A 72,089-nucleotide genomic window follows, 5' to 3' on the forward strand; every position below is an offset into this window, starting at 1 on the left:
TTTCAATAGATTTAAGTAGTAAAAGAATACTCATTAGAATTTTATTATACCTTCATTACAACTGAAAGATTTTTTCTTAATTCAATTTAAGAGCTGTGTAACAAACACTTTTCAAGTTACTAAACCTTCTTGGTAGATAATGTGTTACCATTACCGTTAAGAGAACCTGGGAGAAATATATACTATGATATAAGAGAACATAATAAACACAATATGCAAGAATTATATGATAAGACAGTATTCCTTTTCCTATATAAAGGTAACAAATATTTCTACATGAATCAATACATATTAGATGAAATCTCCTATTCAATTACATCAAATTTCTTCACCAACCAACATAGACATGTATGTAGACATAGAAATTATATGTGTGCATATACACTATATGCATATATTTATATACAAGTAGAGTATATACATATACATTTGTGTGTATATATACACATATACTTTTAAATTGCATATGTAATATATACACTATAAATTTCAGTAGCCCAGGTGTTGATCTACCTATTGGAATAAACCAGGATCTGAGAAGCAACTTGTTTTTTTTCATATTGCTTAGCCTAAAGAAATTTAGCAATTGGAATGATTTCTTAAGAATATTAAAAAATTTGACAGAAAAAAATCACAGTAAGGGTAGTGATGAGTCATAATAAACCTTATAATCTTGCATCATCTATATACAGTTTTGATCTTGGGAATAAAACTAATTAGTTTAACACTAAAACAAATGAAAGTGTAATAAAAGACATGAGGAACATTTTACTGTCTTAGAAACCAAGATGTATAATACAGGTTTCTGTGAATGTCCTGGTTTCAAAATGACTTTAGGAAATTAGATTTTTGTTAAAGGGAAATAAATTCCATAACTAATCTTGATGCTTACTGCAGAAGCAGAGCCACCTGGCTGGGTACTCCTCCTCTGAGGGCTGGATAAACAACTTGAAATGTTTGGTATTTGAAATTTTGGTCAATATTATCGGATCACTCTGATCACAAGAGAGGATGACAAAGACATGAGTCACAGGGAAAGTTTTACTCACATAGCTACAAATGAATAGATAGGTACACGAAGCTGCACCCAAAACTAAAGAATCTAGCACCTAGAGCATATTTGAATGGGATATATGGATGATTTTTTTTTTTTTAAAGATTGGCACCTGAGCTAACACCTGTTGCCAATCTTTTTATTTTCTTCTTCTTTTTCTCCCCAAAGCCCCCCAGTACATAGTTGTATATTTTAGTTGCGGATCCTTTTAGTTGTGGCATGTGGGACGCTGCCTCAGCATGGCCTGATGAGCGGTGCCAGGTCCTCCCCTAGGATGGGAACCTGTGAAACCCTGGGCAGCTGAAGCCCAGCGGGCAACTTAACTGCTCAGTCATATTGGTGATTTTTTATAGTTAATTTAATACTTACAATTTTTACCAAATACTCTGCTAATTATCATTATAATCAGCAAATTTTATCTTAAAGCTTGCTTAAGAAGAAGAGATTAATTTGATTTCCAAATTCCTTGTTTGTCTGCCTTTTTAAAAAATCATCATTTCACATAGCAACTTAATTTATTCACAAGTTCCCTTTTGCCATGCGAAGTATTTTATAAATATAAAATACATGGAAACTATATTTTAAGAAGTAAAATATTCAAAATAAATTTACTCATAAAAGTTCTTAACTTTACGGGGCTGGCCCCATGGCCGAGTGGTTAAGTTCTCGCGCTCTGCTGCAGGCGGCCCAGTGTTTCATTGGTTCGAATCCTGGGCAAGGACATGGCACTGCTCATCAAACCATGCTGAGGCAACATCCCACATGCCACAACTAGAAGGACCCACAACGAAGAATATACAACTATGTACCGGGGAGGCTTTGGGGAGAAAAAATAAAATCTTTAAAAAAAAAAATTTCTTAGCCTTATATTTCACTCCGAGACCCAAACTCTGCAAACAGAATTGGACAAAAAACTACACCACAGGCAGACATATATTACTTATATAAAATATCTGTAAAAATTCACTAGGATAAAATAAAATCGTCTTTTAATTTCCCTACTTGAAATTTTAAAGGCTACATTACTTCGTTACTCGTTATATCTGACTATTGAGTTCGTAATAGTCAGCTTTGGGGGTCCCATCTACACCTCTGGGTTACCCGATCTCTCTCTCTCTTTCTTTCTTTATTTAAACAGTATTAGAATGTTTCTAGATCCAGAAACAACACAATTTACACTAATAAAAAATTGCAGGATGTAGGTTTTCAGAAATTTTGTGTGTGACGTAGGTGTTTGATAACTGTTCCTGTTAGAGGATTGAAAGAGGTAACATCTGCTGTAGAGCCATTTTTGAAGCTAAACTTGAGAAGTGAGAAAGTCGACGTGCAAAATTACCCGTATTCCTTGATATTTTCGCTCTTACTGCTACTCTTCTGTACCGAATGTGAGGTATGTGAAATTTTCAGTCTGAAAGACAACATATTGTAGTGAGAGGAAAATGCACTCCAACATTCACATGGGCTTGAATTTGATGTTTGCTTCCAATTCCAGTTCAACTCTTACTAGTTAGTTCTGTGACAATGGTTGATCTAATTCTTTGAGCCCAGGTTCAACATCTACTCTACAAAATGGATGAAATTATTTTCCAGTTTGTAGTGAGGATTAACTTATATAATGCAAGTGAACTTGTCTTCACAATAGCTTCTTAGCTCATACTTAATATTAATTTCTCTTCTTTCATCATGCTTCAGTTGAAAGCTGGAAAGATGAGTTTAATGAAAATAAACTGCATTCCTATATGTCAGAATCAGAGGGGAAATTATTTAAACATGTATTTGAGGTGCTATTTTTCCTGTGTTCACATTTCACCTGTGAACCTTACTAATATACAAAGACTTGACTGTCACTTGCTTCTTTATCAGTGTTTTCTGCTTTGAAGTGGATTCATCATGGGTTGCACTTCTTAAATAGGCCCTTAGACAAGACTTGACAAAATATTTCTTTCTTGCCTTTCAGTAGGCTTATCTGCCGTTCTCGACGTTTATTAACAAATTCTAGCTTGTGTCCTTTCCATCTTTCAATATATACATTTTATCTGCTTACATATTTTTCACAAATGTAAAACCTTCAGTATAAGAGCTATAACTATCATTAAGATTTGTGTCTAAAATTTAAAAAATATATATATTTCTTAGAAATGTGCCATAGTATGTATATGGTACTTGTAAATATATATAGAATAGGAAGATATGATTTCTTTTTTTTTTTTTTTGGTGAGGAAGAGCTGACGTCTATTGCCAATCTTCCTCTTTTCTCTTGAGGAAGATTGTTGCAGAGCTAACATCTGTGCCAGTCTTCCTCTATTTTGTATTGGGATGCTGCCAGAGTGTGGCTTGATGAGTGGTATGTAGCCCTGTGCAGGGGATCCAAACCTGTGAACCCCGGGCCGCTGAAGCAGAGCATGTGAATTTAACCACTACACCACCAGGCTGGCCCTGGAAGATATTTTTTAAAATTTATTTTTGAAAAATTATCTAAAGTAAAGTAAACTTTCAATTTCTTATTTGTTTTATAAGACTAATCTACAAGTGATTAGAAGAGAAATAGTTGATATCTTTTATGATTCATCTAGCGCTCTTGTGTGCAGAGACCATAACTCATTCATCTTTTCCTCCCCAACACTTATTAAGGTGATTGGTCTATAGTTGTTACTCAAAAAGTCATCTTTACATTCAACTGAATCTCAACAACCAGTTTACATTACCACAAATGTGTATCCTAATCCAGTGGGTAATATTTGTCGTAAATTTAGAAAGAGAATAACAACAACTGCCATTATTTAATTGGTTACAAGTTAAAGAAATCCTTACCTGGCCAAGGTGTTTATGAAATTTTTATTTTATAACACTCTTTGTTTTCATGCATATTTTTTCCTTTTCACATCTACTGATATTGATAGAAGCCAATGACTCTTGCTATATTTTAGTTAAGATAATAGTATTTGTTTTTATTTATATGTCTTGAAAGACTGAAGTGAACATAAACTCTTACAAATACTTTGTTTATTTCAGGGACACAATCTCTTTAGTAGAGAAAGCTAAACTGGTATGAAAACAATGAATTTGCTCAAGGGTGAAATCTTATACAACCACTTCCTTTTGTCTGATTTGTATTCAAGATATAGTTTGGTTTATGTCACATAAGAAAATAATAGGTTCCTTTTTTTACCTAGATGATCAGTTATATGTTTTTCTAATCCTCTTTTAAATATATCCTAGTGGTTATTTTTATATAAAATATAATATTAAATATTATGAATCAATTTATTTTCACAGAGCCTATTAAAAATCTTGAAAAGGATTGCCCCCTTATTATAATAAATATATTTCTGACATCAAAGACATTAGATATAGTATGCTATTAATATTTTTCTACGTATTTTATTTCCATTTATACCAATATTATATTAGTGATTAAAAGTAATGACTTAAATGGTTTGGTATAAACTAAAGACAGCATAGAGATTGATGCTGGATAATTTTGAATGAAGAGAAAATTACACGATTTTATAAGATTCCAGCTGTAAGAGAAATAATGAGAGGAAACACAACACCATCATAACTTACTTAAACAGAAAACTGGAATAGGCATTAGAATTGACCTGCCCAACATCCCTGATTTTCAAATAAAGAAATTGAAGTCCTAAAGGGACATATCACTTGCCCATAGTCACACAGCTAATGCTGATGTCTTGACTCTCAGTCCAGTGTTCTTTTCGTTATACCACGCTGAATGTAATGAGATAATGGGCTGGTTGTGCTGAAATTGTGCCTAAAGCATAAGCCCTCAGCTCATGGGTTTGATTTGTAAGTACTGGAGGCTCCTTAGTTGTGTGAAAGTTTAGTGTCCCACGGGGAGCAAATGACACAGTAGGCATATTAATATACTCTTAGTTGTGCATAAAGAGAAATCTGTTTTGTTGTTTAAAAGTCCTAAAGCTATTTTAAAAGGAACATTCATTGAATTAAGAAAGCAGTTAATTGTGAAACTGTTTAACTCTTTATAACAATGCATTCTGGGGATTATTATAATTGTTTAAATTGAATTGCATATGATTATTTTATGGATTGTTTTCTCTCTAAATGAATATATCCATTTACTGACTTTGCCCTGTAGTTCTTCAGTTCACAGGTGGGTTGAATCACATCTATTTTTATTTTGATAAATCCACAAGTATGAAAAGTACACTTAGGGGCCCACCCGGTGGCTCAGTGGTTAAGTTCGCACATTCTGCTTTTCAGTAGCCCAGGGTTCACCGGTTCAGATCCCTGGTGTGGACATGGCACCGCTTGGCACGGCATGCTGTAGTAGGCATCCTACATATAAAGTAGAGGAAGATGGGCACGGATGTTAGCTCAGGGCCAGTCTTCCTCAACAAAAAGAGGAGGATTGGCAGCAGTTAGCTCAGGGCTAATCTTCCTTGGAAAAAAAAAGTATACTTAGAAACTAATTGCTTCCCTAATGCATTGAACACATACTTCCTCAAGAAATGTAGAAATCATTTCTAGAACAATATATTTGCTATTTATTGCAATACATATTGAAGAAAGATCCTTCCATCTTTCTCTCCTTCCTTCCTTGGCACCTTAAAAAGGTAATGCTAACACTGCTGTATGATATATGTTAAAGTTGTTGAGAGTAAATCTTCAGAGGCCTCATTACAAGAAAAAATTTGTTTTCTCTCTGTTTTTGCTTTCTTTTTTTATTGTACCTACATGAGTGACGGATGCTAACTAAACTTATTGCAGTAATCATTTCACAATATATGTGGGTCAAACCATTATGCTGTACAGCTTAAACTTATACAGCGATGTATTTCAATTATATCTCAATAAAACTTGAAGAAGATAATGCTTCTTGGAATAGACATATTTAATTTTGCTTTTTTAAATCAAAATTCTCACTGCAATAATTTTACAGAAGTTTTGGGCCAGGTTTCCCTTCATCCCAACACATAAATACCTCCTGTGCATTTTTGTGTTAGAACATAATAGCACTTAAAATAATACAAAGATTAAATTATACTTTAAGTATGAGTTATCAAAAGCAATTTATAGAATAAATAATGTCATTATGAATAGCTGAATGGTTCACCTAGTGTCAAAGTATATTTTAGTACTTTAGTGAAACTTTATTTAGTTTAACCAAATTTTTCTTAAGAATTATTACCCCCAAATATTTGCCCTCTTCCAATGGGAATTTCATTCTTATTTAACTTAAATTAGTTGGTTTTGTATCACTCTGTTTATTAAAAGATAAAATGTGTCTTCATTATAATATATAATGAGATAAATTGGAATAAATATTTTTCAAATGAGTAATATAGGCGTACATATAGCATGTGTATTTAGCAGATACTTGTATTACTAAAATGATTTGTTTTCACTCACAGAAGTTTTATTTTCAAATTAGCCTTAGGTATTTAACTATTTACAGTGAATTTAAAATTCATGAAAGATAGTATTTATTCATTAAGTTTACCATATATTTTTCCCTTTGTGGAAGGTGAAAATCTCATCTCTTACGGAAATTTCCCAATTTATAAGCCAGCAGTTTGATCAATTCACAATAGATCTATCATCCCACGGAAAACACTTGCCTCCTATTGAGAGAATTCTGTGTTCTAGTGACTTATGATCAGTTGCTTATCTAGATTTCAAAGACTCCGCTTACTTTAATCTCCAGCAACAAATATTTTTAAGTATAAAATCTTTCCATGATTACTGCAAAAAATCAGAAAATGTGTTCAGACAAAAAATTATTCATCATCTTATAGAAATCATCCACAATACTATCAACTAGTTATAAACATAATTAAGTTACGTGTTATCTTGGCTGAATTTCATTTTGAGTAGTTTTGAATGAATTTTGAGCTTGTTTTTCAGTTTTTTTAAGAACTTGTGCATGTTATATACAGAGTTCCTTCATGTATGAAGATGTCTGTTACACTTTGAATTGAAAAACAGGTTACCTGCATCTAATATCCTTGAGTAATGTTTTATTTCCAAATTTTGGAAGCTGTTCTAGTATGTCTGGACACTTAATAATGCTGTAGAGAAGTCTGAGGGCCGTTTAACATTTCCCTTAGGTCACTTGCATTTTCCTTCTGGATGATTAAAGAATTTCATCTTAAAGTCCAATTACCTATCCAGGATATATCTTAAAGTTAAACATACTGATATTAATTTTCTTCAAATAGAATGTGTATTTTACTTCTGTAGATTCTAATCTTGATTTTGAGGATTTTCTTCTTTGGTTATATCTGTTAATACCTTTTTGCATCCATTTGATCCCTGTGTAAAGTCATATTTATCTTTTGTGGGAAAATAAATCTTCCCTGGATTTCTTAGCACTCCAATAAAAGCTCCAGCTTCTTCATACTCTTCACGCACCATGAGAATGAATTCTGTTGCCTTTTCTCTAGTTAATTTTTCTGATTCCTGAGGAACAAGTGGTTACAGCCCTGATTAGATCCCTTAGCTCAGCTTCAGGGTGAGAGAGAGACTAGAGCATCATCTCCCTAGATGAAAAAGGGATGAAGCTCCAGGAATTGAAGACGCTTTAGGTCATTAAACCTCAAGAGGTGCCATCTGGCTATTGGAGAGATTTTATTAACATATCAAATGATTGGAGTAATGAGGAGACCCTTTCAAGAGGGGAGGGGTCAGCTTCCTCCTTCCCCTTTATAATCAGAGAAAACTCAATTTTTCTTGTCCTTCAACTTGGAGTGTGAAGTTACTTGCATGAGATGTCTGACCTTGCTTTGATCATGTCACCCCATGGAGAAGGCCTGAGGACAAGAGGAGGCCAATGCACTTATAATTTGCTGTAAAGTAATTGATAAGAAATCTTTCTCTGATCCAGAACATCTTGTGTGCCCATTCAGGATAAAATTAATTCAGATGAATGAATATTAAAAAGCTGACATTTGTATTCCATATACACATCTGAAAGTACTGTTAATAAGTATGCCCTTGCTTTCTGAATGAATGAGAAATGCACAAGGCTTTTCTTTTTCTTTCAGTGTAACTCGACAGGTGGATAAAGTTTAGACCAGTGCCCCCAACTGGTTACCAATAGGAGTCTACCAAGCAGTTACCCCGGGAGCCTCATGGAGAACCACGTCTGCTACAAACCTACTGAAGCGCAGACAGAGTGTCCTTTACTAATCTGTGTTTTTCATCTCTCTTTTTCATGTTTCTTCCATCCCTCTTTTGCTCTCTCTCTTCCTTTCTTACACGAATATAATGATTGCAAATATGTTATACCATTTCTCTCCATCTTTCTCCTCTTGGGGATTTCAATCCAGACTGTTTTTATTCATTTTACATTTTAGGTGAAGATTTCTTGACTCCCTTGTTATCTCTTTTGCTCCTTCAGTGAATCTTTATCAAGTGCTGGCTGTGTCCCAGGCAGTGTTCTAGGGCAGATGATGTGGGATATATTGGGTTATCAGAGAAGATCTCTTTTATTATGTGTCATTTGAGTAGGGGCCAGAATAACAAGAATGAACCGGTCATATGATGATCCTGGAAAGGAAAGTAAGAGCTTAGGTGCTGGGCCAAGGGGTTGATTGGAATGTTTCAGAAAAAAAAAGGAAAGAAGGCAGAACTGGGAAATTCGTCAGGTGCAGATCGTGTAAGTGCTTATGCACCAGTGTATGAGTCCGCAAGAGCTGTCGTAACACAATACCACAGACTGGGTGGCTTAAACAACAGAAATTTGTTTCTCACAGTTCTGGAGGCTGGAAGTCTAAGATCAAGGTGTCGGCAGGTTTGGTTTCTCGTGAGGCCTCTCTCCTCGGCTTGCAGATGGCCGCCTTCTTGATGTGTCCTCTCATGGCCTGTTCTCTGGGCATACACATCCCTGGTTTCTCTTCTTATAGGGACATCAGTCATATTGTATTAGGGTCCCACCCTTATGACCTCGTTTAACGTTAATTACATCTTTAAAGGCCCTATCTTCAAATATAGCCACATTCTAAAGTATTGGGAGTTACAGTTTCAACATAGGAATTCAGGGAGAACATAATTCAGTTCATAACCACCAGGATTAAGGAGTTGGGTTGAATTCTAAGTGTCATGGGAGGCCATGGTAGGATTTCATATGGGGTGGGTGGCTCTTCCATGTGATTTGTTCATCTTATACTCTGAGTTGGAGCTTGGAGGTGAGTATTACTGTCACCAGACATGAACCCTAACCTGCTTCTCTTGTCCTGCTTAAAAATATAACTTTTATGTTTGACCTAATTCTCTTGTCTTCCTGAAAGGTGCAGGTGTTCCTTTATGTAACACCTTGGGGCCTTGAGCTTAGGCAGTTTTCAGCTACATTCCGAGAAGAAGCTCTAAGTGAGAACCATCATGGACCCAGCTGTGCTGAACCAGATCAGGCCAGCCCAGACCACAGCCACAAGACTGGCACCTGCACAGATAGGCCGAGAGTTGTACTGAAATAACCTGCCCTCATTAACATGGTAAAATCCCCTCCTTGGAGAAGGAGAAAGCAGTCATTTTTAGGTCATGCGATGTATGTAGAAGCATGCCCTTAAACCATGCATGCGCAAGCTTATGCCCCCCGCTACATGAGATGATGGAACTCTCCCTTTGAATATTCATCCCCTACCTGAATAAAGATACCTACCTCCCTGTGCATGGGGGACCATAGCTTTCTGACATTATTCCCTATAGTCTCCACCTTTTTCTTTGCTGCCTGCCGTAAATAAAAACTCGACTTTGTGAAGTAGCACCAGCTACTTCTGGTGCAGTTTGATTTAATTCCCAAGAAGGGACCCACATTTGGTCCAGTAACATTATTATGTATCCACTTTTCTGATATGTGATGTTTGGGCATAGGGCAGGGAGAATTCGGCAGGGAATACACAGCCTTTGTTGGAGAAACCAGGGTTCCATCCTCTCTTTCGAGCTTGTGTTAAGTAGAATCTACAAAAGTTCTCTCCACCAAGCCTGAAATATATTTTAGTCCCATGGTGTAGGAATTGTGCAATTCAGCTTAGAAGCCCAAAGCTCTGAATGTTCAGTCTGCTTCATCAGACTGTCTACTGACTGACACAGCTCCAGTATTCAGCAGAAGCAAAAATAAGGAGGATTTCTCTGGAGTGGTTGGGTGAAGGTCAAGTGACTTTGGACTCCCAGTGTACTTCTCCACCCCTACTGCCAGTCCTCTACTCCCTTACAGAGTTTTGTAGTTTCTGTGCCCTCCATTTATTGCTTAGAATAATTATCCAGATAAAGCTGTGATGATTTTACTCCTTCCACCTTTCTTTCAGTCTGAGGAGACAATCTGGATGGGGGTTGTCTTCTGGAACTTTTTCCTGCTTCAACTGAAGTCCCATTGTGATGGTTTTCTTCACAGTTTTCTCTGAATGCAGGCTCTGTCCCTCAGTGTGTCTTGTTCTACATTTGTGAATGCTAGTGAATATTCTCGAGATCTTCCAACCACATTTTCTGTCCCCAGCATATTTTCTGGGGGAAGATTGAATCAGTGCAGAAACATGCTAGACTTTTCATGTGATTTCTTTTGAACTGCTACTTTTCAAATTTTATGGCAAAATGCCATATCTCTTTTCCTGATGGATTGCTTCTGGTGAAAAAAAAATACTGGTGCATGTATTTGTTGCTGTTATTATTATTATTTTGTTTGATATTGGTGGAAGCTAAGTCAGTGATCTGGGTTAAATCTGCCCAAAAGTCTCTCTAAGAATATTTTATACTGCATATTCTTGTGGTTGCTTCACATTTGTTTTTGTATTTGATTCAGTCACATGGTAGCCCCTTCCTCTCTTTCATTTTAGATTGACTTCATTCATTATTTTTTAATTAAACAATGTTTCTGCCACTGGATTTGTGTTTTTTAATCAAGAAAATGAAGCAGAGCAATTAGTTGCTTGAAATTATGAACAAACTAAACCACACAGTGCTCGGCAGACATTGGTTCTGTCCTGACTTACATTCTAAATGAAGAAGGGAACTCATAAAGGACTCTGCTGTGAACAGAACCGGCAGAGATAACACAGGCTCAGACACACAAGAGCTAATTACCTACAGTAAGTGATTTGAATGTGGGCCAATAGGAGACTGGGGAGTAAGGACATTAAAGCCATGATAATAGAAGACATGAAATGAGGCAAAAGAAATGAGCAATGGAAATGTAATGCACGGAAGGAAAGTCATACAGGAGATTAAGAAAATTACATGGCTATTGTGTTTTATCCTAGTTAAAGTGAATGACCTTCACTGGCAATGATTTTTGAAGCTAGTATTTGTGAGGGAACACAGACTTGTCCAGTGGTTGATGGATGGCATACAGGTTAACTCCTTTCATCCTTCCAGCTCTGCCTTCTTTCCTTATCCCCTCCCCTCATGGTGTAAATAATTTGATACATGGCAGAAAATTATAGGCATGTGATAATTCAAATAGCCCAGATGCTGTGGGCTATGCTTATCTAACTGAAGGCAGAATTTTTTTCAATGTCATCCTCTTTATCAGTTACACAACTGCTGGGTTTATACATTAATAATTCTTTGGTTGATGAAAGGATGTACGTCAAAACACATTTTTCCAACTTTAATTGAACTGCTAGTCCCCGAAGGTCTGGCCCTCAGTTGACTGGATGTCTCTATTTTGGTGGAAAGTCATTTTTTAATAATTCATTATCATATGCTAATAAATGTGAATAATATGCTTTGTTAGTCCTGTGACAAGGTTCCAATGGGCCGCAAGGGTGGATGGAGAAATGGAACATAAGTCAGGCAGCATTTTGGATCTGTATCCGTTCCCTCTTGATAAGAAGACTGTGCTAGAATCCACAAGACTTTAATGAATATGTACTTGACTAATAAAGAGGAATGGAGGAGGGATAAAATCTATTAATCTTCTTTTTATTGCTAAAGGTAAGAAAAAATGAGAGAGAGAGACTAGGAAATTAGTTTAGCAGATAACATAGCGTTGTAGTTTTATAGGGATTAGATTCTTGTTGCATAGTTTTTAATTTCTCATGCCTCGATCTGATTCATTCGTTTTAGCAAAATTATGAGCCCTAAAGATGTATGAGTACTGGCATATTTCATATTTTTAAGGACTATCATAGGAGTACAGAAATGTTTTCCAATCTTTTCATATTAAAATAGCAAAACGGCAACATTGGATAGAGTTCACTTTCCAAGAATAAAATCTACCCTTGCTGATTTAAGCAGAAAGGAATTTATTACAGAGTACGGAATGACTTGAAGAATGATCAGTCTGGCCGATAAAACAGACTTCAGGCTAAGCATCCAGCAACTATTTCTTAGGCCACACCACAGACCTGGGCAATCAAGTGAGCTGCTGCTTCTATGACAAAGAGGATGCTGCCTGTTGAGGAGGGGTCTGATGCTCACCTGCCTACTCCAGGACGCTGCTGACTCTGCCATGATCCATACCCGGAAAATGGCACCTCATGCTCTGCTTCTCTTCCCACTGAACTCACGTCCGAATTCTAGTTTTTTAGGAATGCATTTGATTGGTGAATCTAAATCACATTCAGAACTCCAGACACAAGATAATCTGGGAAATGTAAAGTTCCCAATCTGTGCAGTGTAGGAGACATTCCAAAGAAGTTAGAATATCTGTTGAATGTGTCAATCCGGTATCTGTAATTTTATACAATATCTGTAATTTTATACAGAGTGTTGCATAAGGATCCCTTGAATTTCTTGACACTCTACAAGTTTCAAAGTGCTTTTCAAGTCATTAATGCATTTGATCATCATCATAAGATAATAATGGCTATAGGGCAGGTATCTGATTCTCAATTGTTTTCATATTTAGCAATAATCTGTAGAAACAGTTCTAAGGCATCTGTGTACGTTTAATTAGTACATTTCAATGACTGCATAGTGTTACATGATGTAAATGTACCCCAAGTTATTTAATAGTCCCCCATTAATGGACATTTATTGAGTTCCCTTTTTTCTTCCACAATAAACAATGCTACAACAAATATCCTTAAATATATATCCTTTTATGCTATTACTTTTCCCTTTGCCCTATCAAAGGGTATGTGGTTAGTCATCGCTTAACCATTTTCATCTTCTTCCTTAGCAATATACCCCTTAAATTTCAGTTGAATATATTTATTTCTTGTAGCTAAAAGTGGCTATGTGACTAAGTAATATAAACACAATTTCTAGAAAATGTCCTTAAATGGAGATAATGAGCCCTTTAATGACCTTTCTTTCATATACTACTTGAAGTACAAATGCAATGCCTGGAACTTAAGTATTTACCTTGAATCATGAGATGCAAGCTGTGGGCTGAGGATGGCACCCGTGAACAAGACCCTGATAACCACGGAATGTCCTAACCAGATTATGTATTTCTAGGCTTATTTTATGTTAGACAGAAACTTATTTGTTCCACCACTGTCAGATTTTCTGTTAATCGCAGCCAGACATATATATTTTCATTTTAATAGTCAAATTGTGTTCCAAAACAGGCTGTAAACTTTATATATTCATCAACAATGAATAAAAAGGTACTTTCTATCGATGAATGAATGGATAAAGAAGATGTGGTATATATACACAATGGAACACCAGTCAGCCATAAAAAAAGAATGAAATCTTGCCATTTGCATTACCGTGGATGGACCTTGAGGGTATTATGCTAAGTGAAATAAGTCAGATGGAGAAAGACAAATATCATCTGATTTCACTCATGTGGAATCTAAAAAACACAAAACAAATAAACAAAACAAAAACAGACTCGTGATACAGAGAATAGATTGGTGGTTAATAGAGGGGGATGAGGTTGTGAGGTGGGGAAAATTGGTGAAGGGAGTCGATTATATGGTGATGGATGGTAACTAGACCTTTGGTGGTGATCACTTTGTAGTTATACAGATGTCAGATTAGAATGTTGTACACCTGAAACTTATATGATGTTATATACCAATTTTACCTCAGCAAAAAACATCCTTTCTCCCACATTTTTGCTCTTTTTAATTTTTGAAAATTAAGTACATTAAAAACATTTATGTTAATTTAGTTTTGGATTCCCTTAACGTTGTATTGAGCATGTTTCCATGTGTATTTGGCCATTTGGATCTGCTTTTCTGTGAATTATCATGCTATATTAAATTGTTCGTCTTTTTTTCTTAAAATATGTGACAGTTTTTCATAGGTTATCGATAACCTTGTGCCTCTTAGCTATCATATTGCTTTTGTTAAAATTTCTAAAACATATTAAACAATAAGAGTAATTCCAGATATATTTCTAAAGTTCCTTTTATTGAAAACATTTTTAGTATTTCTTAACTAAGTGTAGTTTTTTTTAAGATCCTTCTGCGGCTATTTGATTTAAAAGTTGTTTTTGAAATAAGAAATGATAGATAATTTTATGAACTATAATAAAAATTTATAAAATAAGAGCAAGATCAAATGTTGCTATTTATGCAAAGTTTCTAAAGTTTATGTCAATGCACTCCATCAGGAAGATAGGGAGAATGTAATGGTGGAATAAATGAGAACAAAGACAGAATCCTAAGAACATGGAGTGCCAATAGGAAGGTGTGCATTGTCAGTCTCCATTCTAACTCCCATAGCAAAGCAATTTCCCTTCCAGTGGCAATGCTTGGCTGTGTATCTTGGCATAGAGAAATAAAAGTTCTAGAATACAATGATTACAATTGGCGTGCCTCATGGAGTTGTTTTATAATTTATCAGAACACTAGAACCAAATGTTGTTTTCTAATAATAATCTAGATAATTCTTATGATTTTATTCTTAACTCAAATGTCTTTAGAATAAAGTAAATGCTGTGCTGTGTATGATTTTCTTCCAAATGCTGAACTCCTGACCTGGACTAGTTCTAGAGGATCAACACTAACACACAGGCGTCTAACGCTATGTCAGCAGAGCTGAGGCCTGTCTCATGCTAGATACCTTGTGAGATATTGCGGAACCTCCAATAGGTATAAAATTCCTTATTTTTTTCATTTCATGTTATTTGGTGTCATAAACATTTAACTTTGAATCCCAGGAAGTCAATTAACTCTTCTGTATTTCCATTTCCTCATCTATAATCCCCACCTTACATATTGGGAAAAATAGATACATTAATATATGTGGAGGCACTTGATTCAGTTTCTGGAACATAATAGGTTCTCAATACATATGAGCTTCATTGATTCCCTACGTGATGTTATTGGAAGATGATTTCAGTTCATGTTAAGATATAAATGCCATAGTCCCACACTAAAGTAATGGTTCTCAGCCTAGGACAACTTTGTCCCCCCAGGGGACATTTGGCAATGTCTAGAGGCATTTGGGTTTTCACAACTGAGAAGGGAGGTAATACTGGCATCTACTGGGTAAGGCCAGGAATGCTGCTAAACATCATACAATGCACAGGACAACCCTACACAACAGAGAATTATCCAGCTCAAAATGTCAGTAGTGCCTTGCACTAAAGGAACTCACCATCTAAAATGTCTAAGCATGTTCCTGGCCAGAGTGATAGCAAAAGTGAAAGCCAGACCTGATAAACCCGTTATATCCTGGCATTCTCCCTTTGACAATGGTGTGAGGCAGATGCACTATATACTTCCTGCCTAGGCCATTGGAACCTTTCTACAGGAGCTGGGAACTCATACAGCACTGCCCTTCAGTAATATCAGCATCAACTGCAGAACCTGAAGACCCAGCTTTGTCTGGGGTAGTAATCTATTTACGGCAACCTGGCTCAAGCTGTCGTCCCTTCTCTATACCATATGGCTTTCAACTGTCATCCAAGCTGTGACATTATCTGTACTGTATAGGGCAAAATTACTAATAGAGCATAAATTAGCCACAAAGAATGTAGCAGTCCTGTAATAAATATGCCATAGAAGAAAATGACTGACTCTTGGTGTTCTGGTGCAGGAACTAGGTGGATAGGATACCTATTCACTTGATTTGTGTGACAAGAGATGTAATTTTTGTGATTTATTTAAGGCAGAAATTTTCACGTCTTTTTTAATAAAGCAGGATGTAGAATGAAGAAAATGTATTTTTATGAGAGTACTTTGGGCGCCCCTTTGCATTTGTTTTATTTTTCTATCAGACTTTTTTCAAGTTTCTCTTTGATGCTTCTATAAATCAATAGTTGACTTATGAAATGCAGATTTTGCATACTCTCTAAAGTCACAAAAACCTTTTCTATAAGGTAATTATAATTGATTAATATAGGCAAAACTTCAATACCTTCAAAATCTGCATATTTTAAATGGTAATTTTTAAATGTGAATATCTATAAGCCTGCGTATATCAAATAAATTGTAAGCTTTTATACAGAAATACTAATTCATCTGAATATTCCATTCCATGTATTGATGCAATATATAATCCCTACATAAATCCACCAGGAAAACTGCAAATATAAAATTATTATTGTGAAAACCTCAACCTTTGCCTCTCCCAATAACTGATTTTTATTTATGTAAAATAATATGGATTTGATAAAATTACACGCTTCTTAGTAATGCTTTTTATTATATTGTACATATTTTCTTCCCAAGTTATCAAAAGTTTAAAAGTTAAAATTAAGCAAAATAAAACAATTTATTTGGTAGCAACGTGGCAAACTTCATCACATCTCTTTTAACCTGTGCTGATAAGAAATATAATTACAGGGCCCGGCCCCGAGGTAGAGTGGTTAAGCTCGCTCGTTCCACTTTGGCGGCCCAGGGTTTCGCCAGTTTGGATCCTGGATGTGGACATGGCACCCCTCATCAGGCCATGCTGCAGTAGCATCCCACACAGCACAACCAGAGGGACTCACAACTAGAATATACAACTAGGTACTGGGGGGCTTTGGGGAGAACAAGAAGAGAGAGAGAAAAAAAAAGAAGTCTGGCAACAGATGTTAGCTCAGGTGCCAATCTTTAAAAAAAAAAAGAAATATAATAACAAAGTGTATAAAAAAACCAACAAGACATACTTTGCAAAGTTTCCAAAGATGGTTACAATCTAACTACTGAATATACCAGTCATGTAAACTAGTGTTAACCTACTAGTTCAGGGCTTAAAAGAAGCTGGGATATATAGGTCTAATACCATAGAAATATTGAAGTGATTCACCTGACCATTTTGACCACTGTCCTGTCATTATATTAAACAAAAAGAACAATTCTTAATAAGTCCTAAAAGTTTTTCAAGTTTATGGTTGATAATTAGTAGCACATGATCCTAGAGAAATAGCGTCCTAATTTATCCCAGCATTTTCTTATACAGGCCTCCTAGGAAATCTCATTAGCAAATATTTTACTCTCACCAACCACTAAGCAAAATTGTTCTGCCTTTGTGTCACCTGCAAACAGTGAGATTTCGTTAAGCATTCACCCTATGGAGACCAAGAAGACAAGTCCCAGGGATTCAGAATTGGAAATGGCTATGCAAATCTGTGTCCTGGACAGTTATTCAAATTCTGGGTTCCTTTTCTGCCCCCTGTCACCCAATCTAGTCTCTTGGTTTATATCACTACTAGTAAATGGGGAGACGAGGGAGATAGGGAAAAATGTTTCTTACACTCACTGGGCATGGTGGCTTTCTTATCGGGCAAGAGAGATGGCCTCCTCTTGCTTTCTCTGGACTTGCACCAGTTTCTTCTTCATTCTCTCACCTAGTACCTTCACGCTCTGCACAATTTGTTTTTTTATCTCTACTCTCCCCCCAACACACCAGCCTCAATGTCTTGAGATAACCTCGAAACAAATTTAAAATTTTATAAAGCTTTTATAAGGTTTAGCTTCAAGTAGGTTTTGTCTGTTTGTTTGCCTTTCAAGGAGAAAAATGCTACAGATTTGACTACCTGCTTGAAATAGGAAGGACGGAGAAGGATGGGAGGAAGAAAACAGCTATGAAAAATCCAGAGATATCTGCTTGTGTTTTCTTTTCCTTAAACAAAAGAACTTGGAAATCCTAATACTGGAAGGCAAAAGAAAGTATATATTAAATTTATGTATATAACTTCTTTTATAACTTAATCATTTCTCTCAATTTTCCCGTGAACAGATAAATCTTACTTGCAATAAATATTCTGTAGAATAAAAATTTTAATTAAGAAAGAAATATTAGGGGCCAGCCCTGGTGGCCTAGTGGTTAAGTCTGGCATGCCCCACTTTGGTGGCCTGGCTTCTGTTCCCAGGCGTGGACCTACACCACTCGTCAGTAGTCATGCTGGTGGCGGCTCATGGACAAAATAGAGGAAATTGGCACAGATGTTAGCTCAGGGCAAATCTCCCTCAGTGAAAAAAGAAAAAAAAGAGGAAGAAAGAAAGATTAGGAAATGTAGATTCAAATTAGGAGTGCTGCGTTTTTAAAACAACTATGCACTTTAATAAAAGAAAATCTTTACTAAAATAAACTACTGTACTTTATCAAGAAAGATGAGAATGCTTTAACGAAGTTTAATGTCTTTAGATAAGAACATGTATGCTTGCATATTACCCACACTTCTCTCCAATTAAAGTAACATTATCAGTACAGAAAGTTTTATATGATTTTTTAAAAAAGCATCTTGATATATAAATCACATTTCTGTTTTGAATCCAAGGTCCTGAGTTAACATATATACTGAGTTACCGGTAACCTAACTGTTCAAGGAGCTTTTCGTTTCTGACATTTTCATAATAACGGCTTGTAAAAATGTTTTCTCAGGGGGCCAGCCCCATGGCCAAGTGGTTAAGTTCTCAGCTCTGCTTCAGTGGCCCAGGGTTTCACTGGTTCGGATCCTGGGCGTGACATGGCACTGCTCGTCAGGCCATGCTGAGGCGGCGTCCCACATGCCACAACTGCAAGGACCCACAACTAAAATATACAACTATGTACTGGAGGGATTTGGGGAGAAAAAGCAGAAAAAAAAGAGAAGAAGATCGGCAGCAGTTGTTAGCTCAGGTGCCAAGCTTTAGGGAAAAAGAAAGTGTTGGCTCAAAATCTATGACTTCTAAAATGAAGATTCTCTTAACATTGTCAGAAAAACAAGCAAAAAACAGCCTTGGCGTATTTGTAAAGCTTTCCTCTAGTCACAAAATAATGGGACCTGTAGTTCCTGAAATGGTTCAGAAGTCATTGATTCTACCTTTGAATAAGCATCCTAATATAAACTTTTAGAATTAATAGAAAGAGAAAATACTCCAGCTATAAAACAAACCACCATAATGGTAGATCCTTGTTGTCCATCTCAGTCATTAATATTTTGCAAACCGTATCTAGGAAAATTGAGCTTAAGTTTACTCTTCAGTTCTAATATATTAAATTGAGTCTCTGAGTTGTTAGACCATCATTGTACTTGGTATTAAAATAGATTCATTTGGCATTTTCTTTCACAGCATCACTGTGATATAAAATTCTCATGGGGACCACAATTAGACATTTTTTTTTTCCTGAGCAAGATTCACCCTGAGCTAACATCTGTGCCAGTCCTCCTCTATTTTGTATGTGGGATGCCTCCACAGCATGGCTTGACGAGCAGTGTATAGGTCGGTGCCTGGGATCTGAACCCGTGAAAGCAGGCTGCTGAAGTGGAGCACAAGAACCTAACCACTACACCACCAGGCCAGCCCCCAACAATTAGATATTCTTAATGTAAAGCAAGTTCCAAGCTAGATTAGGATAAAAACTTTATTTTAACAAATCCTTTTAAGTTTAGCACATTGTCTGTTAAGCGTAAAAAACAAAACAAAACAAAACCAAAAACAAGCCTTTTAAGTTGTTTCTAATTGCTTCCGTAATCAATAGCATCATTTGGAACTTGGAACTGAAAGAGTTAGATTTAAGGGAAGCCGTATTGTTAACCTTCCAAGAAAACCAGATATTTGAATGTGTTTTTGAATTTTGTGCAACTAAGTGATGTGTTCAAGTTGCTCTTTGAAAACTGCTACTTGTCATCTGTGCCAAGTATCTACCTTTATAGGTGACAGCTGCATTGGGGATTATTTGTGTCTTGGTAAATAAGAATGGTGCAGACTTTAGAGGCTAGGCACTGGATTTCATTATTCCTTCCACAATAAGTGAAATTCTGTATAACGAGTTGTAATTTTGTTAACGCATATGCAGATGTTCAAAGAAAATGTACTTTTTGTTTTGTTGGGTTTTCTATAATTTCTTTGCCATAAACCTGTTGAGTAGAAAAGGAACCACAGGCCCACATACCATATTTAGAATAAGTCAAAAACTTTGTTTGAATCCAGAAATTGAAACTGTTTCTTTAGGTGTACTTGTCTGTTTTGAATAAATCAATCTGCTAAGATTTCTTCTCTCTCCACCTGCTTTTCCTAAGATGTTTTTTGTGTACTGGGCATAATGTTTACATGTCATTGCAGTGGTGTTAGGAAACAGGGGTGGTGGATCCAAACGATTTTCTCTGCATCATTTCCGGTCTCTGCTGAACAGTCTCTGGTCCCTTCTGTTCTCTGTACTGATGACCACTGAGGGGTAGCTGAGCCCTTTGGCTTTTTGGACATTGTGAAGACATCTACCTTAAAGTGTGTGGTTCCAAACATGTGCCACACTTCATCCCTCCCCAGGTCTCTGCTGGTCCACTGAAAGCCTTTTCCGGGACAGGAGGAAATTTCTTAATCCCAGGTGCACCCTCTGAAGCTCGCAGGGAGCTGAGGACTACCTCAGGCTTACTTTGCTGACTACTCCCATCTCCCACATGCTTAACACGGCCACATGCCAGTCTCATCCCAAGGGTTTGCAGCCTTCTCAAACTTCTCAATAATCATGTCACTGGCCGTCCCTCCTGATGTTCTCAAGATCTGCTTTCTCCAGCTGGGCATTTCTACAGGGGAAATGTAAGGATATGAATGTCTAAACTTTACCACTACATTTGAATACATTGCTGTCTTTCCCGATGTTCACTGGAGTCTTAATGGATAGTCTCCTACACTCTTTTGAATAATGGAAATTTCCAATGTCACGTCCTTCTCCTCTGTGAGATGATAGTCACTCTACCTCTTTTTTTTTTTTTTGAGGAAGATTAGCCCTGAGCTAACATCTACCACCAATCCTCCTCTTTTTGCTGACAAAGACTGGCCCTGAGCGAACATCTGTGCCCATCTTCCTCTATTTTATATGTGGGATGCCTGCCTCAGCATAGCTTGATGAGCCGTGTGTAGGTCCTCACCTGAGATCCAAAACTGTGAACCCAAGCCACCAAAGCAGAGCATGTAAACTTAACCACTACACCACCGGGCCAGCCCCTCACTCTGTCTCTTTTCTTGAGGCATAATGGCAGGTAGGAAAGAGAGAAGGATAGACTGGTGTACAGATAAGAGAATATAAATTGAGGAGTATTTACAAAACATTATTTCTGTTTCACAAAGATCACTTTTCTTTTTCTATGTCTATAAATAAACATCAACAAATAGGCTTTCAAAAGAGTAGGTCATTATACTTTGTTATTTTAATAATTCTAAAATACTTATTATCTATTTTTTATCTCTTTTCTCAAATAAATAATGTATGAGAAGCAGAACGTAATGATCATGAATGATCTAGGTAAGTGAAAACAAAGTGAAGAAATAATTTAAGAGAAATAATGTGATGCTAACAAGGTGGAGCATCCAATATCTATTTATATTATGCATGCAATCATGTCATTCTTTTGAATGTCCAATGTTAATATTGTGAAAGTTTTTATTCCAACAATCTGCAACTCAAGAATGGACACTAGTTACCTATGGCTCATCAATTCACATCCTAAAATCCTTGAGCCTGCCATTCCGAGTCCATTATTTCTTATTATTTGATGTTTATGCATATAACATTTGTCTTTTTCTATAGAGATAGAATTATTGGTTCTTAGAATATTCATAGGTTCAGCTTTAGCTGATAGCACCCAATAGCTTTCAACTGTGATTATAAAAACTCACATTTCCACCAGCATTGTAGGAGAAAGAAGGAAGGAAGGTAGAGCTTTTTTTTTTTTTTTTTTTGAGGAAGATTAGCCCTGAGCTAACATCCGTGCCCATCTTCCTCTACTTTATATGTGGGACGCCTGCCACAGCATGGCTTGCCAAGCGGTGCCATGTCTCCACCCGGGATCTGAACCGACGAATCCCAGGCCTCCGAAGGGGAATGTGTGCACTTAACTGCTGTGCCGCCAGGCTGACCGCGGAAGGTAGAGCTTTTGATGATGATTTGTGCTCATGGTTTTCCTAATACAGTGGGATTGTTTTCTAAGGATAAAGATCAATGACTGTGTAAATTATATAAACATATACAAGAGAGCTTTAAAAGTCAGATAAGCTTAAATTCAATGTGATATTTCCCATAACATCTCTCTGTTGTATCACATGGCAAGACAGTTTAATTTTTTTCACTGGTCTTTAATGAAAGTAAAATAAAAATGTTTTTTCTTATGAGATTCTCATAAACATATATGTTAACATATATTCATATATATTAAGTACATTTGTGAACTACATGTTTTAAAATAATCTCCAGTAAAAAATTAAAACTAGGATAGATAGTTTGCTTTACAAATCATAGTTTACCTTACAAATGATAATCGGAATAAGTACAACATGGATATGTCATATATTGAAGACAAAATAGGAAAAAAAAACTAACAAAAAAGCATTACATGTAGAAATTGTTAATCAGAGAAACTGAAGTCAAACCTAGTGTAATAACTACAGTGATGATAGTAAGTAGCTCATTTTTTTTTCTCTATTAAAAAGTAACAGTCTCACATTGGAATGTAAAGGGCTTGTGATGCCTGTTGCATATTGCCTTTAGGTCCGTAAGTTTAAAGTTGAACAGTTCCAACAGGTGTGTGTGCCCTGAGAACAGGTATTCCAGTCAGGAGAAGGTTAGCTACAGAAGAAATATAAATATAAAAAATAATTAAGGCCACAACACCAGACTTACCATAACATCCTGCTTTGCAAAGAATTACTTATATCATTTGTGATTAACAAAACAGTTATCAGGTTAATTGTCTTAATACTTTATTTTCTTTGAGTGTAGAGATCTAACTACTGCTTCACCACAATAATTTCATAATCTATCTGATTAATTCACAATAGCTACCATTAATGGGAAGATCTATTAGCTCGTAGGCACAGTATTGGGCCTTTAAATATATTACAATAATCAATTCTCGCAACAAAAGTATAAGATAGATTTTACTCTTGATCTTATCCAAAAGGCCAAGAAGTGATAAAAGAGATTTTAGAAGTGTTGCACAAAGGAGAAAATTGAGGTTCAGAAAGAAAAAATTACTTGCTCAGGTTCACTTGGGCTACTAAGCAGCAGAAAAGAATGAAAAAGAAGTTCTATTAGACTTTAAATTAGTGCTCTTCCAGCTAACCTACACAGAAAGCAGTTATGGAGCACCTGTTCTGTGCCTGTTACATTGTCACTGAAAATGTGGATATGGTTAAGCACAAAAAGGAAGGTCATTTGCAAAACCTCCCTACCTCTTATCTATTATATTGCCAGATATATATTCTGTTTGTATGATATGTGATACAATGACATCTGCCTAAGGTATTGTTTTATAAAGGGGTCTGTTTAGTAAGTTATATAGTTTGGATTATGGTTCAGTAAATATTTACAGCTCCCTCCCACCCCCATGTGAGCAGAGCATACTTTCCTATCTCACTGACGTTGAGTCTGGCCAAGGAATTTGCATTGACCATGGGTTGTTTGTAATTTGATGTGAACAGAAGCTGAAATCCGCTGTGCAGTTGCACTTGGTCCCTGCATTCCCACCTTTCCATGAGAAGAATCTGTCTCAGGTCCCTACTGGTCCAAGGAGAATACGAGACACACAGATCTCACAATTTTTCTCCTTTTATGTATTAAGGTAGTAAATTAAATTTATTGTTTTTCTAATTAAACAACGCTTTCATATCTGTAATACCTAAATCAACATGAGGAATTATCGATTTTGCATATTGCTGGATTTTATTTTCTAATATTTTGTTGAGGATCTTTGCATCTATGTTCATTAGGGATATTATTCTGTTGTTTTATTTTCTTAGAATTTTTATGTGATTTTACCGTCAGGGTAATGCTGACCTTATCAAACAAGATGAGAAGTTCTCCCTCCTTTTTTATTTTCTGTATGAGAAATTGTTTCAATTCTCCCAATTTTTGTAGAATTGCTAATACTTCTTCCTTAAATTGTTGATAGAATTTACCAGTGAAGCCTTCTAGACCTGGCGTTTTCTTTGTGGCATAGCTTTTACTTAAGAATTCAAGATGTTTATGAGTTATAGGTTTATTCAGGCCATCTATTTCTCTTGAGTAAACTTGAGTAGTTTGTATCTTTCAGGATGCCTATCTTTTATTTAAGCAGTAGAATTTATGGACATAAAATTACCCATAGTATTCTTTTAATTTGTTCTCATTTTTCTGGTTTCCTAAGAGGGTATCATAGATCATTCATTCAAGGCCTTTCCTATTTTTTATGTTATAAATTATTCTGTAAGCATTGCTTATCTGCATCCCACAAATTTTGATATTATGTGCTTTAATTATTATTCATGTCAAAATATTTCGTAATTTTCCTTCTCACTTATCCTTTTATCCATGAGTTATTTAGACTATCTGTGTACATTTTTAATTTCTAAATTATTTGGGAATATTCCATATATCTTTCTGTTATCGAATTCTAGTTTGAGTTTATTGTGGTCAGAAAACTCAATTTGTATAATTTGAACTGTTTTAAATTTGTCGAGATTTGTTTTCTGCTAAGAATATAGTCTATCTTGGTAAATATTCCATTTGCACCTGAAAAAGATGTGTGTTTTGCTGTTGGTGTGTGGAGGGCTCTACAATTGTCTATTGAAATATGGCTAGTACATCTGAAAACCTGAACTTTCAGTTTTATTTAATTTATCAAATAAATTTATTTAATTAACTAAATTAATTAGTATAATTTTAAAAATCAATTAATTAGTATAATTTTAGAAATCAATTAATTGGTTGTTAATTAAATAAATTTAATCTTTTTAAAATGAATAAAATTTAAATTACTACCCAAAACTTGATGGCTTAAAACTATAATAGCAACAATAACCATTTCTTATGTCTCATTACTCTGTGGATTGCCTGAGCTCAGCTGAGTGCGTCTTCTGCTCCAAATAGTGTTACTTTGGGCCACAGTCATCTGCAAGCTGTACTGAGTGGGGATTTCCAAGGAGGCCCACTCACATGGCTGACGGTTGGTGCTGGCTCAGTTTTCAGATTTCAGTTTGGGTTGTCAACCAGTGTGCTTTGGTTTTCCTCCAGGTGGTCTCACCACATGGCTTAGAGTTCTCACTGCCTGTCTGCTGAATTCCAAGAAGGGGCCTTCCAAAAATCAAAGGTGGAAGCATCTAAACTGAAGATCCATCTTCATTTTTTATTTTATTTATTTATTTATTTATTTGAGGAAGATTTGCCCTGAGCTAACTGCTGCCAATCCTTCTCTTTTTGCTGAGGAAGACCGGCCCTGAGCTAACATCCGTGCCCATCTTCCTCTACTTTATATGTGGGATGCCTACCACAGCATGGCTTGCCAAGTGGTGCCATGTCCACACCCGGGATCCAAACCAGTGAACCCTGGGCTGCCGAAGTGGAACGTGTGCAACTCACCGCTGCGCCACTGGGCTGGCCCCGGAAGATCCATCTTCAGAAGACACACAGTGTCACTTCTGCCTTGGTGTGTTGATGAAAACAATTCACAGGATAAACTCTGATTCTTTTAGATGGGAAACAGACTCAACTCCCAATGAGAGGAATGGTGAAGACTTTGCAGCCATCTTTAATGCTCTATCTCCCCATAAATTTTTTCCACAAAAACAAAAATATGTCAATGGTAATTCAAGAGACGTTTCCTCTCTTTAAAGCAGGAAGTTAAAGAAGTTGTGCATACTTAATATTAGCATATTTTGACAATGCTAAAATGTGCATTTATATTTTATAAATCAAGAAACATGACATAGTATTTAACATAATTGGCAGCATATTTTTTCTTTATATGAGGATGTACTTAAATAGTGGTTTACATTTGATAAAATATCACAATTTTGGGATTGTATGTATCTACTTAACATTAATTATGTTCTTTTCAAGCTGTGAAAGCTTGGGATTTTACTTTATTCTATGCCCAATGTTATTACACTTGAATGTGTATGTGGTGTCTCTGCTATAATAATGCCTTTGATAGACAGAAAAAGAATCTATGATCAGACCAACCATATACATCAAGGGGTCAGTCAGAATAGGCTAGGCTATGCTGCCTTAGACAGTCCCCAAACCTGTGGCTTAGCACAATGAAAGGCATTTTTCTTGCATACTACATAAACAATGCAGTTGGTGGGGAGCTCTGTTTTGTGCAGTCACGCAGGGACCCACATTGATAGAATGTTCACATCTTACAGTGTCATCATCTGTACATATGGCCTTCTATTATCAAAGCAGGAAAAGAGATGGTTGGTAAATCAGGTACGGGCTGGTTTTTATTTTCAGCTGGTCCTACATCTATTGGACAGTCCATTCATTCTAACTAATAAACGTAGGTCCTCACAAATGGAAAGAGCGTTTGATATTTGGGCATCTATTCTGTGTGTTTTGAGAGGACATCAGGACTTCTCATGTTTAAAAAAATTACCCTGCAAGCCAATTATTTATGTTCAAATGTCCATTATTAGAGATTGATTCCAGTGGATCAAGGCAGTGTCTCCTATTATCATCATTATGTAATTATACACTGAATGCTGAATACTTTGGAAATTATTAATATTAACAGCTTGGTATGAATAAAGGTATTAGGATTTTTTCAATGGATGAACTTAGTAAAATATAGTTTGGTAGAGTGAAAAATCTAGATTAAACTCATTAAAGTCAAGCTCGAGTAGCACGTTTATTTGGGGGATTCTGTTCATCTCAGGCAAGGATAATGGCACTAGGCTTCTTAGAGTGACAAAGGTTTCATAGTAAGGGTATGCTGAATAAGTGCTGACAGGTCATCAAAACAAATCTTACTTTAAATGGCTTACCCTAAAAGCAATAACTAAATGAAAAAATTCGTGAGAATCTTTGGTGCTGTTCTTCAAATATTTTTAATTCTCTGCTTCCAGAGTTTATACTTGTTTCTCACGGTCTCACCTATTTATTGATGGATGCAGGCTTATAAATTAGTCAAGGCTGATTCGCGGGCATGTGGTCTTTGCAGTCACACAGGGTCCCAGTTAGAATGTTCCTATGCTTGATTTAATTTTCTGTGGTTGCCATTTCTAAAGTCTTAAAAAGTTTTGAAAAAGAGATACTATATTTTAACTTTGCATTGAGCCCCACAACTTATGTAGCTAGTCCTATAACTAGTTCTGGGCAATTAGTTGAGAGTGGAAGTGATGTATATCACTCGTGAGCTAGTGCATTTATAGTCAGGGCAAAATCCTGTCCTGTTTTCTTCTCCTACAGCAAATGATGCAGGTTTCTCTGTTAGCCTGGGCCCAAGAGTGAGTTTCACGTTGAGCAGAGGTGCCAGGTGAAAATAATGGTCGTGTGATATGAATGAAAAATAAGCTTGGGGGGGGGGGGTCCCCTGGTAGCGCAGTTCGTAAATTCGCATGCTTTGCTTCAGCAGCCTAGGGTTTAGCAGTTTGGATCCAGGGTGCGAACCTATGCACAGCTCCTAAAGACACACTGTGGCAGGCATCCCACATATAAAATAGAGGACGATGGGCACAGATGTTGGCTCAGGGCCAATCTTCTTCATCAAAAAGAGGAGGATTGGCAGCAAATGTTAGCTCAGGGCTAGTCTTCCTCAAAAAAAACAAATGCTTGGGGTAGATTGCAAATATTGACACAATTCTCACCATTCCATGTGTGTTTTCCCCTTAGGACCGTGCTTACAGCTCCTCACATCAAAAGCGGAGTTTATTTTTCCACTCCTTGGATCTAGGCTTCCGTGTAACTTGCTTTGGGCAATAAAATGTAGTGGAAGTGATGCTGTGCCTGATCTGAGCCCAGACCTCAAGAGGCTTCCCATGCTTTCTCTCCCTCTTTTGGAACTCTGCCAGCTGCCATGTGAACAAGCAGGGGCTAACTTGCTGGAGGATGAGAGACCACGAGGAGCAGAAATGAACCATTCCAGGTGAGACTGCAGGCATATGTGAGAGCCCAGACATAAGTATAAAGGCTACCACCAGATGACCCACAGCTGACCACAGATGCATAAGTAACCCCCAGGGGGAGAATGGTTACCTCTGCAGACGGAACTGCCGAGGTGACCTATTAGCTTGCAAATTGTTGACTTTTTGTGTTACTTTATTTGACAACAATAACTGATAAAAAGATTTGAAAGATGATTGTTACCAGAGCATATTGACTGAAAAGCTATTTTTTTGAGCACTTAGCATGTACTGCAAATACTGTTCTAAGTTATTTATATATTATCATATGTGAGCCTTGTAACAATTATATTTTTCTATTATTATTCTCATTTTAATGAAAGGATAACTGAAATAGTAGAAAAGAAACAATTCGCCCAAATGTTGCAATATACAGCATAGCAGAACGCAAACCATGCAAGTTCACATTTGGGATAGTTTCTGTAATCACTGCCCTATTTTGCTCAAGGTCACCGAAATTGCTAATGGGAGATCTGCGAATATGAGAACACAGGTTGCTGGACATCAACATGAAGTTTCTTATTCAGTGCTTCTGGAGTGGGGCCTGAGAATTTGCATTTCTAACAAGCTGCTGGGGGATGCTAATGTTGCTGGATGGGGGACCAGACGTTGCAAACACTACTCTTCGCTTTTGATCCTCGACTGGTTAAAATGTGTTGTATTAAAATTCAGAGTATTTCTCTTGAAATTTATTGCTTTGATAGTTTTTATCAAGTAAATCAAAATATAGTTTGATATTTCCAAGAAACATATTCACTTCTTCCATTTGCTAGTTGTAAGTGAATCATAGAATTCTTAATTGAAATGAGAATTTCTGTGGCAAAACCTTAAAGCAGAAGTAGTGAAATTCTGGTTATTCTTTTGATTCTAAGATGCCTAGAAAAACTGTGGTTATAGGTTATAGTGAGAAGATTTAGTACTAGGGTTTTTAATATTCAATCTTACCATATTTTCAGGCTGTACTTTTAAAAACTAGTAGTTCATGTAAATCTAGATTGCTCTGGTAATTGAAAAAGAAAGAGAATTGCAACTTAATTTGTTTCTTCAATGGCTATATAAAAACAGACATTCCGTAATGATGTGAACCACAGGAGGTCATAGTGAAAGATCGCCCACTGGTGTTTTGATTACCACAATGAGTTTGCGTAGGCATCACTGATGAATAGTTATTATTATGTATTCACTCACAACTTCATTGAACTCCATTATGAAAGTTTATAGCACAGTTGCAGCATTATAAGTAACATGAACAGCCAGAAAACCCTGAGGAAAACATAGTTAAATAGTGGATTAAATAGTTTTTTCAAAGGGAAGAAATTGTCTAGTATTAATTAGAGAAATGAATATTTTTAACTGTGAAAGTCTGGGCACTCTGCCACTTGCATATGGGTTATGGTTATCTATGCAACGAAATCATTATGAGACTAGTTTTCATAAACTGTCCATTTGAAAGACTGAGGAAAATAAATGCACTATTTTCACCAAAGTCATTGAATTGTAGATTGGCATCCTAGCCATCTTCTGTGGAAATTATTAATTCCAGTGACATGACAGCTGTTACCTTTCTTCTAAGTAAGGAACCAGCTGTCACTTTCATTGGAATCAAATTATCTGTCAAACATTGATGTTGAACACAGAGTTAATGTGTGTATTCCAGACCAATTTGAGAAGCATCTGACATAGAAGGGGGTTATCTCAATATAGTAAAGACCATATAGGAAAAGCTGACAGCTAATATCCTCAGTGGTGAAAAACTGAAAGCTTTTCCTAAGATCAGGAACAAGGCAAGGATGCTCATTTTTACCACTTCTGTTCAACATAGTGCTGGAAGTCCTAGTCAGAGCAATTAGTCAAGAAAAAGAAATGAAAGTCATCAAAATCAGAAAGGAAGAAGTCAAATTATCTTTGTTTGCCGATTACACGATCTTATATGTAGCAAACTCTAAAAATTTAACAAAAAAGTATTAGAACAAATAAACTAAGTTGGAAAAGTTATAGGATACAGAATCAACGTATAAGAATCAGTTGCCTATCTATACACTAACAATGAACTGCACAAAAAGAAAATTAAGAAAACGATCGCACTTACAACAGCATCAAAAAGAATAAAATACTTAGAAATAAACTTATCCAAGAAGGTGAAACATTTGTACAGTGAAAATTATAAAACATTCATGAAAGACAATAAATTGCTTGTTTTAGATTTTAAAGAAAATTTAAAGAGATGTGAGCTGTATTTACCATATATTCTTAAGTGGGTGAGCAGTAAGAATACTTTGGAATAAACAAAATCAGGTACCCACCTTTATGCCATTTATAGTAAATCCATTTGCCCGCCATTTACTTAATAGGTGCCGTGTGCCAGGTTTTGTGCTCAGCCTTTACAGAGTATACTTTATCCTCATGATCAGCCCTTTAAGTTAAATATTTTCTTCCCTTATCAAACAATTCCAAGATGTGTACTTCAAGCAAATCCTCTTATATGCTATCATTCTACTCCATTATAATTATTTGAAAGCTGTGTATTTTTATTAATGGCAACTAAGTCCAAGGATCAAACTAGTAATGTTGACAATACAATAAATACATAATTATCTTCTGGAGATACCTCCATGTTATTTCAAAACATTAATAAAATGTAAGAACAAATCCTGATGTATACAGTAAGTTAACAAGAGCTGCAGTTTCACTGCTTATTTCACTAGTCATATGGAAGTGAGTAGGTAAGACAGTATTTGATTGCTGTTTCTACACAACAGATATTTCTTCCTTATTAACAAAACCAGAATCTGACATTGTTAATTATCTACTCCAAGAGGATAATAACCCTGTCCAAAATTCAGGGGTAAATCTGGTTTAATGAAAACTAATCATGGAACTCCCAGACCTCTGATAGATGATTAACTTGGGATATTAACTTAGGATGTGGCACAGTTCTGTTATATGGGATGCAAAGGAACATCAGCTATGAGGCTTTTTGGAAAGGTTTCTTTGATTTTTAATATGATTAAATCAGAATGGGCCCCATATTTTCTCTTCACTGGACATTATTATATCTTTCTATGACACATGGAGCTGCAGCACCCATTGAGTCACAACAGGCTAGGTGGAAAGAGGACAAGACCAATGCACTGAGGGTGGCAGAGAGAGAAAAGGGAACATCCAAGGCTCTAGGTAATTTTTTCGAACTTTTGAAATAACCATTTGTAGTTATACTATCTCAGGCTTTCTCAGTATGTGACATAAAAATTGCAATTAACCACTTATTTTGAATTAACCTTTTTGTTACTCATAGCTGAGAAGCATCCTATTTGTTACAATATGCAAAGTACGAAGTGCACAGAGACTCTATTGAACAAAGAAATTGGTTTGATCTACAGTTTGTTCTATGCGTTCTCTTGGGAATCTGAGACTAGTGGTGCCTCATTTGCATAATAAATCATTTATCCTACCATTTAGCTCTCAAATTAAAATTGCAATCAATGAAGGATATAAAATACCTCAACCAGATTCAGATTCCCCAGAATATATATGATTTATTTCCAACAATACCTTAAATTCAGGTTATTTCTTTCTCAGGTTTTTCTGGCCATCATCTAGTTTTGTATCCCAATCAATGAAGATTCTGAAAAAATGAACAAGAATCTAAAGAATATTTTGAAATCACTAGATATAGAAATAACTTTTCAGATTTATCTGATCTCAAGTCATTTCTTCAAAGGATAAAGAAGGAAAACCAATTGCAAATCAAAGGATAAGACAAACACATAGAGCAATTCAAAGTAGGTGAAATTGATTTGTAAATATCAAAGAAGATGGGATAAAAGCACAGATGTTGAAATTTACAAAGCCCTGAATAATCTAGCCTTTTTTTTTTTTTCTCTTAACGTCTCCTCCCTTACCTCATGTAATGTCTTGCCCTGGTCTCTCCCCTACTGTTTGTTTCAGAAAGACAGAATTTCTTCTCATTGAAGCCCGAGTTTCACTCAGCAGAGAGATCTTTCTCTTCAATTCAGCACTGTCCTCCTGGAACATTCCTTCCCCAATTCTCAATTTGACCAGCTCCTCCTCCTTCACTTCTCAGTTTAGATACCACTTTCTCCTTGAAGCTTCTCTTGACCCACTGCAACCCGTCAGGGTGCGTTCCTATTTACGGTGCACCCGCTGCTTTTCCTATTATGTCGCTAATTCTATTATATCGAATTTGACTGTTCAATAGACAGTGAGCTCCAGGAGAACAGGGGTGTGTTTGACTTGCTCACCATTTTACAGGCAGCATCCAACACAGTGCTTAGTACTTAGCAGAGACCTAATAAATACCTGTAGTTTGAATGAATAAATAATAATTTTTATTCTGGGTAATTATGTTGGCATTTTAGAGTTTAGGGGAGGAGAAGAGATTATACATATGAAGAATGGAATTGGAGGCTTTGAGAAAAAAACAAAACAACTCAGATTCACTGGCATATCATTGCAGTGTTTTCAGTATGTGGGGTCCTACAGAGTCGTAGGCTTATAAACATCAAAAGCTATTGAATACATTATTTTTAGCTTTCTACTATATATGAGAAACTATGCTAGGTGTTGGTTAAATAATGATGAATAAGACCTTGGCTTCTCTGCCTTCAACGACGTTGCAATCTATGGAACTGAATGTCTGAGTGATGTGATTCTGAGTAGGACTTTTTAAAAGTATTTGCAATTTTTCTCATTCGTCAGAGACTCCTCTCCTCCCCCTAACCCATTTCTCTTTTATTGACAACCTTATCCAAGGAATTTAAATTTAGATCCCTGGATAGGAGAACTTGATTATCATGCTCATCTCTACATGGCCTCTCTATTAGTTATGGTTTGGCAAACCTACATGGGTTCCCTCTTGAATTGTTGACTTTGTAGCAGCTTTAAAAAAAGAGGTAATGAAAGTGGAGAAGTGCAATGGGTCCTTAATAAAAGAGTGGTTCTAAGAGCATTGTCAAGATGATCAAGCTTTTAAAATAAAAACAGATTTGTTGAAGTGGTGCAACAATAATGTAACTCAACCTCTCTTGGTGCAAATATGCTAAATGTTCCTGTGAAACTAACCCTGGCCCAGGTACTTGACATGTTGATTACAGTAAAAATATCAGGCCTATATGCTTCATTGGTAAATAAATGTTATGTAAGGTTGAACCAAGTTACAGTTTCATAGACTGATGGCCATATATATTATGAATGCTAATTTTCAGCATAACTGAAGTAGCAAACAGTAATGAGTCCTGGCTAGGACAAGATGAAAGAATAGGAAATATTTCCACACTAGGAACTAGAATCCATTTCCTGCTAAGGAGGCTTAAATCCCACCTTCATATTCAGTATGGAGACTGAGCTCTTCATGCCCATAACATTTTTGGGAAAGCAGGTCCTTAATTAGGGCACACATTAAACAAAAACCCAAACAAACAAAATAAAATATTCACATGCTTCAAAAATTAGAGAATAGGAGCCACTCTGGTGGCACAGTGGTTAAGTTCCCTCTTTCTGCTTCAGCAGTCCGGGGTTCACTGGTTCAAATCCTGGGTGCGTACCTATACACCATCTGTCAAGCCATGCTTGACATGTGGCAGGTGTCCCATATATAAAATAGAGGAAGATGGGCATGAATGTTAGCTCGGGGACAGTCCTCCTCAGCAAAAAGAGGAGGATTGGCAGCAGTTGTTAGCTCAGGGCTAATCTTCCTCAAAAATAAAACAAGAGGGGATATTTGTAACACTACTGGGACATTAATAACCCTTGCCATAAATAGAAAATAACCATAAAAATTAATAACTATTATTTTTTTTATTTGTCTTTGTATCATCACAAAATCTCATTACAAACAGTGATATCTATACCTTATTTGGAAAAAGATATGTATATTTGAAATAGCATCAACTCTGATGTTAGGAAGACCTAGACTAAATTTAACTTTCTAATTTTTAATTCAAATAGTTGATAATTTATTCTGGGTAGTTGTTTAACATATCTTGCATTGGTTTTCTCATATGTAATATGCAAATAAGGTTATCTCAAGATGAAAATTAACAGGACGTCTTAAAAAAAGCAAATAGCGTAGAGCCTGGCCAGAAGGCCTAAGCAGTGTGCAGGAACTCTTATCATCAGGTTTTTTTTCCTAAACTGTTTTTTCCTCTTTTTTTCCTTATTTCCAGGTGCTGAAATCCTACTCAAGATAAAATTTAAATATTACCTCTCCTGTTTTCCCAGTTTGTAGTAATAATTTCAACTGATGTCTTAAAATAATTTAAAATTATAAATTTAAAAGTAATACTTGGAAAAAGTCAACAGCTTTTTAGGTGTTTATTTCAAGATACAGACTCAAATATTCAGAGAAAGATAAATGGATAAATAGTATGATTACTACATTACATGCTTTTCACGGAAGGGTAATTTTTATGAAGCCAATATTTTAATACTAGATAGGGGGTTTTACTTTACATTTCATGATTTTCTTCAAGACGCTATAACAATAATACCTATCCTCTTATACACAGCACACAGTTACTGAAAATAATCCACGGCTCAGTACTTTCACTATTTTTAAAGAGAGGAAAAAGGGCAGTATGCCATTTTGTGTAACTAGAGAGTTTAATAATTATAATAATAATAAAAATTCCCATATAAAGAGCAAAATTAGCTGCACTTGCAAAAGGAGTGTAGAACACATTAAAATTTGCTAGAGTAAGTGCTTCTTCCTTTTAACGAGTTGAAGCATATTCTGTGTCTGTACAATTGGATACATTCCTATCAGGACGGGAAAGGGCTATTAAAGCTGAAGAGGCCAGAATATAGCAAAATCCTGAATAATATTAAATGTTTAATAATGTCTTCATGAATATAGTGATTCTTCCTGACATCATTAGTGGATTTCAACAAAACATATGTAATTAACATATCTGTAATTATTATTCTTATTTTTAAGGGAAATTGCATCTACTTAATATGAATTTTAATTGTTGGACATCAAAAATTTGAATATTAAAGATATAATAATAAAACACTTTTTATTCCTACAATGAGATTGTCAAACTAAAATACATAAGAACTCAGCACTGATAAATTATAAAGCACTAAATGCTTAAGAAAAATGTGTCAAAAGTGATTTCAAAGGGTCAGAAGCTGTTTCCAAGAAAGTCCCTATTCTCAGTGGCTCATACTTTCTTTAAAATACCTTTTACTTTAGTCTCCCTTAAGGTTATAGAGGAAAAGTGTGATCATTAAATCCATAAGCAGTTACAATCACTTGACAAAGTCAAATTTTAACAGACAGTGACACTGGATGATTAAACCACTACCTGTAGTACTATTTGTTTCAACTAAGAGAGTTCTGGAATTCATAGATACGAAGTGCATTTATAGTAATGGAAGCTGATGCAATGTCTCCTAAGTTGCCATGTCATCATTTATTATTTACCATTAGAGATTAAACTTGAGCTATGTGGGGATGTCAAAATATCACTGGCTAGTAACTTATGACATGTGTATACAATCTTTTGCACAAAGAAGAATTGGGCCTTTCAGATTACTCCCTTGAGTATATGGAATTGGGCAACATTCAATGAATGGGGCAGCTGGTATTGGGTCCAAAAGTTGGTCTAATTGGGAGATTACTTGATTTAGAAATAGGGTTGAAATGGGTTATGAGGAGCATATGGGATGAGGGAGCAGAACCTATTAGTAAGCAGAAGAATCTGGATGATAGAGGAATGAAAACCAATCAGAAGATCCAGAGGCATGATCCAGGCCCTGAAAGGGAGAGTCCTTGCAGTTTTTGAGAGTTTCATATGTCCAGTTATCATCTCCTTTGTCAGTGAAGCACTGCTTCTTTCCTGAGGTGACTTGAATCTGGGTCAGTCCTAGGTTTTACAAAAACTTGACTAAATCATTGTCAATTCTTAGCTTTTACTTTCTATGCTTGACTAAAACAACATTTTGACAATGATCTCCAGGGGCAAATAGGATGAGTGTTCTTTCTTCTCCACCTCATTTTATGGCCATTAATTCTTTGAGGAGACATTTAGAAACAGCCAATTTAAGTTTGATATCAAAGTCATTGATGATTTAGCAGCTTTTACTTCAGTGAAAAGACTGAAAGATTCAGCAGTTGTGACAAGGAGATTTAAGGGTCAATGGGTGCCCAACTGATTATTTCATAAAGAAGAAATGAAGAATGACTGATGCAACTGGCAAATTAATGGCCTGCCAGAAGCTGTCGCATTCAGGCAGCTCTGGACCCAGACATGAGTAGCTTGAGTGAAACCATGAAAGGTCCAGTCTAAACACAGATTCTAGCTTACATTGTTCAGTAACTTACTAAGTACATACTGGGTGCCAGGCACTGTGCTAGGTGTTAAGCACTCATGGGAGGGAAAACAACAACAACAACAACAAAAACCCCAAGGTTACCTACAAAGAATTACAGTTTTCTCTGTTTAGGGATTTGGGTTTTGCAGTAAATCTATTATAGTACTAAAATCATCACTAAGCGATAATTGTAAAGCTTCTCTTAGTTTATAAAAGTTGTATTAAAATATAATGATTTACAAGACAAAGCTAATATATGAAATCACTAATAGTCAGCAATTTGTTATCCAAAACTAATTAATTAGGCTAGTGGATTGTGAGCCAAGAGATGATAGTGCTAGTGGTAAAATTTTAGGCATCAGAAACAGCCCTGGAGAAATGTGTGTGGCAGAGACCTCACTGAGGCTCTAAAGATCCAGAACTATAGAGAACTCTTTGTTTTCTCCTAAGAATAAAACAGATTTGGATTTGGAGTAGACAACAAAAAAGTTAAAGTATAGCAGCTCTATGGATAGTTCCAGAAAGTGCAGAAATGGCATGAGGGTACTGGGTGTTGAGCAAAGGGGTTGTGAAATGTATACTAATGTAAGAGAAAAAAGTCCTGAAAATGAATAACACTTAGAAAACAGAGGCAGTGAGACGCCAGAGAGGAATGCTTGGAGTCTGGATGGTGTTCTGGCCTCATGTGATGAGACTAAGATTCCACAGCCTGTTGTGTTGACCATGCCTGTCTAAATAGTGTCACTTCATGGAAACATTTTAAAAGCCACATGTTGACCCTGAGAACCACTAGGGCAAAGCACCTTCCCATGGTGAGAATTAAAATCCATGAAACTAGAGTTTTCCAATGTCTTTTCCCTATGGTAGGTCTAGGATGAACCAGTAATTCCTGAATGTGAGAAATTTAAATTCAAGAATAGTATTACAATATTAATAATTGTCTCACAGTGAAATGATACCAAGAATGGAAACTAGCATTTATAAACAAACAACATTTGAGCTGCTTTCGGAAGAAACCAGTCTTTTAAACTCAGAATTATGTATAATTTAATTCCCAGATTAGCATTTTAGGAACTAATTGGCTTTGAAACTAATTTTCTTTTAGAAAAACACCTTGTTGAACTCTTACCTCATGTGATAAACATTAACTCAGTGGAGAGTACAAAGAATGGTGGCATTTTATGAATGTGAAAAACAATATAAACGCTGAATGACAATAATGCTATCTCTACAGGACATCTTTGAGTTTTTGTTTGGGAAAGTTCTGCTCATATAATAGATTACTCTTCCTTCTCTTCTGCATTAAATAAGTGAAATGAAGCATATCAAGAAGCAGAAAATCAATAAACAGAAAAAGTTTAAAGTTCTATTTGAACATTTAATACATTAGAATTAATTTCTAAGTGTTAGCTGTAAAACTGTAAGAACTACATGTCAGTAGTAAGTCAAATAAATATGTTAGAAAGAAGACAAGAGTATAAATGTGGAAATAAGTCATGACACAAAAGATGGACATCCAGTAGGCCATGGAAGATGTAGGGGCATTAGCTGGCGTGCCCCTTTAAAAACCATGCGTCCTTGAGGCTCCTGTCTGGGCTCTGTGCCAGCACTCACAATAATAACAGTCCTGGCTTTGGCCAATCCAGCTGCTTTCTCATAGGAGAGTTAGCACCAAGACCCTCCCGGTCTGAGGAAATATAGAGGCCCTCTGCGGGGGCTCTGGTCCTTGGAATGCAGGTCATACAGGGATGATCCCCCTTGGCAAGCATGCAGCCTTTGTTCCTCTGCCTACTTAAGCAAGTTTGTCTCAGGGGGAGGTAGTAGGTTCACAGTTACTGTCCAGTTGGCCACCACTGGACCTTCCCTGTAAGTAACTCCCAATAAATCCATATGTCTCGTTAGCTGTCACCAGGTCTTTTCTTTGGTCTCTCGGCAACCTATCCCACACTGCTCACCCAGACGGGTGTGTGGCGGAACAGGAGTTCTCTGGTTTAAGATGGTGATGTAGGAAGATCCTTAACTCATCTCCTCTCACGGACACATCAAGTCTACAGCTACAGGTGGAACAATTTCCTCTTAAAAACACTGAAAAACTGGCTGACTGATGACTACACATAAGGCAAAAGAGAAGAAAACCACATCGAAGCGGGTAGGAGAGACTGAGACACAATCTCACCATAAACCCCACACTGCGGCGACCCACAGTCAGGATGCAACTCAAAACCCAGAGCTTCTCCTCAAGGAGTGAAGGATTCAATCCCCACACTGGGCACCTCAACTCTTAAGACCTGCACGTGAGAGATGACACCCTCAAAACATCTAACTTTGAAAACTAGCGGGGCTTGTGTCTAGAGACCCACAAGACAGCAGTGATCTGAGAAATGGCAACTGAAAACTTCAAAGGAGTATAGGGGCTTCAGACATGACTGGATTTAAGTATTAAACAATGTAATTAGAAATTGATCTCTCCATCTCTTAACTCTACTTCCATCCATGTAGGCTACCAGTAGGTTTTTGCTTATAGGAATAAAAACAGCCACCACCAGAAGGACTGAATTGTCTTTTAAGCTAGAATACAATGAAAGGGAATGCCTCTTTTCCAAAGGTTTTAGCAAAGGTTCAAATAGAATTCTGATTTGCCTGGCTTGTGTCATGTGCCCACGTGTAACCAATCACTGAATCTAGAGACTGAGGAATCTGATTGGTGGATCTGGGTAATATTTTAACCTGTGTAAGGATGAAGGGTGCATGGGAGAGTAGGTTACAGACACACCCAAACACAAAGAGAGGGTTCCTCAAAAGAAAGAGGACAAAGGAAGAGGAGCAAGAATGGATGATGGGTAGACAAGGAACACAGCCATCACAGACCACTACACCCTTGTTTCTCATAGTGTGGTGTGCAAAAGGGCAGCATCGACATCACCTGGGAGCTTGGTATAAATGCAGAATTGCAGGGCCCACCCTAGACCCACTGAATTAGAATCCGCATTCCGAAAACATCCCCACGTGATTTGTATACATGTTAAAAATTTAAAAACACTGATTGATACTTCCACAGAGGATTGTATTCATAACCTATCTCTCCACCCCTGCCTTCTACCAGCTCATATTATTAATCTTTTTCTCACCCATATCCCCAGGTTCTTAGGTGCTACTTAGTGGCACAAAGGTCTCAGAATGTCTGATACTTTCCTCCTAAGGCTCTCATATATCACAATAGCAGAAATCATCCTGATGCAAGGTGACACTAGGTGGCAAGTTAAGAGTTCCTCATAGGATTGATTATGCTCATGAAGTCCTTTCTTCAGATAAATTTTAATTTAACTCTATTTTCCATTTTGCCCTTTATTGACTTTTCTTTTGCTTTTAGTTAGATTATTTTATAGTTTATGCAGATAAAAATTTAGAAGGATTATTGGATGTTCTTTTAGTCACAGTCCTTGCTCAGACCTTGTATAAGTCACTTGATCGGCAATTGTTTTCTCTGCTATTGTCTAGACAATCCCAAATACCCAGACAGGGGTTGTCAAAAACATTCACTGTTCTTTCTCTTTCACGGCCTTGTTGCCATCCTGCTGCACTTGCTCTGTGTTATTGTGACATTACCATTGGAAAGTTTCCATTTTGGCCATGACCAGCAGTTTCACTGCATTTTTCCATGGCAGCTCAATGAAATGTCCTGGAATGCCTTCTAACTCAGTTGTAAGCACAGAGCTGAAGTAACTTTGGATTTTCTTATGGTCCAATTTACCAAGATATATCGATAGTTTTGCAGAACCCAACTCTATGCAGCCAATATTGCCTTAAACATAACATTCATTTGTCCCTGAACTTTAAAAACTAAATAGATTAATTTATTTCTAAGACTTCACTTCTCCTTTTGGCCACCATTGTCCTTGCTTCCTGACTCCTGTTTTTCTGAAGACATTTTGCTAAAATGTGCCAAATTCTTGGAAACCAAAAATAGCCTATTCTCTAAAGTAGAAGGCTTACCCCTATTTTATCAGTTAGTAAAAAGAAAGAAGTAGCTTTTAGCCTCAAAAATTTCATTTGGAAATTTAATCTGTATTTGCAATTACTTACCTCCACTTTTCTAACATGCAGACTACTTCAAGAGCAACCACAAATAAATTACTTGGAAATAATCATCCTTTTTGAAAGATGCTGAAATGGTCAAAATTTAAAATAGCTGTTTTATGTGTTTTAATACATCCCTTTTCACCATGAAAAAGAATGTTTTACTTACCATGTGTAGGTCACTACCCTCCACCTCATTCTATAGGACAAATTGTTAATTTGTGTTCCTTATGATTTGATTAGTATAACTACCTTGGGGCACAATTTGAAGACTGGGCCAATACATGCACAGAACTGTGAAACGATCATTTCATTTTTGCTGGGGAGTCATTTTATCCTTTAAAGTGGGGAGCAATTGCAGGTAAAGTTGACAAACACTGAACATATTGTTCTCAGTAAAATATAAAATTGCTTCTCAGGCTTTAGAATGCTAAACGGCCATAATTTTAATTTCATTTTAAAAATGTAAACAGTACTATATGTGAGTACAGATCTTAATCTGAATCATACTCTAATCTGGGTTAAAGAGAAGCAACAAGAAAGGGAATTTCAAATGCTTGGTAGAAACGAGGCAAGTGAAGTGAAAGAAAAGTGGCTGAGATAATAGTTGTCATAAATGTAAAGTAATTGAGAAGACTTCTTTTCAATATAAACTATTTTTATCTACCCATATAATTGGGTTAAACAAAGATGGAAGGACATAATGTGAGTTTTTCAATCCATGCATTAAGTTGAGTCATCTGTCATGGATCATGGAAGTTCCGTAAGAGGAAAAATGTGTAACTGCTTAGGCTTTTAAAATTTACTGAGCTTTATGGAACTTTATTAAGAATTTCTGGTCTCTCGTAAACAGCCTTAGGGCAATAAGTCTTTGTTAAGGCAGTTCTTCTTTGCCATATACCTTTGACAGTGCACTGCCAAATATGGCAGCCCCCAGCTGCATGAGGCCATGAACACTTGAAATGTGGCTAGTTCAAATTGAGATGTGCAGTGAATGTAAAATACACGCTGGATTTTGAAAACTTAATTTGAAAAAAGAATGCAAAATACCTTTTCAATAAGTTTTATATTGATCACATATTAAAATGATAATATTTTGGATATATTGGGTAAATACGTATTATTAAAATTGATTTCAACTGTTTCTTTTACAGTTTAAAGGTGGCTACTAGAGAATTTAAAATTACATATGAGGCCCCCGTTTGTGACTCACATTGTATTTCTATTACAGTGCTGATCTAGATTCTTTATTGTTTCTGAAAAGAATTTAACTTGTTACAAATTGCTTAATAATTCTTAGTTGATTAATGAGATATTTTTATCTTCAATGTTTCTGGTGGCAATTGAGACAGAAGGACATATGCATATCTAATGTGGTTTGAGATTAGAATATATAATGCAATGTATTTGATTGTGCAGTGCTTTCCACTCACTGTTTAAGCTGTCAAAGAACTGAAATATAGAGACTAACAAATAAGTTAATGTTTAAAAGAGAAAGAGACAGAAAAATGTTTCCCCCGAGTATCCTTTGGAAATACCGATGACCTTGACATTCTGTTACCACATCTGTGGCTTAGCTAGAGGTAATTTTTTTTCCACGTTAGAAGGAGAAACTGTCATTTTCTCAAAAGGAAGATTAAAAATAAATTAGTGGTATTATCATTTATATTATTCAGCACCAATTTTTGTTAGTGGCGGAATTAAATAGCCAGTTTATGAAAACTGATTAATAAGAAAAGATCTAGTATAAGTAAGAAAAAGATGGAACAGTTGATTTCCTAGGAAGCAATTTGTAGAGGTATTCTGCAATGTGAAAAGTTGACGTTGAATCTTGCATTGTTAAGTGGCTTTGCTCAGGAATTTTATCGACACAATTATGATGCATTTTTCCATTAGAAAACCAATTTCCACTTAAGTGGTGAAATCAAGCTCCAGCTTGATTGTTATGGTGAGAAGGATTATGCTGTCAAGTCAGATGGATCCATGTGAAGGCAATGTTTTTATTTAGACAAATACTGAAAATTATTGGAGTGCAAAAGATCAGCATAACAATAAACTTTCAACTTCCCTGAATAAACTTTAAAGAGAATTTGTCTCTTCTATCTTAAATGAGAGTTTAAGAGCACTAGACGATGCCATGGAACAGAATTTTAGTTTTCATAATGAATTTAAAAATTTGATTTTGATAGTTTATTGATTATTTGGAATGCCATATTGATAGTATTTTTTACGGATGTTAAAATTTTGTGCACTTCCAATACTGCAAAGCATTATCCTCAGAACCTTTAATTTGGTGTGATTCTTTTTATGTTCATAAAATGCATCATAAAAACAGGAATGGTCAATGGGACAGATTTCTATCAGTACACACTTTGCTCTGGGGCTCTTATTTTAATTTTACTCCATGATTATGAATTAAGCCTTGCAATTTTATGTCTCTGGTAGTCCACCTTGGGTTTTTTTTTTTTTTTAAAGATTTTATTTTTTCCTTTTTCTCCCCAAAGCCCCCCCGGTACATAGTTGTGTATTCTTCGTTGTGGGTTCTTCTAGTTGTGGTATGTGGGACGCTGCCTCAGCGTGGTCTGATGAGCAGTGCCATGTCCGCGCCCAGGATTCAAACTAAGGAAACACTGGGCCGCCTGCAGCGGGGCCAGCCCCAAGGGTTTTTTTTTTTTAAAGATTTTATTTTTTCCTTTTTCTCCCCAAAGCCCCCCAGTACATAGTTGTATATTTTTCGTTGTGGGTCCTTCTAGTTGTGGCATGTGGGACACTGCCTCAGCGTGGTTTGATGAGCAGTGCCATGTCCGCGCCCAGGATTACGAACCAACGAAACACTGGGCTGCCTGCAGCAGAGTACGCGAACTTAACCACTCGGACACCGGGCCAGTCCCTACCTTGGGTTTCTTGAACAGAATTAGCTTGCCTTTTTGGCTTGTGGCACTTCCTAGCTATAGCTCTGCCCCTGCTGTTATTGAGTAAATACTCAATAAATATTTGCTAAATAAACATATTGCTATCTTGACCTAGAGATTTTTGAAAAGTAATTGTTATTAGTGAGATGTATTTAGCTATAGTTTCTGTGAATTATGGAGTCCTGAGATAAGAGCATAATTATTTAACAAAATTGAATACTGCGATGGTAAATTAGGTGACTTGTTTCTATTGTTGGCTGGATGATAGCAATATGGGTGTTCTTTGGTTTGTTTCCCATTTGATATAATACAAAATTATAAGTCTCGGAGTGTATGCATTATACAGATGGATTTGACAACCTTGAAGAACATACTAAAAATTTGGATCTCCATTGGAACAATGGGGCTTGACTATCCACCAAAGTGAAAATGCACATAGGTAAAATGGGTCGCAGGAGCTGATGTAGTCAGGGGAGAGTCAAAGCATGTGATGAGAAGAGATGTATTATTAAGGTGTAGGATAGCAATATATGAGAGAAAGAAGAGTATGGAAGTGATTAAGCCAGGCTGGTGATATCCATAGTTTTGCAAAAATCAGAAAGGTGATGATGGAGGTGCAGGTTTCAGAAAGTATATTCTAACATAACTCTACTGGAAATACGTGCAGATCCTTTCAACACTTTTAATGGTTTGCGTTGGTCTGTCTGGCAGGAATATCATAGCATGAGCACAATACTTGAGGACAAATTGCGAGTGGAGTGTAGTAAATTGCTGGCAATTGGTGGATGCTTACTTTTCTGGAAATGTACAAGGTGATGGGAACTATGGAGATCTGATTTTAAAGAGAACTATACTTTAAGAGATAAGAATCAGTAGGTATTGGTTTTTATTTTGAGTAGTGGCTACACTAAGGCCATAGAAATGCAAAAGTAGGGGAAATAATTACTTTATAAGAAGAGGACTATGTTTTTCAAAGGGGAGGAGGAAGGCCTGCTGAGTACCTGACAAGTTGTTATCTACGTGCTTACTTCAGACTTGGAGAGATAGTATACCCACTTTGAAGAAAGGGGCCCCTGGGAATAAAACCATAGTTGTATATAGTCATATTGATGGTGATAGAGCATATTCTCTGCCTCATCGTTGAAGACACATCGTCCAAAATAGCCCTTTTGTTCATTATTTTAGTCTGTAATGCTGTAAAACAAACAACCCCAAAACTGAGTTATTTATAATAAATAACAATTTATTATTATTTCTTGGAATATTGTGGGTTGGCTGAGCTCAGCTGGGCAATTCTCACTTGGAGTCTCTCCTGCATTTGCAGTTGCATAATGGCTGGGGCAGAAATCCTCTGGAGATTCAACTAGGCTGAAGGCCCAAGATGATGTCTTCATTTCTATATCTGGTACTACAACTGGGTTGGCTGGGACAACTAAAGGACGGTTGGACATCTAACTTTCTCCATACAGCCTCTCCACGTGTCTAGTATGGACTTCTTCACAGTATGGCATTCTCAGGGAAGTCAGATTTCTTGGTAGTGTCCAACTTCCCAGAATGAGTTTTGCAAAAGCAAGAACTCCAAGAGACTCGGAAACTGCAAAGCTTCTTATAACCTTGACCTAGACATCTCATAAAGTCACTTCTGTCTTATTTAAAAGGAAAGCAAGTCACTGGCCAGGTCAGATTCAAGAGGAACACCACGAGACTCCATCTCTTCATTTGAGAAGCACCATTCAGTACTGAGAAGGACAGTATTCTTGTCCTGTGCGACATAAGCAGTGCTAGTAGCAGCAGGCTGAAACGATCAGAGTGTGTGGCTTTCCTGAAAGATTGCTGAGTAATGAGTCTCCAGATGAGACTGGGAGAAAATTAACAGTAGTGAAGAAATAATAATAGCATCTACATATGCCCCTCCCCACCAGGTAAGTAGTATAGGAGTGGTCTCAGATATCATTGGTCGCATAATAAGGGCCTATTCTCAGGCATCAGCACAGCTTGACCCATTGGGCTCTCACCCTGCTTAACCAAAACTTGGCCCGTAATGTGATGCAATCTTCAAAATCATCATTACCTTGATTCTCAGGCAGAAACTAACCTTCCTGCCACCTGGATTCTTTCCTTCTTTCCGTCCCTCTTTATTCTTTCCTTTCTTTTTTTCCTTCCTTTTTCCCTCTCATCATTTCTTTCCATCCTTCTTTCTTTCAACTATTTTTTTACTGTTGTGTGTACCAAGCCCTATAGTAGGCACAGGTAAGTCAATGTCAAAAAGTATCAGACATTTTCTCTGTCATCAAGAAGTTAACTTTCCAATGGGAGGGAAAAATATATTCATTAAATACAAAATTAAATTGTTAAAGGTTAAATTTAAAAAAATAATTAAAACAACTTAAATCTGTTTTTACAAAACAAATTTACATTGGCAAAGTGATGAGCTCTATAAAGATTAAGTTTATGGTACTCTGAAAACCTTTCAGGAGAAGATTTGATCTTGTTCCTTAAGACACACTTGGAATATGGCACTCCAGATCCTTTCTGAGACCCCAAAGGAAAGTGATCCATAGGGCTGAGCTAGGAGATATCCTGGTGGAGGGGACAGCATCTCTGAGGACCAGACATCTGTGGAGAATGTCTCAGTTTGTTACAGGGAAATGTCCAGCAGCAGAGTTTCTCCTGCTTCCCTGGTTGTGGTGGGGGACACATTGAAGAAACCATGAAGAGGTATGGATGCTTTTTTGGTGAAGACTATCTCTTTTCGCCATTAAAAAGCTGGAAGGGTAAGTAGCTTAGGCAATTCATCAGGTTGTGCCGTATCACCAGTTTTTTCCTGGAGCTAGCTATCCCTGAGTGAAGAATGGGAGCTCCATGCTTATGATCTCTGCTACTGCTGAGGTTTTTTTATTTTAATATAATTAATTAATTAATTAATTAATTTTTTGGTAAGGAAGGTTGTCCCTGAGCTAACACCTGTTGCCAATATTTCTTTTGTTGCTTGAGGAAGATTGTTACTGAGCTAACATCTACTCCAATCTTCTTCTATTTTGTATGTGGGATGCCACCACAGCATGGCTTGATGAGTGGTAAATGGGTCTGTGCCCAGGAACCGAATCAGCGAACCCCTGATCATCAAAGCAGAGTGTGTAAACCTAACCACTACACCACCTGGCCAGCCCTTGGTGCTGAAGGTTTTTAATGGTATTATCTACCAAGTCTTACAAAGGGACCCCAAAATACATTGTTATACCTTCTCGAAGGCATGAGGAGTTGTCAAACAGAGGCCTAGCTGCCTTCAGACAAGCACAAGATCAAAAATGTGGCCCAATTCTTCCCTATATTCACATGGAGCTGATGGATTTCCATTTCTTGTGAGATAGCCAGATGTGCAAAAACAGTGCAGGCAGGGTCACAGGCTTGTTAGTGGATGTGCTGTGAGTAGCAGCTCCTGGAATGCTGGTAGTGCAGTGATTCCAAGCATCAGGTTCAGAGCTGGGGGGTTCTATGTGGCTTTTGGAATGATTACAGGTGAAGGGCACTCCTAGACCAAAAAAATCCACAGCAGGGCCTGCTCTTGAACTGTGAGAATCTGTTATCTATACTGACCTCCAGCTGCTGCATGCCAAGCCACAAAGGCTAGAATCTTCCTAGGAGACAGTGCCTCATGCTGGCAGTGATGAAGAAGTGACCCACTTTTGGGAACAATGCATACTCCTTCTTTGCTAACCAAATGCCAATTTTCTTCATGTAGCTGTGGTTCCACTTTCAAGGGTAAATGCTGATAGGTCAAAATATATCAAGCTAATTCATGTTAATGTTTTTCGCTATTAGCATGAGGTCAGGGTTAATAAAATGCAAAAGGATATCTGTCAAGAAACTTCTGGGAAATATTTTCCTTCCTATTAAGGGAGAGACCTTTGAGGAGAATGCCCTCAGTTCCTAGTTTGGATGCTATTGTGTGAAGCCATGATGCTTGCACTAAGTAGCCCTCTTTCCATGCTGAAGGGAGGGAGACTCCATCACCAGTGAGAGGAGCAGAGAAGAAACAAAGGAGCCTTGAAGGCATCACTGAGTTCCTAAAAATACATTGGGGTTTCTTACTTCTCAATGAAGTTTGAAGTAAACAACTAATAAATAACCAATGCCCTGTGCTTTCATCACTGCCCAAAGCATTCTCTTGATGATATAATTCCCAGCCTGGGGATCTAAGGTGCTTGTTTCACACCATTAGGTTCCTCCAGAATCCCAGAGGCCCTGGCATTTAGACAAAGTGCATTACCAGGTCAGTAAGATAGCCTTGGCTTTGGCCGCAGTTGGCCTGATAAACAGGCATTGGTCTGGCAAAGCTACCTTGGCTGGCATACCTCTGTTCTCAGCACTGACATTCAGTGTACTGGCCCCAGACCATCCCTGTGGAAAGGATGAATGGAACAGCCTAGGATGGATGGACAGTGTAGTGTCTATGATGATGGTTCTTTGTAATCCACTCTACCTTTCCCATTCCCTTTTCTCCCCTTCTGCAGCTCAAAGTGCTCTATTGAGGAATAGCAGTGGCTGGGGGCTGGGGAAGTTTATAAGAAATTGCTACTTTCACAATTTCATTGTTGAATGCTCAGAAAGAAACAATTGTTTTTTGCAGGAGTTTTAATTACAAATATCCTAATTCAAGAAGCTAGGGACAAATAGCTATAATTTCACTAGTTCATATTTCCTGGCACTAAGGAAAGGAGTAAGCTCTGTGGGCAGAAGTAATTGTTGAAGGATCATGGAAAAACTTTGAGGTAATGCTCAGGAGCTTTCAGTTCTTGTCCAGCCCTGCTACTGACTAGCATTATGACCTTGGCATCTCAGTTTATTCCTCCGTGAAATGAGGGATTTAGATGACAAGTTTCTTTCACTGAAACACTGTGTAACTCTCCTACAGTCCTCATAGCTCTGTTGCTTTACTGGAGGCTTCAAAACTAAGCTGCACTGTGTCATAGCATCTCACTCGCTCTAATATATATTGTGCTATTTCATTTTTTAAAAAATGAGGAAGAATGTATGTGTAGCTTCTGGTAGCCACTGGGCTTTATATCAAGTAACTCCTGATAGTTTTATACCTAAAGGGCAAAATACATCAAAGAGATGATCCACTCTGTAACTCTTGACATATTTTACATTGTCATATGGATGCATTTTCAGCTACATATGCCAATACTAAGGTTATACTCAAGGTCTTAAAGTATATTTAGACTTCTTAAATGAAATTGAGTTTCTGTGTCTCCTAGTATTTTGTATGTGGAAAAAAAATTCTATTTTGTCATGGGGTGGGTGTAGTTAAGCGTTTCCAGGATGATGGAAACGGTCTTTCTGAAGGACAAACAGATAAGGGCTTTAAGGATATATATATATCTATATACACACACACATTTATATATACATTTGATTGAACTATGGTTCTCAATAGCGGAAGAAGAGTAAACATTATTAATTCTCAGTGTTACATTTGTGCAGAATTGATATTTTAATAGACAGCCAAAAGCTCTGTATTTTAGCACATGGCCAGTCTCAATATCCTAAAGTAAAGGCTTCTGTGAAGTGGATACAGCTCTCCCTGGGAGCCTTTTAAGAACTGTAGACCCTTACCAAGAGTAAAAGTGGGAAAAGAAAGCCTATTACCGTCAATGTTATGCCCTTTCACCTTGGGGAATTGCTGTGCTCTGTGAGAATCCAGCTAGTTGGAGGGATTTTTCTGACTCATCCACAAAGAATAACTCATGCTCTTTCCAAAGAAGGATTTATTTTTCTCTGAGTAGCAATACAAATTTCCTCCTACCCCAGTGACTCAAATGAGGAGCTGGCCATGAAGCCAGAGATTAAAATGAAGCTGTGATATTCAACCTCTCTCTTTGGAGCTTACTTTGCTTTCAGCGTGAACAGATACATTTTCAATCAAAAGCAAGTTCTTTTTTATTAAACCATCTACAAAAAGCTGTTAGTGGTGGACACCTGAAAATACATTTTCTCCTCATCCTAACTGAAAAAGCACTGTTTGCATAATTGCTGTTAGTAGTGCCCTTACAGAACAGCAAAATCCGCACCATCTAAACTCCTTGTTGCAAAGTCTCCGCCTTGGCATGTCTGAGGTGCTTTGGGTCCTTTTTCCAGTTTCCATCAATCGGGTTAACAGATTCTATACTGCCTGATATTGATGCTACCATCATTGATAAAAACAAATGGGATTTTGAACCAAGAGTGAGTGAGAACCTTGGGTTTGTCAAGAACCCTGCACTGGAATAGAAGTGGCAAAAACATTGTGCCTTGGCAACTGTCCTCAGGGCCAAAGTCCTAAGGCTGGACTACAAATAACTGTTGGAGCAATATTTGCTGTGAGACATTCTCTAACCTCCCAAAGTCAGAGGATTAGTCCAGAGGGTAGTCTACATATCCAACTCTCCATTTCCCCGTATATGAGTTTTGAAAATTCAAAAGAGTAAGACCTATAGGTACCAGAAAATTCGTCAAGGGACAGATGTCCCAATGAGAGCTTCATCCAGGCTGTAACGTAAGGTGTGGCTCTACTGTTCCACCTGCTTTTCATAGGTGAACCCCAAAAAGACAGACAACCTCCTCAAGGTCACATAGATAATAACTTGGACTCATCGTTAGGTAAGTCTCACTTTAGGGCCTGGGTTTCCCACTGCACCACTGGCTTGCTATCTATACTTTGAGACATTCCCATGACTCCAGAGAATTCTTTAGAGGTCTTGATGCAGTGGAAGTTAGAAATTGCTCTATGCTTTTATTTATTTTTTATATTCAACTTTCAGATAGGATATATGTTTAAAATTTTTTTCCATTATTTAAAATAATTTGAAAATTCCACAATATTTTTTTCCTATCTACTCTTTGATTCTGTCATATTCCAAAGAATGGGTGGGTACATGTGCCAGGCCAATGGAATTATTTTATCCCCTCATCCATACAACTCTTCATGCTCTGCTTTTAATATATATATTAATGTATATTTTTCATGTATATTTGCATACAGAGAGAAAGAGATACATACATACATACATTTTTTTCTTATTGCTGTTCCTGGAAATTTAACCATCTACATTAGTTGTCCAAAAATGTAATATTTTGGCTAGGTATAAAGATGGCCTAGTTAAGTCTTGTGGCATTTTCTGCTCCCTTTATCTTCTTGTCAACCAGCAAGTTTCACGGGTGTGGGAAAGACAGTAAATCTCCTTAGTAGCCATGTTCTGTGAGAACACTATTTTTCCACTAAATTTTGGGTGCTATTGGCAGAAATGGAATGGATGTTTGTTCGTGTGCATCCATCAGATCTGCTTTAATTATGGTTATGAGGACAGAACATAACAAGCTGTTTTGGACTCACAGCATATGAAATTTTTTGGGAATTCATGGTGATACAAATGATTAATGATAAGACAGAAACCCCAGTGGATGTTGAGAACTAAGGTTTGGTATAAGACCAAAGATCATCCTTAATGACTGCAAAAACTATCAGTAAAATGTGATGTATTTATTTGCCTTCAAGGTCAGGAAAAATTAACTGGAAATCAAAGGATTTCATGAATGCCTGAGCATTAATTAGCATGGTGGAGTGTCCCGGTGCAGGTGAGATAGCACTGCTTTCTGCCTGTAGGTAGCAGCAGAGCACCTGGGGGCCAGTGGAGGCCTGTGGCATATGACCAAGGAATCAGATTTCAGTGAAGAGCGTATGAGACCACAACCATAATCTGTGCAACCCAGGAGGACTACTAAGGATTCTGAGGAGTTGACACTAGGCTAAAATTCAATAGAAGGGCCTCAATAAAGCCCCAAATCAATCGCATACACACAGATAAGGAACTGAGAGCCGAACTGCAGAATTCACTAGTGATTATGAGCAAGTAAGGAAGTAGCACAGGGCTCTGAGTGGGTGGCTTAGAAGGCCTGAGCCTTTCAGAAATTCTTTCCTCCTCCACCTCAGGCACTATACCAGAAAGAAGGAGATCTGGGTTCAAGCTCTACCTTTGCCACTGATTTGCAGTACAGCATGGGAGAGTAGTGGGCCTGTTTTTGCATTTAGAACAAAGGCACCTCAAAGGTTCTTCCAGCTCCAGCATTTCAGGATTCTCCCACTCCTGGCCCCCGCTGGCTCATACCCGCTCCCATACTGAATACTCCTCTATCTATAACAGGAGTCACCTCCTTCTGTGGCCTTTGGTTCTCAGTCTCCATCTCAGGTTTGGTGTCTTCATCTGATTGGCTTCCTGGGCCTCACCTTCTTCACATCACCTCTGGCTTATCCTTGGTCTTGATCTGAATGTGCGTTGCTTTCTTTCTCTTCCTTGTGTCCTAACCCAGGGCCCTTCTAGACTGACTGTGTCCTGTCCTCCACCCACTCCCACTCCCGCCTTCCCAAGCCAAGCAAATTACCAGAATTTAGACATCTTAACCCTAGAGGAGAAGAACGCAGGAAAAAAGATTATCTTTAGGCACATGACATGATTATAGAATGGAAGGTATAGAAGGAGATGAAAAGCATAAGGATCTTAGAAAACCTTTGTTGTTTTGTAAAAATACATTACGTAAATCAGTTGAAGAAAACGTGAAGTATTTGGTATTTGTTGAAAATGACTGGGTTTAGCTGAAAAGAGAAAAAATAACACATTTTATAAAACAAATACTTGAATTTAAATAAATAGGATTAATTTATTAATTTTCACATTCAAAATTAGATTTTGCAAGGCACATTCTTTTTTGTAAGAATGGCAGAAAGCTTTAAGAAATAATAAAATACATGAAATTTTAATTTACCAGGAAGCCCTCCATAAGGGCAAAATCACTCATCCCTACGATTTCCTGTAAGAAACCAGTAGAAAGCTCTTTAGAAACTGTGCCTCCTTATTATCTTCTGGCTCTTGCTGTGTCTTGACCTCTCATTTCTCTTTCAGCTTATACTCCAGTGTATCACTTTTTAAGCAGTAATTGATTTTCTTAAATAAATTTTTTGCTATTTTTATAACTAAAATTGCTTTACAATTATTTTTATTTTATTATTTTTATAAGGAAGGTGGGTCCTGAGCTAATATCTGTTGCCAATCTTCCTCTTTTTGCTTGAGGAAGATTGTTACTGAGCTAACATCTGTGCCAGTCTTTCTTTAGTTTGTATATGGGATGCTTCCACAATGTGGCTTCATGAACAGTGTGTAGATCTGCCCTCAGGATCTGAACCCATGAATCCTGGATGCTGAAGCGGAGTGAGTGAACTTAACCACTACGCCACTGGGCCAGCCTCACATACAGTCGTTTTTCATCCATCTACTATGACTTCTGTTGACACATCTACATTTTATAAATATGCCACCACGATATCCCAAGTGGAATTTTGTAAGCGGAAGGATCCCATATGCACCTGCACTGCCAATTGTGGCAGACTGCTGCAGTGATCACAGCAATGTGATTTTTATAGTGGATGAACATTAGGAAAAAAGTTCTCATAACATAATGCGGTTTTGGGTGCTTAGCAGTTAAGGCATCTCCTGTTAAACATTTACAAGTATCCTCTTGGTTTCTAGAAGCTCCTGGAAATTAGATTGCCCTGCAGAAAGAGACTGAACTTTGGGATTAGATCAACCTGGATTTGAATTCATCATCCACCTTTTACAATCTGAAAAATGCTAGGCAAGCTCTTTTACCTTTCTGAGCTTCTATTTCGTTCTCCTTACATTGGGAACGATACCTTATAGCAGGGTTTCTTAGCCTTAGCACTACTGGCATTTCAGGCTGGATAATTCTTTGCGACAGGGGCTGTCCTGTGCTCCTGGTGATGTTTAGTGACATCCTTAGCTTCTCTCCACTAGATACCAGCAGTATATCTCTAGTTGCAACAACTAAAAATGTCTCCAGACATTGCCAAATGTACCCTGGGGGAGAAATTATCCCCAGTTGACAACCACTGCCTTATAAGATGTGAAGATTAAATATAATATTTGTGAAGTGGTTAGTATATGGAAATAACTAATCAATAACTGACACTCTCTTGGATATCATTTCCAACTCTGACTTGAATTAACATTTTGGATACTAAAAATAAAACTACACAGATCAATGAGACAGGAGCCAGGAGCCTGGGACCATAAAAAGGAATTTAAGAGGTCTTTGAGATGGAATCAGGCATGAAAGCAATCTGGAAAATACATGCCGGGTGGCATAGATTACAGTGTTAGGCTGAACATCTGATTTACTATATCCCCACTAGCCTCTTTTAATGAAACAGAGATAAGGGTACTGTCTTTTGCTTTACAAGGGGGTAAATGATTTAGTTTGGGAGGACAGGAGCAATTTGGGCACGTGGCATTTGTCAACGATAATAGTGGGAAGTTTTTAAGAGTAACAAAGAAACAAACAAAAAAACAACCCAGAGCCATCCAGGAGACTGTCTTCTTGAGAGAAATACATATTGCAATCCAGGATGTGTAATTCTTTCAGCAAGATCTTAAAAATGTCTCCCAAGAGAAGACTTCAGTTTTCAATTGTCTCTTCTCTCGTTGTTTTACTCTGTAATATGTAATATTTCAACATGATTTACAATGTAATATATGAATTATTAGTTGAGAAATCCAGAAATCTGTGTCCATGTTCTCCAATGCAACTATAAATATTTCCTTGGAAATCTTCCTGGCAATGCACTCTCTACTCTGGGTATTGCTCTATGTAGTGTGGACACTTCTATAAATTAGCCTGAAAGGAAAAGGGTAGTAAATGTGAGTCATGGCACCACATGCTGCTATAAACAAACTGGGGTGGGCTCAGTGACATTTTGAAGTCATTCAGAAGTGTTTTGTGAGGTCACCTGTCCTATTAGATGCATATTCTTATTAATGGTTTCTCTCCCTTTTTTCTTTTTTTGAGAGAGGAGGCTAAGAGGAGCTGAGAAAGAAGTTAGAGGAGTGGAGGCGGGTGGGAGGAAGTGTCAGCGATGGCAATTAAATTTATTAACTCAATTACCTGGGGTACCAGTAAAAGCTGTAATCATGAGGCCATCTAAAAAGCATTAGCTGTTTTACTGCTAATGGGGCCCTTGCCAACATGAAATGGAACCAGATGCTCTTGGTGGGTGCTGGCAGCTGTTTGGTAGCACAGAATCAAATAGGTTGGACTGTGATAGGGCATCTGGACTAACGAACAAAAATGCTTTGTATTTATAGAGTGTCTTTATTCAAGGAATACCTATACATACTTGGCAAAAATAAATGCATGAATCCTTACAGGGCCTCCTCTGGGGAAATAGGCATAAAGACAGGATGATCATTTTATGAGTGGAAAGAACTATGAGCAGGAGCACCTAGAGGTGTGCCTTCACAGGCCATCTGTGACAGACCGAGCTATAAAATCTCAGCTGAGACATGCCCCGGGTTTTCCTGCTCCTTCCCAGCTCTGCAGCTGAGGCTGCTCTAGAAGTTTTAGTGCCCACTTTAAATCTGTCAAGCTAAGTATCCAGGGAGCTGCTCAGGAGGAGGCATCTACTCTGTACTTGGATTTGGGATCCCTTATCATGTTATGACCATTACAGGGTGATCCGTGGACTGCTAAGACTTCGGGGGCGGCAGCTGAATATGTAGATCCTTTATTCACTTACCACATATTTATTAAAAATATGCTAAGTGTTAAACATTGGGTTGGAGAAGCAAAGTCAAGGAAAACAGAATTGTCCCACACACAGCTCTCAGGACAGACTGAAAAAACAGACATTTATAACACCTCCAGGCAATTGTGAAGGGCACATGCAGTCTGACACATTCATGGATGGTTAGGAGACACTTCTTGGAAGTCATAAGAAAGGTATTTCTAAGCTAGATCAGAGAGAAGAGCGAGAGATACGCAGGTAAAGGGTGAAGAAAAAGACACTGACATGTAGATGGCAGGGCATGTCAAAAGCCTAGGGGCAAAAAAAGCATTTTCCACTCCAAGAACAACAAATGGTTCCACAAGTTAGGAGATAGGAAAAAAGATGGAGAAAGAGTGGAGCAGTGGAAGATGTATTGAAGAATTCTTCAAAGGACTAGATTATTACAGGCACATGAAACATTTCAGATTGTGTGCTGAGATCAGTCAGGGAAGATACAAAGGTTAAAAAATAGGATTTTTCTTTTATAAAGGCCATTCTGCTGGCATTCTGGAGGTGTAAAATTGGAGGCAAGACCAACATGTGGCAGCTGCAGTAATCCAGAATTGAAGTGATGAAAATCTGGCAGCATGCAAGAAACAATGAGTATGCTTTAGAATACATAGCAAATGGAATCCTCAAGATTTGTGATTGTTTGGATGAGGGCGTTGAATGATTTGAACTGAGCAGCAGTTCCTACCAGAGTTGGCCTATTTCTGATACTCTCTTACTCTGGGGTATAGCCACTGGGGTCCCAATCAAAGGTGACTTGAGTGTATCAGGGCTCTGAGTATTTGAGATGCCAAGAACTATAATATTTCCCTGTAACTCACTGTGTCTGGCAAAAGTGGAGCTCAGATTCTGTTACATTTACAATTTCAAGAAAAGTATTAGCCTTCCATGTCTTGGAGATGGAAAGTGCCCCTCTGATAATTATTAGTTATATTAGCCTTCAGATTGTTCAAACAGCTTAACAGACTGTAAAACTGATTTAAAGACCTGAAGAATTTCCGTGGGCTTTTCCTATTTATAGATGCATTGCAATGATCACTCTGACAGGGCAAGCGTGCAAACAGGTGATCACTCTCATCTATGTTTTTTAACCTCTGCTTTCCATAAAGAAGGTACTTCTGAAGAAGTATATGGAAGTGCCTATCTTGCTATTCTCCTTTCAAATGCATTGAGCACTACACCAGAATTAAAACTAAGGAAAACTTACCAATTCAGAAGAAAAAATAATTTAGTTGCCATTTCTTTGTTAATTTATTGATAACAGGTAAAGTTGCTTATTTTGAATATTTGTCATTTTGGTTTTTTCCATCATTGTTTGTTTTTACTTTTATTTGTGGTGGTTTTTGCTTATAAAAGTTTTTTAAATTTAGTCCTAAACACGCCTTAAGGTGAACTTCAATGAGTCATGCCCCTGTATAATCCTCTCCTAACAGAATATGATACAGGTGATGTGATTACCTTGCATTATATAAGACTCTGTCTTGGCAGACTGGAGTGAAATTCCCTCTGGCATTCAAGACATAAGCTGCCATGTTGTAAGAGGGCCTCTGGAGAGCGCCACGCATGAAGGAATTGCTGGCAGCATCTTGCTGTCAGTCAGCAAAAAATGGAGATTTACATCCTATAATTAAATGGCATTGAATTCTGCCAGCAACTACATGAGCTTAGAAAAGGACCCTGATAGACACAGAGAGATCTCGTCAAGATGGCAGTGTGAGCAGATGTTGAACTCATCTTCTCCCTTGAACACAACCAGGTTACAACTATTTTTGGAAAAAATTACCCCAGATCGAAAACTGAAAACTGGATAAAAAGAACCCCTACAACAGGGGACAGTCCTGATGAAGGCAGAGAAGGCAGTAATTTCTGCTGGAGAGGAAAAAAGCCACCTTTGGGAGCAGCAGAGCTTCTCACCTGGCCAGGCGGGAGCCACCCTAAGGTACGAGCCCTCACTGGAGGAATGAGGTCCGGAGCGGGGGCGATACTGCTATAAGCATCCTTCAGACTCAGCCCAACTGAGATGGGGGTCTTAATGTCTGGCTTTGCTGGCTATTAACTGCAGCGAGGATACCCCCAGAAAAGCTATCAGCAGAAAGCCAAAAATACCCGTCTTAAATGGCCCACGCACAAACTCCCTCATTGCAGCAACGTAAAATCACCAGAGAGAAGGCTGACAGTCCTTTGGTGAAACAAGACTCACCTCGTGGGCTCTGGGGGCATCTTGGTGAGAGGAGGGACCTCTATGGAGACTGAGACATTGGCTGGGGCCATTGTTCTGAGCTGGTCCAGGCATGCTGACATGGACCCCCTTAGGTGCCTATGAGGTTCATCCTTTGGCCTGTTAGCCCAGGGGTCTGCCACGCCCACTAGAGCACAGATTTAATCCAGTTCAGCCAGGGCAGGATCAAAATGGATTAAAGACTTGAATGTAAGACCCAAAACCATTAAGCTTCTAGAAGAAAACATAGGCAGTATGCTCTTTGACATAGGTCTGAGCAGCATATTTTCAAGTCCCATGTCTAACCGGGCAAGGGAAACAAAAGAAAAAATGAACAAATGGGACTACATCAAACTAAAAAGCTTCTGCACAGCAAAGGAGACCATCAACAAAATGAAAAGACAATCTAACAATTGGGAGAAGATATTTGCAAACCATATATCAGATAAGGGGTTAATATCCAAAATATACAAAGAACTCATACAGCTCAACAACAAAAAAACCAACAATCCAATTAGAAAATGGGCAAAAGATCTGAACAGAGATTTCTCCAAAGAAGATATATGGATGGCCAACAGGCATATGAAAAGATGCTCAACATCACTAGCTATCAGGGAAATGCAAATCAAAACAACCATGAGGTATCACCTCACTCTGGTCAGAATGGCTATAATTAACAAGACAGGAAACAACAAATGTTGGAGAGGATGTGGAGAGAAGGGAAGCCTTGTTAACTAGTGGGAGTGCAAACTGGTGCAGTCACTATGGAAAGCAGTATGGAGTATGCTCAGAAAATTAAGGATAGATCCACCATATGATCCAGCTATCCCACTGCTGGGTATTTATCCAAAGAACTTGGAAACACAAAGGCATAAAGATATTTGCACCCCTATGGTCATTGCAGCATTATACACAATAGCCAAGACGTGAAAGTAACCTAGGTGCCCATCAAGGGACGAATGGATAAAGAAGATGTGGTATATGTACACAATGGACTACTACTCAGCGAGAAGAAATGATGAAATCCGAGCATTTGTGACAACATGGATGGACCTTGAGGGTATTTTGCTGAGTGAAATTTGTCAGAGGGAGAAAGTGAAATATCATACCATCTCACTCATAAGTAGAAGATAAAAACAACAGCAAGCAAACACATAGCATTGGAGATTGGGGTTGGTGGTTACCATAGGGGAAAGGGGGAGGGGGAGGGCAAAAGTGGTGATTAGGCTCACATGCGAGGGGATGGCCTATAATTAGTTTTTGGGTGGTGTACATGATGTAATCTACATAGAATTCGAAATATATTATGAGGTACATCTGAAAATTAATTAATTAATTATTTTAAAAAGCCATAAAAAAGATAAGGAGCCTGAACCCCAGGACATAGCCAATATGACCTTGTGATGGCAGCCTTGTGAAACCCTAAGCATAGGAGCTGTTGTATGCCTGGACCCTTAAACCATGAAAACTGAGATAATAAATGTACATTGTATTAAACTGTAAAGTTTGTAGTGATTTGTTATCCAGTAATAAATAATTAAAGCAGTTATCATTAGATGAAATCTATTTTTGTGTGATTTTTCCACTGCTTTAATTATATGGAAATATTCTGCCCATATCAAGATCATTAAATAGTCACTTGTTGGTGTCTTCAAGTTCAGAAAAAATGTCTGGTAATTACTAGGAAAGAAAATTAAAGAAGCCATCATATTTCCAATTCATTCATTCACTTATTCATCTCAAAAGACTACTGACCTCATTAATACCAACTGTATACAAAGCACAAGATGGAGAAGCTACAGTTTTAGTCTTTGGGAGGTTGTAGTCTGGTACAGATACAGGCTGAACTGAGACAAATACTTTCTCTATAATGGGATAAAAAACTACAATAGAGGGGGGCCGGTCTGGTGGCGAGGGGTTAAGTTCAGGTGCTCAGCTTTGGTGACCGAGGGTTCGCCAGCCCAGATCCTGGACGCACACCTACGCACTGCTAATTAAACCATGCTGTGGCAGGCATCTCACATATAAAATAGATGAAGATGGACATGGATGGTAGCTCAGGGCCAATCTTCCTCAGAAAGAAGAGGAGGATTGGTGGCACTGTTAGGTCAGGGCTAATCATCCCTAAAAAAAGAAAACAAAACAAAACAAAAAACTACAATAGAGGCATATATCAGAGCTAATAACAATATCTAAGAGAGAAAATTTTATTTTTCTTAAATAAAAATAATACAGAAAGATTTCAAAAAAAGGTAGCTTGACTTCTGTCTGAAAATATGAATTTGAGTTTATCAGGGAGGAAAGAAGAGAGGAGCATATTCCAGGAAGAGGTAAAAACATGTGTAAAGATTTGAAAACATTTAAACTAGGTTTTAAGCTCAGTGACGGTGAATACATTTCTTGCTTTATCATTTTGTATGTCCAACACTTAGCACTTTGCTTTGACCAAATAAATCTTTGACATGTTTCAAATACATGAAAAAAGGAATACGTGCAGTCATGGAAGAAATAATCAGAAATGTTCAGGGAACAGGAAAATGTTTGCTGTAGCTAGACTATGGAGTGGGCTGGTGACGGGAATGTGAGTGGAAATGGCCCAATTTATGAAGAGCCCTTACATCTGACATCCAGTCAGGCCTAAGTGGAATGACTGGCTACTTGTATCTGCTAACAGAGTAAAATCCCTCATTTTGCCCAAGAGCCTTTTAATGTGATCATAGTTAAAAAGGTAAAAATACTGATTTCTTTAGCTTTTTTAAAAAGAATTCACTCTATCAATTTTTTCTTCTGATAGTAACTGAAACATACGGTTAAGATGAATTGACTTTAAAAGCATTGGCAGGGAATTCATTATATCTATGAGGTAAAATGAATGCGAAATTGCTATCCAAGCACCAAGTTAGGTTGTTCCCTAGATTCCTGCACTGGGGAGCAAATTTTGTCCTTTCCAGGTTCCATTGGCTTTGGCGATGCTAACAAACCTGAACTGCTGTCCTGACATTGTCGCTATGTAAAACGTGAAGAATTTTCATGATCTCTATTATCTCAAAATGCTAGTGTGATGTAACTTGGCTGGGGATTCTGTGTTGGGTGTTGGTGTGTGTTCCAAGGGGTGCCCGTGCAATTCGGAGGCCAATTTCTGGTTACTAAAATGTTCCTTGCAATGTTATTTCTGATAGCATTTCTCAAGAGTGACTACCGTGATTTATCTTCTTGATTTTCATAATGCGTAGTTGAGAAGCTTTGAGAATTTAGTACGTTATAAAGAGAGAATTGAAAGGAGCTGGTGAGGATATAGTTCCCTTCTGTGCTACTCTAGGAATTGAGTTGTGTCTAGAAATTTCCTATATAACTAAAATGCATTACTGAATAAAACTTCTAAAGGTGCTTCCTGACCAGAATTGCTCATAACGAAGTAAAATTACCTGTCTTAGATCTAGAAGAAAATAATATTTCAGATAGACACACAAGTGAGTATATACATACTATAAACACAGTAGCTTTAAAGAGATTTTGCTGAACCGATATCATTAAAAGGAACCCAATGATCATTTGTTCAGTCCCTCAGCACCCCACGAAGCACTCCCGGGCCTTCAGCACTTGACGGTAATAAAAATCTGTTGGCATTTTCGTGCTCATTATTGGAGGCATTCTACCATTGGGAAAGATTTAAATTTCCATAAAAATGCAATGAATCTGGAGCTGGCGTAAACGTGTTTATAAGATGACAAGTTCTGAGCAGTCCCTCCTTGGATGTGGTGGTCTCCCGTTTATTAATCCTAGCAGGAGGTCATTGCATCAGCTGCTCATTAATCATTTCCCTTTCAGTGAAATGACTTTTAAGATGTGACTGTGCATAAACGAATCTGCTGTTCCATAAGGAGCTTGTTAAATCCTTCAGTCTTGAGAAACTCAAAGAAGTCGGCATTTGGCAATGGACTTGCGCGGGTGCTTTCTCCCCTGCTTGCTCTCCAGTTCTACTCTCATGGTGTTTCCAGTTATTGAGCAGTTGACAAATCGTAAAGTGCATGATTATGAGGCACTCAATTTAGACCTGGCAAGTTTGTTTAGGTGAGGTGTTCTCTTGACTAAAGAAGTCAAGGAGATCTATGTGCAATGCTGTGAAAGGATGACTAATTAAATACTAATATGCCCACAAGGAATTCCCTGGCTATTGGCAAATAAGACTAAGCCAAATGCACACTTCATAAGAATCACAAACATAGCATGAATGTCCACATACCCATAAACATAAATAAGGTAGAAACACAAGTGGTGAAAATAACACTATTGGCTTCTTCTGAGTTACTTACGCTTTTGGTTCTCTGTAACAAATTTGTGCATGTGTTATTTGCTTTCATTAACTAGTGAATAATGGACAGTGAATTCCAAAGGCTAAAGAAAAAATATTGGGGCTAAAAAATACCTATTACAATTAAATGTGATCATATCCTCCATATTTCTTCCTAAAGAATGTTAAAATTCCTCTAATGTATTATATTGGTCATGGTTTACCTCAGTTCAGGTGCCACAGTTTGAGTATGACAAATATACTGCTCTAATCTGAAGAACTTCTGTGATGAATTATAATAACATATGAGGCAATAAATGAAACATGTTTAGTCTGAATGAGGATAAATTCTGAGTAGAGAGAGACTTAAGATTCAAGCCAGTTGAGGTGGGTATTAATATATTATGCAAAGTAATTACATACAGATTCTCAACTGAATAAATAAAATAAATAAAGACATAAAGCACTGTTGAAAGTATCTGTGGCAGAGTGAATCTAAGTATGTGGAAGACACTGTTAAAGCTAATTTTTTGAAATAAAGAACAAAATGAAAAAAGTATATGAAGTTTAAAGATAAATATTCTTTTTCTTTTTTTTTAATGCTTTTTGGTAAGAAAGATTGGCCCTAAGCTAACATCTGCTGCCAATCTTCCTCTTCCTTTTTTTTCTCCCCGAAGCCCCCAGCACCCAGTTGTATATTCTAGTTGTGGGTCATTCTAGTTCTTCTATGTGGGATGTTGACACAACATGGCTTGATGAGCAGTGTGTAGGCCTGTGCCCAGGATCCAAACCAGTGAACCTCAGGCTGCCGGAGCATAGCACACGAACTTAACCACTTGGCCATGGGGTTAGCCCCTAAAGATAAATATTCTTAAGTAAAAAAGAGTAGATAGTATTCCAGTATGTAGTAATATGATCAACGTAAAATAGAAACTTTCAATAATTGTTTGTGTAATGGACTGGAACATAAAAAGGATATAAATACATTTTATTTAAACTATACTGACACATTGACATAGTGCCTGTCTTTTGGAGAAGGCTATTTTCTTTAGATATTATTTATTGTCATTTTATAAACGAGTATTTTGTGATATAAACATTAGATTGAAAGTCGACTAGTGATCTTTGTTATGCCACATTATATTATGTGTTCTGTGGATCATTAAAAAATTCTTACCTGACCTGTTTGATTTAGCTGCTGTCCAGTGGATTTGTCATCTAAAGACATGAGTAAATTGATGTATTTAGTGCAGTCATATCCCAATTAACCCTGGAATAGCCAATATATATTTAGAATTATGTTTATTTTATTTTATTTTTTTTTAGGAAGATTAGCCCTGAGCTAACTGCTACCAATCCTCTTTTTGCTGAGAAAGACTGGCCCTGAGCTAACATCCGTTCCCACCTTCCTCTACTTTATATGTGGGACACCTACCACAGCATTTCTATTAATAAAGAACTCCAACTGCATTAAATCTTAATACTCTAGTCTTGCCAAAGAAATGTAGAAAAGGAACCTCATTTTGAGGAGAATTCAAGATGTTTTTTTCATTTCAATTACAAGAAAAAGGATTAAGGGAACTTTGACATTTGTCTGGATCTAAAGTAATAGTTATAGATTTTAAACACACTTAAATATTTACCATAATATTAGTCTCATTTCCCCCCACCAAATATTATGCAAGTCTATGAATTTTAGTTTGTTAATCACTCCACTCAGAAAGAAATGAACAAACATTATCAACACATGACTTTGTTCCTCATGTCTTTTCTTTTTAAATTTCATTAGTCAAAACCAAAAGCTGCAAAATAAAGAACTAAAATCAAAAGTTTTCTAATTGTGATGACCATAGTAAAACAAAACAAAACAAACAAGACTGATTCCTTAAAAATTAATATTTATGCCAGAAGCTAAACAATTGAGTTAGATTTGAGACAGATGATGTGTGTGTTTCAGGATCTTACTGCATCTGGAACTGCAACCTGCATAAGGGATTTTTATGTTCATCTTTCCTTGATCAAGAGAGTTGGCTCTCTCTCCCTCTCTCCCTCCCTCCTTTTCTCCCTCTCTCCATCCCCTCCTCTCTCCCCATTAAATCCCCCAGAACTTGGGAACAGATATATGAGGATTTGACACGGCAGTCTAAATGACTTATTTTTTAATCTAATTAATTTTTGTGCTTTGTTGGGTTTGTTCCGTTTTGCTAAAAATCGAGGAAGCAGAAATTAAGGCTTTGAATACTCTTATCTTACCAGATACTATATGCTTTCATATTTGAATGGGGCCTAAACTTCTTATTTTTTTCCCATAAATGACAGAGTTGTTTATGCATCAGAGTTGACTGGGCAGTTAAGGGGTTACTTTTGCTCTGTTTTGACATCAAGTTCAGTAGCCAAATAAGCCTCTTGGAGTCTTCTTTTCACTCTCAGTGGAATAAAGACCGTTTCAAAAACACATCGGCTGTTCAGGGGGAAATGCTTGTCATATAAATCTTAAAGTGTTAAAAGATAAAAAGGAGAATAAGGAAAATTCCAGTCTAAATTTTTCTTCTTGAACAAAAAAAAAGGAACAAAAAAACCAACAGGGGTGGGAGAGGGCTCCTGAGTACTGACGTGAAGGATGCTCTTTCATCCCTGGGCTTCTCTTTCTTGGATCTATAATGGTAGGGAATCCTAATCTGACTTCCACAGCTTCATACAGGATACTACTACATTGCATAATGCCTTTAGGACTGGGGCCAGAATTCAGGGAATAAGCTAGTAAATCCTAATCCAAATCTTTTTTTAAAAATTACATTTAGAGATCATATGTCTGGAGCCTTCATTTTGTATCATCATGATATAACTTGATTGTGCCTGATGTCACATTTAATACATATTTACATTATTAAATTTCCCTACGATTTTCATGGATGTCATGAGAATTTATTGAATAAAGAAAACTTTGTGTACTGCCTACAAAGAATAATTTTTACAACTAAAGGAACTAATCTAATGTCTAGTAATTTTTATTACTGATAAGGACCTGTTTGTATGAAGACCTTAAGTTTGTATGAGCTTAACTATTTTATATTCCGCATATAAGTGAGATAATACCATATTTGTATTTCTTTGGCTTATTTCATTTAGCATAATGCCCTCCAGGTCCAACCACGCTATTGCAAATAGCAAGATCTTCTTTTTTAAGTGTGAGTAATATTCCATTGTAGGTATAGACTACACTTTCTTTATCCATTCGTCTACTGATGGAAATTTTGAGGGGAGGGAGAAATGCGGAGGTGATGATTGAGTACAAAGTTTCTGATGTACAAGATAAATAAGTGCTGGAGATCTACTCTACAGCACCGTGCTTATTACTGACAATATTGTATTGTGTACTTAAAATTTTCTAATAGGGTAGATCTTATGTTAAGTATTCTTACCACATATGGACACAAATGATAACCGTAAAGAGGGTGGGAGGAAACTTTGGAAGGTGATGGATATGATTATGTCCTTGATAGTGGTGATGGTTTCATGTGTCGACGAAAATAATCCATAACCAATCTATAAATGAAAATTTGGGTGAGTTTATTCTGAGCTTAAATCTTAGGATTATAACCCGGGAGAGTCTTTCCACAGAGGAACAGAGCACTCCAAAGAAGTGGGGGTACATAGGGCGGTTATATACCCTCAAAGAGCGTGTTTCACATATGATTGAAATGTCCCTCCCACAATAGTCACAAGATTGCCCTGTCTGCACAGCACTTGATGGATACAGCAGGTAGTGGGTCTGCTATCTTCGTGGGCGTAGCAGGAGGCAAGTCTATTGTCTTGAGCTGGGCAGTCACAGGTGAGCGCAGCAATCAGTTTCTAGCCAAAGGAAAGATGCTTAATCCTTAAGGAGACCCCAATGTTGGGAGGGGGAGGGAAGTTGCACCTTTATCTCAAGGGCCTTTTGCTCTTGCCATAGGGAATGTCTAAAGCAGATATACAATGCATGCTCAACGGCCTCGGTCAGGCCCTTTTGGAAAGACAAGGTCAGGCCGAATTAGGTTTACACCAAAATGGCTTCCTCATATATTCCAATATATCCTATTACTTGCCATTTTTATTTGACACATGGTATATACTTATCTGCAAACTCATAGAGTTGTACACATTAAATATGTGCTTTTAATATGTTAATCTCATCTCAATAAAGTGGTTCTAAAAACATCCATCTGGTTGATTATGATATATTTATGCCCCCCTGTCCATTACCTTGAGTGATCTCTTCCTAAACTGAATCTGGGTTTGGACTCGTGATTTGTTTTCTCCTTTTGGATAATGGGTCAATATCAAACATGACAAAGGAGCAGAGGCTTGAAAAGAGCTTTCTTATTGTTGCTCCTGGGATAGCCTGCTGCATATTGAGAGACATATGGCCCAGTCAGCCCCTTTGCCCAAACCGACAGCCTATCAGCTCAGCAGAAGCTCCGTGCTTCCCAAATGACCAACATTTGACTGCAGATGCAGAAGAAAGCATATGCAATACCAGCAGGAGGTCCACCTAGCTGAGTCCAGGCCAAACTGATGACCCGTAGAATCAAGAGCTAAGTACAAGTTTGTTTTTCTGCTACTAGAAGTTGATGTGGTTTATTATGCAGAAAAAAGCTAACTGCTATAGAAATTGGTACCAGAAGGGAAGCACTGCTGTAAAATAAGAACATAAAACATGTGACGTTGGCTTTGGGACTATGTGGCCAGCAGTGGCACCAAAGACATTGTTAATGCAGTCTGGAAAAGAGTGGGAAAACTGTTAGTGAAGGCTGAAAAACTGATGGGGAAATTGTTATTGGAGGCTAGAAAAATGGCAGTGTGTGTGAGTCTGTAACAAACAGTGTGCAAAACTGTCACTCATGATATTTTGGAATCTCAAAAAAGTTACCTAGAACATTTTGGGTCTTGTTAGAAAGGATGTTGAAAATATTTGTTAGGTACTCTGAGCTGCATAAAAAAGGCATGAAGTAGAGTGTTGAGCTAAACAGGGAACCATTTAATGTGGAAGCAGAATTTAGGGGAACACAGCAGGACAGGACTTGCTGGGTTAAGAAATAAGCTGGCTCGGGGCCGGCCCGGTGGTGCAGCAGTTAAGTTCGCACATTCTGCTTCATCAGCCTGGAGTTTGCCGGTTCGGAACCTGGGTGCATACCCACGCATTGCTTGTCAAGCCAAGCTGTGGTAGGCCTCCCACATATAAGGTAGAGGAAGATGGGCACAGATGTTAGCTCAGGGCCAGTCTTCCTCAGCAAAAAGAGGAGGATTGGCAGCAGATGTTAGCTCAGGGCTAATCTTCCTCAAAAAAAAAAAAAAAAAAAAGCTGGCTCCTAATTCATTCTCCCCAGCTTATAAATGATTTTCAAAGAACATGCAGTCTGAGGAGAAATTTTCAGACAAGGATATGCCTGTAAGAACCACAAACTTCTGTTAAAACTTATAAACTATTTAAGACAACGCCTGGTAGACACTATAAAGTAGACCAGGGTTTCTCAACTCAGTACTGTTGACATTTGGGACCAGATAATTCCTCATTGTGCAGAGTATTTTGTGCATTGAAAGATGTTCAGGAATATCTCCCACTAAATGACAGAACGCTGCCCTCACTCCAATTGTGACAACAAAAAATGTCTCCAAACATTTTCAGACGTCTCCTGAAGGGCAAAAGCACCCTCAATTGAGAGACACTGAATCAGACAAAAGAGATTCTAAGGATCTCTGTGGCATTCTCCACAGAAGCTTGAAATGCCCAGAGTGGAGAGAGGCCTATCTCAAAAAGAACGGATGGTGTATCTTTGGCTGAATAGAGTGGGCCATAATCTGACGCATAGAATTTCCACAAATTTTTAAGAAAGTTGTATTAACAAATGACTGCACCAAATCAGATCAGAATAGAATGAGATTGCTCAAGTTGCCAAAAGACTTGTGGGCCTTTGTATGGGCAAGTAGCAGGCTAAGAAAGCTACTACACTGCTAAGCACAGACCATTTTTTTTATAAAAGAAAAAATGTGTGAATGTGTGAATCCAAGAGTTCAGAAAGAAGAGCCAAGAGCAATGGAAAAAACAGATTGGAGAGTCATCCACTGGGAGCAGAAATGGACTTCAAAAAGGAGCATACCCTGCTCCCAAATGTAAGGGTCTTGGCAGCAGGCACCTTTAGGGACTTCAGAGAAGTTATATAGCAACAGATTGCGTGTACCTCTTGTTTCCCTTCCTTTTGAATTGGAGAATCTTTTGTGACTATCCCATTCCTATCTCATCATTGGGTGTTGGATGTGAGGAAGATAGATAACTTGGCTTTTTATTTCATAAGTTTCGGAATCAAAAAATAACTATATCAAAGGGTCCTCATTAAATATGATTGTAGATTTTATGGTCTGGGATTTTGAGGTTGATACCATGATTAACAGTGAGGCTCCTGGGGATCCTGGTAAGAAGTGAACGTGTTTCGCTTTGTGAGGACAGTGAAGCATTGCAGTCTCGGGGCACACTGTGGCAGACCCTATTACATTGTGGGTCTTCGTTTGTTTATACTGTGCACATTCATGCCTGCAGGTGGTCTCCTCTAACACTGATTCTTGGTCTAGCCATACGGTTTTATTTTGGCCAATAGCACAATAGCCAATCTACTCAATGTAAAGAGATAAGTGAAAAGACCATGCCTATTGGGACTTGCTGTTTCTCAATGCTCTTCGAACATTTACATTTCCACTTTGTAGCCTGGGCTAGCCTTCTGGATGAGAGAGACAAGTAACAAGTTCACTTTCATCATTTCAGTTGACAAGTCCAGCCCCAGAAGCAGAAGCAACTCGGAAGCAGAAGTAGCAGCTAAACACAGAAGCATGAGTGAACCTTGCCAAGACGGGCAGAAGACTGGCATAGTGGAGCCAAGTGAACTTACTAACCTACATACAAAGTTCTGAGCACAATAAGTGGTTGCTGTGTTAAACCACTAAATTGTGGGGTGTTTTATAATACAATAGTCAAATAATTATTCCCAGAAAATCTGTTGCTTCATATTAAAAGTACTGTAAGAATGTTAGATTTCCATACTTCCTGTATTTCTATTGTGTGTATAATGCCTACCCATAGCAGGTCCTCAATACATGTTTAGTGAAGAGAAATGAACCGTAATCAGGTTCTAATTGGTTTAGATAGTGGCGTCATGTTTTGAGCTACCAAGTTGTTTTCTTTGATGACTTGGAAAAATATTTCATCTTTAGATGGATCCTCTATTAATTTCAAATGATTCAATCTCTCCTTTTCCTTCCATCCAATTCTAAGGGAGGCTTTGTGGTTAAAGGAAGCTTCCAGTAAAGCCTGTCAAAATTCTCACAAAATAAGATCAATGTGATGATATATAAGCAGTTGCTATTTTCCCTTAAAAATTATTCTTAATGATGAGGATGCCCTTGTATGAATACGATTATAGAGACAGAGCTCATTTGCATAACCATACTAAAAGGGGCTAGAAAGGGCAGCTCTTCATCTTCATGTGTGAGGAAAATCGAAAATAGCAATATGCTCAATAGGCTACGTTCGTGGTCTAATCACAGGGCTCTGCATGTCACTTTATTAATTAACATATAAATAGCTGCTATTTAAATCTGTCTCTGAATGAATCACTACAAGACACATCAACTAGATATTCCAATTAATGAGATGGCATTGCACAATATTATAGAAAATGGGTATCTCTATTATGACACTGGGAAATTGGAAGAAAGGGTAAAGAGTGTGGCAGATGTCTTCATGAGACAAAGGGCTGTTTGACAGGCACCCAGACTGACTCTGACCCGAATAGCCTTGGGGAGTGGGAAATGAGCCAGGGCCGGGTGGAGATAGAGTTGTGTATGTGTCACCTATTATGAAAAGGTTTGCTTATTGCTTTTTTATAGTTTGATGGGATTTATTTTTACCACAGATCCTAGGCAATGTCATTTCATTTGAAGACAGGGCTGCGTCTGACAGAATGGGAAAGAAGTTATTATCCCTACAAAATATTTAAAACTAAACCATTGCTACCTGTTATTGCAAAAGAGCCTGTAAGACATTGTTCTGCCCTATTAAATATCAAGTAATATAATTCCATGGTATACATTATATTTATTACATATATATATATATACACGCTATGAAAGCACATTTCAAAGAACTTAAAATACTTTAGTTTTTAGCCAAGAAAAAATTTTTATTATTTTTCCTGGCCAACCAAAAAGTATGTAATATCCAACAATATTTTTGTACTGAAAAGTGAAGAGAAACAAAGGATGACATTTCCCTACTTGAATAAAATTAGAACATTTAGTTAAAAGATTATTTCTCTAGGTACATTATTTTTATTGCTATTTTGAGTTAAGAAAATAAATTTTTATGTAACTTTCTCATATAAGTTAAATAAGTGATTTCATACATTGAGATTCTTTATGATCTTATATACATAAGCATTTCTGATACTATAAACCATTTTATAATAAAAGGATATTCATAGCAATATTTGCATATGTATATTTCCTATATATGGGGGCACTATATATCTTAGATTTTCTTTCATAACTCTCACTTCAAATAATATTTCCCTGCATTCTTGTTTTTCTTCTTCTTCTTCTCCCCAAAGCCCCCCAGTACCTAGTTGTATATTCTAGGTGTAGGTCCTTCTGGTTGTGGCATGTGGGATGCCACCTCACCATGGCCTGATGAGCGGTGCCATGTCCGCACCCAGGATCTGAACCGCTGAAACCCTGGGCGACTGAAGCGGAGCGCATGAACTCAACCACTCGGGCTCGGGGCCGGCCCCTCCCTGCGTTCTTCAATGGATCATTGAGCCCAGTATTCACCAATACTGCCTAATTTACTTAGTACATATTGCCTAATAAAAACCTTATCATTAGAGAATGAAACGATTTTTAATAATTAGAAAGTGATACACTGAAGACCTCCTTATAATCATATCGGTTTTTATAGGTCCTTTTAGAACCACAAATCCCACAGTAGCTGAGTGCAATGAAGTGGATGCAGGCTTAATTAATATTTTTTGGATTATGTGATGTTGGCATATCTGTAGTTTTGGTGTAGATTTTTTCATCACGAAATCTTCTTTTAAAAAAGGACAATGAAAAATTTTTTTATTACCATCCAGATTTGATAACTATAAATAACTATAAATGTTTCACTATCATTTCAGTTACCAACGGGCTCACTTCATTTTATTGTATCAAGCTATTTCTCAGTGTCAGTGCCTAATTTTGCACACAAGATTGAATAACACAACGGTTCATTTAAAAAAGGTTTTCAATATTTATTTCATTTGTACATGCAGGTCTAATTTTCAACCTGTTCATTTTAGAATTGGCTTTGATTACACTCATTGCTTTTCATCTAGATGCTCTGATTCTAGATCCATAATGTAACTATGTAAAAATTACATTAGTTTACTGTGTAAACTAATATAAACATTTTAAATTTCATCAAGCCAGTTTTTCTGTGGTTTTCAGATATTATGCCTTCTCTTGTAATATTTTCTGTTCTTGCAACAATCTTTTGTTTTACATCTATCAAGTAATTATTTCTCTGCTTTCTTTCAAAAACACATGAGACCTGGGGCTGGCCCGGTGGCCGAGTGGTTAAGTTCGCGCGCACCGCTGCAGGCGGCCCAGTGTTTCGTTGGTTCGAATCCTGGGCGCGGATGTGGCACTGCTCGTCAGACCACGCTGGGGCAGCGTCCCACATGCCACAACTAGAAGAACCCACAACGAAGAATACACAACTATGTACCGGGGGGCGTTGGGGAGAAAAAGGAAAAAATAAAATCTTTAAAAAAAAAAAAAACAAAAAAACACACACACACATGAGACCCTTCATACTCCCCAGTAACTCTATATTTAAATATTTGAATGGATATGTTTAGCTACAAGCACTAAATGTGTATTTGTTTCTTCTCTATTTCTTATGTCATGAATCTAAATAAGTAGAAAGAAAAAGAACAGCATAGAGTAGATTTCTATCATCCCATCTGTAAATAGTAAAGCATCATCGCTTTCCTCTAGCTGGTTGAATCAAAGGACATTATAGCAATATTTTGTGTGCGTTATATACCAGTTTAACAGCCTACATAAATTAAATTATAGCTATATAGATAAATGACTACCTTGCTCTCAACACACAAGTGAGGGAAATCTTATGATTGTCTACGTTTTATAGATAAAGACACAGACAGAAAGTGGTTGCAAGACTTTCTGAAGACCATACACTTGAGCCTGTGCTCTGAACCACCGCTCTGTAATAAGTTAACTTCAGGTTTATCTAGCCAAAAACAATAGTTTCCCAAAATTGTATTTCCCAGATTT

Source organism: Equus caballus, chromosome 14, assembly GCF_041296265.1.
Source record: "Equus caballus isolate H_3958 breed thoroughbred chromosome 14, TB-T2T, whole genome shotgun sequence".
In the NCBI taxonomy this organism is placed as follows: domain Eukaryota; kingdom Metazoa; phylum Chordata; class Mammalia; order Perissodactyla; family Equidae; genus Equus; species Equus caballus.